A 72,089-nucleotide genomic window follows, 5' to 3' on the forward strand; every position below is an offset into this window, starting at 1 on the left:
AAGAGACAAAGGGATCAACATTTTATGGTCCTTTTTTTGAGATAGTTGATGTTATAAATAAGCAATTGATCCAGCAAGTAATAATTTCACACAAGAACATGGCATTTTATCAGGGCAAGGTAAAAAATCTAACATTATTGCCTGTGCTCTGTAATGATAAAAAATTTGGCATTTGTTGACAAAACTTTAAAACTTCCAATGTCTCCATTTATCCATTTAATACTGGAATGTATAATATCATTTATAAAAGTGCTCTTAAGGAAAAAGTGTCATCAAATTGCAGGTGTGTGTAATATATATATATATATATATATATATATATATATATATATATATATATATATATATATATATATATATATATATATAGTATAAATAGTATCAGTCTGCAAAATAACAAATTACAATACTTGGTCGATATTTGGTTTTAAACACTTTCCAAATCCACTGTAAATGTCAATGCATACAAAGGCACAAGATGACAGGACTGAGGTTCTGAAGCCGAAAGCATGATCTTCACTCCCTGAAAAAGACTCTGGATTTACCTTTATAACAGAAATCTGGAAAATTGGAAAAAAGAAATTAAATAATTAAAAAACAATGTATAAATGAAATGTAATTTATGTATGTATTTTATGCATTTGCCCTTTTAATTATATAAATCATGTATTTGTCCATCACATCTAGCAATATTTTTTTACATCAGACCTGTTTATCTACATAAAGTACACAGTAACGAGATGTTTGAGTGGATGAGTCTCTTTATTTATAAAAAGTGATGCAGATGTACCTTTTGATACAGTAGTACAGTAGTCCAATGACAGCGAAGACAGGAATGATTAAGTAAACCAGGTTCATATGATCTTGAGTAAAATAGATAGAGATTTATATTTCTTTTAAGTATGTCTGAAATATAAATATTCAGCTAAAAACTTTTCATTTCAGCAAATATCACATCTAAAGGTTTTGCACCCTGCACTACATTCCTTACATTCATTTTTCCCCTTATGTATGCCATGTCATCTTAGAATAAATACCTTGTAAAGTACTTACCTTTAACTGGATCTGCCACATCAGGAGCTGAGGTGCTGTTAAAAACTATGCACAAACAAAAGGACACATTCATTACCTATTCATTACTGCTTTATACATTTAAAACTTTTGTGGTAGTATATTGGGATCCTTTTTTCCCGCACTGCTGGGACATGTTTTCTCCTGAACGACACTAATTTCACACCGGACACTCAGGGTTTAGCGATTCATCGGTTTTACTGATTAATTGGCACAGACAGTTGATTGCTTGGACTATTTGTTTTGTAGGTAACTGTTTTTATTTATCGACCTCAACCTGACACCATTTAATTACAAAATGTTTTTTTTCTCCTGAATAACAAACATAATAATGATCTGATCTTGTTTTGTGAACAGAGGTGAAACCCAGACTGGAAGGAGGTACCTGTAAATGTGTACACCATCTGCAAAAGAAACAATGTATAGACATTAATTGGATTCTCTATCAAAACCGTACAAAAGAAAACAAAGAGTGAACATTTACTTTATTTACTTTTTGTATTCCTACCTCACTATTTCCATCACATCTTACATTGTAGCTAATCCCACTCTCACACCATTCACGTATCAAGTAGCGTTCCAGGCCCAACACGGTCCCATCCTGTAATGGACAAATATCCATAGTGGGAACAAAAAAAAAAAATAGATGACAGCTCATCTCACCAGTAAATTACAGTATCTGCAGACAGCTGGAGTGTAAAATAATATTCAAACATCTCACCATTGCTTTCCATCTTGAATCACAGTCATCCATCTGTGAGAAATTCAGCAATGGCATGGAGTAGTTGAATATGCCATACATGAAAAGTTCAACACATGCCCTACTGATATTCATCTCAAGATTCTGAAAAACAAAATCAGGACCCATCAAATAAAAATTGCCTACTTTGTTAAGATCGCTGACCTCAGTTTGTTTGAATGTGTTATGACCTGGTATACTTTAGTAACAGACTGCAATCAAATAAAGATAATGCTTGAAGCCAAAACCTTTACGTTTGAGTACATCAAATCGCTTACAAGTCAAGAGAATGACACTGATTATCTGCTTACAATATCACCTGTCAGAAGGTGGGATATACGTTACTGGCAGCAAGAGTACAGCCAGCTTTCGAGGATGATGTGCCCACAGCAGGGAAAATGGCTAAGACAAAAGATCTGACAAATGATGTCAAAATGACTGGATCAGAGTTTCTCCAAAACAGCACATCTTGTGGAATTAATGCCAGTATGCCTACGGAAAGTGTTCGGATGAAGGACAACCGGTGACAGACATGGTCAGCTAAGGCCCACCACACACACTCTGAAGAACAGAGGTTCAATGAAGTGTTTTCAATCAGGTATTGAAAACACCTGTGGATATCAGGGAGCAGCAATAAAGCCTAATAAGCACCAATTAGGCAGCTTTAAAATGACTGTGATACTCAGCTCCTTCTAGACATTTACTGGTGTGGTTACAAACATGGTGAGGTCAAGAGAATGGTCCAGGAAGACAAGAGAACAGGTGATTACTCTTCACAGGAAGGGCAATGGCTATAAGAAGATTGCAAAGATGTTAAACATACCAAGAGACACCATAGGAAGCATCATTCGCAAATTCAAGGCAAAGGGCACTGTTGAAACGCTACCTGGTCGTGGCAGAAAGAAGATGCTGACTTCGACTGCTGTGCGCTACCTGAAGCGTAGAGTGGAGAAAAGTCCCGTGTGACTGCTGAGGAACTGAGAAAAGATTTGTCAGATGTGGGTACTGAAGTTTCTGCTCAGACAATACGGCGCACCCTGCGTAATGAAGGCCTCCATGCCAGAACTCCCAGGCGCACCTTGCTGTCCCCAAAGAATAAGAAGAGTCGACTGCAGTATGCCAAAAGTCATGTGGACAAACCACAGAAGTTTTGGGATAGTGTTCTGTGGACTGATGAAACAAAATTAGAACTGTTTGGGCCCATGGATCAACGCTATGTTTGGAGGAGGAAGAACAAGGCCTATGAAGAAAAGAACACCTTGCCTACTGTGAAGCATGGCGGGGGGTCAATCATGCTTTGGGGCTGTTTTGCTTCTGCAGGTACTGGGAAGCTTCAGCGTGTGCAAGGTACCATGAATTCTCTTCAGTACCAGGAGATATTGGATGACAATGTGATGCAGTCCGTCACAAACCTGAGGCTTGGAAGGCGTTGGACCTTTCAACAGGACAATGATCCCAAGCATACCTCCAAGTCCACTAGAGCATGGTTGCAGATTAAAGGCTGGAACATTTTGAAGTGGCCATCGCAGTCACCAGACTTAAATCCGATTGAGAACCTCTGGTGGGACTTAAAGAAAGCAGTTGCAGTGCGCAAGCCTAAGAATGTGACTGAACTGGAGGCTTTTGCCCATGATGAATGGGCGAAGATACCCGTAGATCGCTGCAAGACACTTGTGTCAAGCTATGCTTCACGTTTAAAAGCTGTTATAACTGTAAAAGGATGTTGTACTAAGTACTAAGATTGAATGTCACTTGGGGGTTGAATAAAACTGATAATGATGTGAGCTCAGAAAAGACATTTGTGGTTATTTCATTATAAATGTTATGTTATATTTGTCTGACCTACACGTGCCTCTTTGATTTAATTGTAAGCAGGATGACTGAATGATCATAATCAATGTCAAACCTACCAAAACAATCAATTTCAGTGGGGGTTGAATAATTTTGAACACAACTGTAAATGATTGTCCCTGCACTCCCTCTGAACCCAGCCACGGTGGGAAAAACCTGAATGCTGGCTCTGATAGTCAGAAGTCAGAACACCGAGGAGTTTAATCCATAGAGGCAAAAATTCCAGAACATGCTAACCGACAGGTCTTTAGCAGATTAGCATTAAAAGATCTAACTTTGATAAAACTCTACCACCGACGGATTTCTATACTGTTGATATGTACAAATGTTATAACCTACTTCAAAATTTGTACCCGGATAACAATAATAACAACACCAGCAGGTCAGTGCTATCAGTGCTACAGGGAAGCTTCTGCATGTTGAAATCTGCATAAAGATTGTAAATGTAAACAGTACTGGAACAGAGATAATGTGAAATCACATTAGGATCCAGAGGTTTAAATATCCTACTTGTGTGCAGCTTTAATTACGAGTATTTTCATTGAATTTATGCGCTTAAACTTACCGTAAAACCCGGAAGCCATGTGGCTACTCGACTGTTCTTCTTCTTCTATTTTTGGCAAACTTTAAGGTGCTAAAAGGCGCCACCTATTGGATTGGAGTATAAAGCGCAACTTCTTTGGAAGCAAAGCAGATAAAAAAAAAAAAAAGGTTTCTTCTCCCCTTCCTTAATTCAATATATGAATAAACAAATATTTAATCCTATTCTTCAGTCTTGTAACATTTCAATATCTAAATAATTAATTATATTATTTATTCCTTCTAGTATCTCCGTAAGTGAATAGTTTGTAATGCCACATTATTTTAATGATTGAAATAGCTTGTGCTTTTCTGTATCAGTTGCTGTGAATTCTAATAATATATGGGATACTGTTAACACATTTCCTTTCCACCTCTACATTCCTTTGTATTGCATATAGATGTCTTCCTTTTGTTTCTGTGTCCCAAATGTTCTGCCATAACTTTTTCATCTCAGACCAAACCAGTCCTTTTTATTTCTGCCTTACTCAAACACACCCTGATGTTAATATCTGGTTCCTTTAGTGCCTCTTTTGCCAAATTATCCACCACCACATTCCCTGATATTCAGACATGTTCTGTTATCCATAATAAACTGACCCTGTTTGACGTAATAAGGAAGTGATTTTTTTTAAGTATCTGTAAAAAAAAACTTACAATTATTATTTTATGAACGTTTCACAAAATTGCGCGTTATTAATGTATAGACGGTGGGTTTGAATATAAGTGAAATATTTAGGGAGTACTTATACACACTGGTGACGAAAAGAAAGGATGCAAGTTAAAATCCCAGCACCAAAATTTTACACTTTTTTTTATAAACTTTGTTTATTATTATTGTGATTGTTGTTATTATTATTATTATTATTATTATTAATATTAATATAAAGTGAATTGTTGTTATAGTGAAATTTGGTTCATTATGCTTTTTTTTAAATAATAAAATTGTAATATGACTCACATGTCTACTAGTGTGAAAGCCTTACTGTTTGATATACAGCCTTAAACTTTGTTTTTCATGAATATAAAAGTGTTCTTTTCACCCGAGAGTGCGCAAAAGCTGAAATGTAAGACCCGCTGGAACATCATGTGTCACGAAATGTAAGACACGTCCCCTGGAACACCGACAAGAATAAGATTTGGGTTGCCAAATCCTCTGTATAATAATCGACTTTATTTATTTATATTTATATGTTTAAACCAATCATATCATAATGCTAATTATAGGGGATTAAGTAATTATTTCTTGTAATGTCGCTGAAATTATATCACAGAAGCACTGTTGTTTCTTTTTTTTTTTTTTTTTTTGCAATTACCAACGTTTACTAGAACCAGATCAGGAAGCGATGAGACCAGTATTCAGGCCGAAAGCCGTGTTTCAAAAGTGTCAGCAATATCACCAAAAAGACCATTTTCCCTCTAGAGATCTCCAGAAATAATGTGTTTTCTCAGATATTGTACACGAAACAGAGTCAAGCAGAAATGTTTCAACATAAAATAATGAAATACCTCGTAAACAGATTTTGATCCACGGCCCCCGCAGTTTGTTTTTTCTCTTCATTATTACATATAATACAGTTTTTTTCGACGGATCCATAATCCAATGTGTAACACACCGCCCTTTCACAATTTCCTGTAATTCTCTCATTTTCTCTGGACTGTAAAAGCGACCTGGAGACGTTAAAAAATACCACGTCGCGTCCTGCCCTTCTTCAAGCCGCAAGTATTAAAACAGCGCTGAACAGCGCCCCCTAGAGGTATTGCAATTTGATATGGATATTGTAATGATGCAAACGAATTCTTACCTCCATTACAGGACAATGTCTATATATCTATCTACATCTACACCTCTCTCTCTCTCTCTCTTTCTTTCTTAATAATAACTGCACAATGATAATGGAAACGTTAGAATCATATTTCGCCCTCAAATCTCAAATACATTTGGTGGAATGTAAAGCAAAAGAAAAGAAATAAAACAGAGCACAGTAGGTCTTATTCTATAGTACAGCTCATGTAACATATTTGACACTAATTTTACAGCTTGTTCTTATTTTATTTTATTCCATTTAGTTCAATAAGAAAACATTACAGAATAAATCACTTTGCAGATATAGGTATATTCAGCCTTAAGTTCATCCAATATTTATAATGTAAAAAAACTTTTAGTTTGCTTTGTTTTACCTTCGAAAAGTGCTCCAAAGTAAATCGATTAGATCAGCACGTGTTTTTTAATACTTTTAATACGTTTACTTCACCTATCAGGCGCAACGTTGCCAGTTGCCATGTCCTCTGAAATGACTCTTTTCTGTTTCTTTATCTTAGAACTCTCTCCTATTGGATAACAGTGAGTCAATCACAATAAAAATGTGTCCAATCTAAAAACTGGATTCAAGAACGTATTAAGACGTCAATCTCGATTGCGATTGGACATGAGTTTAACATACATGAATGATCTATTTATAAATCATTAACATCAATACTTGGAGTTCTTTAGGGTTGGATAAGCAATGTAGAATATGTACTTTTAATGATCTTAAAAACTTTTGAGCTTTTTTTTCCCACCCTTTTTTTGTGGGGGAGGGGTGGGTCTCCCTCTTTCATATATGCTGGTTTCTTTATCTATTTTATCTATTTTTTTTCTTTCTTTTCCTTTTTATAAAAAATTCTGAAATCTTTTCTTTCATCATTTTTGTAAATAATTGTAAATCTATTTTTTTATTCAAACCCTACAAAGAATTCATAATAATTTATTGATACATGTTGCAAAAAGAGATTCAGGAAGAAATCTTTCTTGAAAAAAAAAGGAGGTTTAAAGAAAAAAAAAGCTCATTGTGTTGTGTATAGAGTTCTGTGTTACATGCTGCATTTACTGCTAATTCTGTTATCAATTTGTTGACTGTTACGACGTTTTGTCGTTTTTATCCAAAATGAATTGTATTAAAGCATTTATGGGGGTTTAATAGATGTAAAGTTTGGGGAGAAAAAATGTGTTACAATAAGATTAAGAAAAATGATGTGGGAAAACTGACATTTGTGTGTTTTGAGTTTTTGTAAATGGCGATCTGGAGAACGTTTGCTGTGTGTATGTAGATACAGTGTACATTGATGTGTGTGTGTGTGTGTGTGTGTGTGTGTGTGTGTGTGTGTGTGTGTGTGTGTGTGTGGGTCTGTTCCTGATAATCTCCATATCTCATTTGTATAGATGTCATACATATATAAGCACACACTCATGCTTTTTTGGTTGCAGTTTTCCCTAATATCCTCACACACCTACACACACACACACACACACACACACACACACACACACACACACAAAAGAGTGAGAGAAAGATTTTTAGTTTTAAATCAGCTGTATTATAAGTGTAATATAAACTGTACCTGGTTCACTGACCCTTTCTTCTCTTGATATTTAACGCCACTTATTCGTATGTAAATTCAAATTACACTCAGATTTATTGAGTCCCTGTTCTGTACTTTTTTTTCCTGACTGAAGTAGATATCAACATTTAAAGCATTTTATTTTTTGTTGGTAGAATAAATAATCATACATGTAGCAGAAAATCCATATTTATCATCTGATATTTGAGTGCTGAGTGATTCATTTATATTTCAGATTCATTTCTTCTTTCTTGATATTTAACCTACATGGATTTACAAAAGGGGTTACACTCGTGTTATTGGAATAAAATCAAATTTGAGAATTGATTTGAACTTCATGCCCTGAAAATGTCATTCGTTAAAGATTTAGAGATGAAAATGTAACAGTCTCAGTCACTCACTTTATCTGGATTCTAGAATCTTTTACATCACAGCTCTAAAAAGAAAAATATCTACATTAATGTATAAATGTTTTTTTTTTCTCTATTTACTTTCTAACTTCTCCTTTTGCAGTGTTGATGTTGAGTTAAAGAGCTTTAACAGAACGGCTCAGAAAGTAGTTTAAGTTTCTTTAGCAGCAGCTGCACATCAAACACTTGTACAGAGGATCATTTACATCATTATTCTGATTATTTCAATATCAATTTTTTTTTATATAGTCATTTTTTCCTGTAAAGTTAAATTAAATATTGTTTTTCAATCAATAGATGAGATAATAGACGTGAAGATTGGCTCGGTGTCAGGACATTGTTTGGGATAATTGGGACAAATTGTAAAAAAAATCTCCAATGTGTATTTATTCCTGACTTAATTGTTAATTGATGGTCTAGTTTACTGTATACAAAGTGCAGCAAGTGTTTTAATATTTATGCAAAATTTTAAAAACCCTTTTAGTGTCTATGTAAAGCTCAGGAAATACTCTGAGTGACCATAGAATTAAACATGGTTTCATTACGAGAGAGAGAGAGAGAGAGAGAGAGAGAGAGAGAGAGAGAGAGAGAGAGAGAGAGAGAGAGAGAGAGAGACCGCATTCCCCTCTGGTTCTCCTGTACAGTCTGTTCTTTTGTATTTATCATAAAAAAAATAATTCTGTAAATAACACTCTTTTCTCCCCCTCTTTCTGTCCTTCTCAAATTCTGTATTTTGTTCTATATTAATAAAGTTTATTTATAAAGATTTATAAATAAAGTTCTCTCTTTTGTAAATTGTTCCTGTTAAATAAAAAGGTTTTAAAATACAAAATATGTAAAATGGATATTATAATGAAAAGAAATATTTCTTCCTTTCAGCCTTTTTTTTTCTCTCTGTGCTTCAAACTTTGTGTTATTCCTCTTTCTGTAAAGATTTCTATTTATCAAGATGCATATTATTATTATTATTATTATTATTATTATTGACATTAAATACGCTTGTCTACTTCATGCTCAGGTGTGCTGTTTGTCACTCCAATATTTATTGTATATTTAAACAAAAACCAAAGTGAAGCAGGATATCCTGATATACAGTAGTGTTACATATTTTTTTGCATGAAATAATTTAAAAATGTAAAGATTATTAAAGACTGACATGAATCTGTGTCACATCTCAGATCAGCTGCACGAGCTTCAGACTGGTGGACTGGAAAAAAAAGACAATGTCTGAACACTTTTACGGTAATATCCGCTGTAACAGCTCATTGCATACCAATAGTCAGTCCTAATCATGGTGTAACAGTAAGGGGAAGCAGAGGCAGAGGGTACACAAGTTCCTGTAGACAAGTTTTATAAAAGACCAAAAAAACCCACAAAGAAAGAACCCGGGAAACTGCGACCTCTACTGCCGAGAAAAAGAAATGTCCCGCGTTCACACAAAATTCACAATATGAAATTTAGTACACAAATGAAGCTTATTTTACACAAATAAAATTAGCTACTTATATCCGTGGATCTTTTGGAAAAATAGTAGTTGCTTATTTTATACTGTTGACGATGAATATTATATAAATTAATACATGTAACTTCTACATTGTGCAGTTTTGTTTGGGGGTTTTCGAGTAGTTACACACCCTGTCCAGCAGATGTCAGTATGTGGCGTTGATGCATTCATTTTCATAAGGCTTTCGTTTTGTTGTTGTTTTTTTAATCTTCTTCTTCTTCTTTCGGCTGCTCCCATTAGGGGTCGCCACAGCGGATCATCCGTCTCCATACCACCCTGTCCTCTACATCTGCCTCTTTTACACCAACTACCTGCATGTCTTCCCTCACCACATCCATGAACCTCCTTCTTGGCCTTCCTCTTTTCCTCCTACCTGGTGGCTCCATCCTCAGCATTCTTCTACCAATATAATTCATGTCCCTCCTCTGCACATGTCCAAACCATCTCAATCTCGCCTCCCTCACCTTGTCACCAAAACATCCTACATCGCTGTCCCTCTAATAAACTCATTTCTAATCTTATCCATCCTCGTCACTCCCAACGAAAACCTCAACATCTTCAGCTCTGCTACCTCCAGCTCCACCTCCTGTCTTTTACTCAATGCCACTGTCTCTAAACCATACAACATCGCAGGTCTCACCACAGTCCTATAAACTTTCCCTTTCATTTTTGCAGATACCCTACTATCACAAATCACTCCTGTCACTCTTCTCCACCCACTCCACCCTGCCTGCACTCTTTTCTTCACTTCTCTAACACACTCTCCATTACTTTGCACTGTTGACCCCAGGTACCTGAATTCCTCCACCTTCTGAAGCTCTTCTCCCTGCAACCGCACCACTCCACTGCCCTCCCTCTCATTCACACACATGTACTCTGTCTTACTCCTACTGAGTTTCATTCCCCTTCTCTCCAGCGCATATCTCCACCTCTCCAGGCTCTTCTCAACCTGCTCCCTACTCTCACAACAAATCACAATATCATCCGCAAACATCATAGTCCAGGGAGACTCCTGTCTGACCTCGTCCGTCAACCTGTCCATCACCACTGCAAACAGGAAAGGGCTCAGGGCCGATCCTTGATGCAGTCCAACCTTCACTCTAAACCAGTCTGTCGTACCTACTGCACACTTCACTGCCGTCACACTGTCCTCATACATGTCCTGCACCACCCTCACATACTTCTCTGACACACCTGACTTCCTCATACAATACCACAACTCCTCTCTTGGCACCCTGTCGTCGCCTTCTCTAAATCCACAAATACACAATGCAATTCCTTCTGTCCTTCTCTATACTTCTCCATCAACATTCTCAAAGCAAATAAGGCATCTGTGGTGCTCTTCCTCGGCATGAAACCATACTGTTGCTCACAGATGGTCACCTCTTCTCTCAGCCTGGCTTCCACTACTCTTTCCCATAACTTCATGGTGTGACTGATCAACTTAATACCCCTGTAGTTACTGCAGGTCTGCACATCTCCTTTATGCTTAAAGATCGGTACCAGCACACTCTTCTCCATTCCTCAGGCATCTTCTCACCTTCCAAAATCCTGTTAAACAATCTGGTCAAAACCCACTGCCATCTCTCCTAAACATCTCCACGCTTCTACCGGTATGTCATCTGGTCCAACCGACTTTCCACTCTTCATCCTCTTAATCGCTGCTCTCACTTCCTCCTTACTAATCCTATCTACATCCTGCTTCACCAACTCCACATCATCCAACCTTCTCTCTCTGATTTTCCTCATTCATCAGCTGCTCAAAATACTCCTCCACCTTCTCAACACACTCTCCTCACTAGTCAACACATTTCCTCTCCATCCTTTACTGCTCTAACTTGCAGTACATCCTTTCCAGCTCGGTCCCTCTGCCTGGCCAATCGGTACAAATCCTTTTCTCCTTCCTTAGTGTCCAACCTCTCATACAGCTCCTCATATGCCTTTTCCTTGGCTTTCGCCACATCCTCTTAACCTGCTGCCGCATCTCCTTGTACTCCTGCCTACTTTTCTCATCACTCTGTCTATCCCACTTCTGTTTTGCCAACCTCTTTCTCCTTATGCTCTCCTGCACTTCCTCATTCCACCACCACGTCTCCTTGTCTTCCTTTCTATTTCCAGATGTCACACCAAGTACTTTTCTAGCTGCCTCCTCATCACTCCTGCAGTAGTTGCCCAATCATCCAACACCTCCTTAACACCACTGAGCCTCTCTGACCTCTTCCCTGAACCTCACACTACACTCTTCCTCCTTCAGTTTCCACCATCTTATTCTTCTTTCAGTCCTCACTCTCCTCCTCTTCTTCGCCTCCAAAACCATCCTACAGACCACCATCCGATGCTGTCTAGCTACACTGTCCCCTGCCAACACCTTACAGTCGCCAATCTCCTTCAGGTTGCATCTCCTGCATAGCACATAGTCCACCTGTGTGCACCTTCCTCCACTCTTATCGTCACCCTATGATCCTCCTTCTTCTTAAAATAAGTGTTCACCACTGCCATTTCCATCCTTTTAGCAAAATCTACCACCATCTGCCCTTCCACATTCCTCTCCTTAAAACCATACCTACCCATCACCTCCTCATCACCTCTGTTCCTTCACCTACATGCCCATTAAAGTCTGCCCCAATCACCAACCGTTCTTTCCTAGGTACACCATCTACCACTTCATCTAATTCACTCCAGAATCTTTCCTTCTCCTCCATCTCACAGCCAACTTGTGGAGCATAGGCACTGATGACATTTATCATCATCCTTCAACTTCCACCTTCACGATCATCACCCTATCAGAAACTCTCTTCACCTCCACTACACTCTTACTGTACTCTTCCTTCAGAATCACCCCTACACCATTTCTCTTCCATCCACACCATGATAAAACAGTTTAAATCCACCTCCAATGTTCCTGGCCTTACTCCTTTCCACTTGGTCTCCTGAACACACAGCAATTTTAAAAGGCTTTCGTTTTGTTTTGTTTTTCATAAAGTGCTTTATTTATTTATTTATTTATTCATTCATTCATTCATCCCGTTAAATATTACACAAACAATTAATGGCCCCTAAAACAATTGCAGTCATTGTTAATTATTATTAGTACTTTAAATATATACCTTTTGCTGAATTAGAAAACCCAAATCTTTTTAGAGAAGTAAATATCACATGCTATTCCTGCATTTGATTTTTATCGTGGTGAGATTTTCTTCCTTCATGTCCACTGAATCTAAGCTGTTTTGCACTTTTTCCTTCTTCTTTTTTTCAAAACAATCTTTATTAAAATTATGGAGTGAAATAAACAGCAATGGTTGAAAAAATAAATATTTTATTTTATTTGTATTGCGCTTTTAACAATGAATATTGAAAAGCAGCTTTACACAGAACATGTGGTGATAATAAATTAGTATGTTCTTTATAAGTAAGTTTGTCCCTGATAAGTGAGCCGCTGGCGACTGTGGCGCAGGAAAAACTCACCGCAATGGCAAGAGGAAGGATGAACCCATCCTCATCTGGGTTGCACAAAATGTCCATTTGTTGCAGCTATACAATGTTGCGGGGTGCAGTGATTGTGATCAGAAGCAAACTTTCCCCTCTGGTTCTACTGTGTCTGTTCTTTTGTATTTTTCGTACAAATAATTTCCTGAATTATGAAGAAGAGTGAAATCAGGAAACTGTCCACAATCATCACCAGATCTCAAAGCGTTTGTCTTTTTGGAAATGTTCTTTATTAGTAATTCTGTTGTTGAAGAGTCTGAAGACACAAAATGAAATTGAAAATGTTAATATAAAGGTCAGACATCACATACATTAGTACATACACACCATTTCCATACACATCTGTAAATATAGTGTATGAAGTGTATGTATGAACAAACAACACACAAACACACACACAATCTTACCGAACTGTCTGTATGTTGCTGCTGGTGGAGACGATTGTGTAGATTCTTCCTGCTAAATTATCGTCTATATCATTGTGACTGAGGCTAAAGAACAGAACAAACATATATTAATACAATGAGCATAATACTGTACACACACACACACACACACACACACACACACACACACACACACACAGACAGACACACACACACACTGCAAACTCACTCCAGGACAGCTGTTTTATGCAGGTGTGGGAACAGCAGCTCCAGGCCATGCTCAGAGAGCTTACAGTGGCTGAGGTCCAGTTCTGAAAGACCTTCAGTAAATTCCAGAAACAATGCGAGTGATCTGTAGGTGTGGAGGTCCAGAGGGGTCTCACTGAGGTCCAGATCTCCATCCAGAGCCTGAGAGAGGGATCTAACATGCCTCACACACTCTGACTCATTTACCACACGAAGAAGAGCCAAGAACTGAAGCAACAAGGGTTTACTACAGCTGTGTTAAAACAAGAGAGAGAGAGAGAGAGAGAGAGAGAGAGAGAGAGAGAGAGAGTTAATACATTTAAAATATTACCACATGTAAGTAATTAATGATATGTAGTAACCTCACTGCAATAAAGTGAATAATTTTAGTCTAGTGACATTAAAAAATTAAAATTATACTTGACCTGGTTACAAATAAAAACTTAAAAAAATTAAATCATGAAAACTCATGTGTGTCTCACCGCAGTCTCACAGTATGTAAAACGGGGAAGAACAGGTCCAGTGCTGCATCTTCTATCTGACAGTCCTTCAGAATGAGCTCTGTAAGCTGGTGAGAATTCTGGATGGCTGTGCTGATATCTCTGCAGTCCTCAGTGCTCAGAGGCAGAACATTATCCTCTGTTTCTGTAGTCAGATCTAAACCAGTGCTATAAGAGAAGTCCAGTCTGTTCTTCAGAGCAGCAAAAACTGCTGTTGCTGCCCCCTTCTGGAGGTCAGATTTACTGCAGCAGTGGAGCATCTTCAGCAGCAGGACCCTGTCAACACTGACAACAAAGAAGTATTTTTACTGTTACAATGTTTGTTTCTTTTATTTATTAATGAGATTACAATCACTTATGTAGATCTTTTCCCTCGGTATTGCCCTTGTGAACACCTGAGTTACCTGAGCTGAGAAACTTTGTTGAACAGAGGAAGAATCTTCATCAGGTCCTCCTCCTGTATGGAGGTCCACAGCAGGTTCAGACAGACAGATGTAGAGTGTTGGAGAGTGAAGTGCAGGGCAGTAGAGTGGTAGGAGTCCAGCTCTGTATTGCTCAGGTTGATACAGCTGTGTGTTGAACTTAAAAGACCGGACACACAGTCAGCAGATCGAGTCTCATAGATCTCTCTGATGACTGACAGCAAAACCAAGGGGTTCAATCTGTGGAGGTGCAAAAAAAAACATCCATCCATACATTTACCTTTAAACACTGATATGATTAAATTTTTTTATTATTCTTTATATCAGCCAAGGGCTATGAATGATTCATATATGCAAAAAGAAAAAAGAAATTTATATGTATGAGTGTGTTTATTTGATTTGTTTCACAGTGAAGATTTGTTTATTATATAATGCACATACAGAAGTTAATAACGTAAATTAATATTGTAAGAATTACAGACTGCCTCAACCCAGATTCCACCCTACACTATATCAAAATAAGCTCATCCGCAAAACGGCTTACATTTCACAAAAGTAGTTATGTAGAATTTCAGTTGTATCAAAACTAATCATAGTCTTGATTGAATCTGTCTGGGAGACAGCAAGCCTTCAAGGACCATTTCTAACCAAAAGGTATCTGAGACCATGATTATCATTCACACAATACCCCTTCCTGACCTACTGCGGGGCCGGCACCAGCAAAGGTGCGAATACCAGTGATTACCACCTGCTGACCTCCGCCCGAGAAGGGTCTTCCCAGCCTTTTGTTTCCTCACGCATGTCCTATATCTAATTTACATTTAAAGGATAACTCCGGTCTATACTTCAAAGGGAAGAACAATATAAAATATCTGGGCAGAGTTTGCTCTGGGTTCTTTCTGACTCCGATGAACCCAAAGTGCTTCGTGTATTTTGTCACTGCTACGCTGTTATAAACTTCTTTATTACGATCTTCGTTGTCCTCTTCATTTTTTCTTACAATATCATAATTGCCATATGTGTGATGTGCATGCCAGCTGCACTGTTAAGGATGTCCTCGTTACCGTGTTTATGTAAACATGTGCGTTTGTTTTTGTCCCGTGTCCTTTGTATGTGCGATTATGTTTCCATTTATGTTTTGTCACCTTTTAAACTGAACTTCAGACAGTAGAGGAAGAATCTGTCTGACGTGATTATATGCGATTTGGCTCTTTCTGATGTTCACGTTAATGCGGCAAACTCGCTGCTGGAGGAAATGGATGAGCTTTTCCCAACTGAGAGAACAGGAAGTCAGGTCTCCTCCCGTTTTCTCCAGAAAAAAGCGGGTCAGTTCTCCATCCCTCACCTCACACAGCAGATCAGTAAACTGCTGGAGAGTCTCTTTTGATAACCTGCACACATACACATGATGTTTATAACTGAAAACTTTAAATCTAATATAAAATTTTATATGATAATGTAAATTGTAAACTGACCTGATTTGTAAATGCCCAGGATGACACATGAGACTGATGAGAGAATGAGCATCTATTCTACACTTACTGAGGTTCACACAGTGAACAGTCCATATGTTCAGAAGGGAACACAAACTGCTCAGATATGTGATCGTTTTATTTAGTGTTATGCTGTTTAGGTCCATGCAGAGCTCATCAATGACCACTGAGACACCTGATCTCACTGCTCGAAATGCTTGGACCATCCTCTGTACCACACGTCCACTCAGGCTGCCAAACATTCACACAAACATATTTATTAAAGGGAAATTCATGGTCCAGCTTAATGAAGACCTGCTTAATAAAGTTATACAGAATGATATGAAAAGTATGAAACTGATTATTGAACATACCAGAGTTTCTGAAGGTGTGTTCTGAGTCTGAAGAGACACCTGAGTCCTCGTTGAGAGATGCCCCGGGGTGTCAGAGTGAGTTTGAGATTAGAATCTGAGACTTTCAGCACTTTTCTCACAGCTCTGCACTCACGAGTGCTTAAAACCCAATCTATAATGAAGATGGAGTCCGTGGCAGCAAAGAAAGCCTTCACCAACTCTGTATCTTCTGCATTCTCAACAACGGCTTTACTTAAACATGCAGTTAAATTTTCACCGCATCTAAAATAGACAGATTTCATGTTAAAAAAGAAGAAAAGGACAAATTGTGAAGCTATGATTTGTTGAATAACATTACTTAATAATTAAATATAAATACTATAATGTTTTTGTATCATTTGATTAACTGCATCTCTCTCAAGATCCACAGCTTGATTTTGTCACATTTCAGATCAGAATTATGAATAAATACAGAAAATTATAAAGGGTTCACTATCATTTAAGCAGCACTTCATTTATTAGACACAAAATCCTGACTTTCAGTGGCATGTTGTGTAAAAACAACTGTACATAATGTATATATAAGAAGACATGAAAGATTTTGTTTCTTAAGTAAAATAACCATTTAAAATTCCATACATAATGAGGTAACATAACTGACATAAATGACATTATATTAATATTTGTACATGGGACAATCAGACCTGAACTGTGAGAGTCTTGTTAGACCAGGGATTAAGATCCATTAAGTAAAATGCTAATATTCATTTGCTGAAAGATTTAGCTGTTTAATTAAAAGGACAAAGATTAGCCTAAAAAACAGAATATTAAATGTAAACTCTTAATGTTTATTAAGACCAAACCATTTTAAATTTCACATTTTATAAATATAATTATATTAATTACACTGTATGTGTCAGGGATCCACCTGCCACGCCCCCTTTGGTGGCTCTCTATGCCTCCACTCTCCATAGAGCTCCAGGTTTAACGAGGCACACCTGGAGCTCATCATCACTCATGCCTCCACTCTCTCTGAAGCCCCAGGTTTAATCACGCTCACCTGGGGTTCATCATCACTCCACCCTGCTTCTATATAAGCTCCTCATTCACCCCCAAACAGCGTTCGTTATTGTTTATGTTGGACTTCCCATACCGCATGTGTTTATGGCTTCATGTAGGACTCTTTATGTTCCGTTTCGTCCGGACTCCCGATATCCTGCACCGGCTACGCGCTTCCTTTCAGCGCATCTCGGATCATCTACGCTTCTCCCCAATCACAACTCGGACTCTCTCTACCCAAAGACTGCCGTGTGTGAGTGTGTGTGTGTGCGCGTGTGCGTGTGTGCTTGTGTGTATCTCTCTCCGTCATTTGCTGTATTAAACCCGAGCGAACCGTACTTCGGCTTCCGCCTCCGTTTCATTCGCACCCTGACAGTATGACTACAATAAAGAGATGCTCCAAATTAGAACCATTTAAAATTCCAGTAAAAACTGATTAGAAAAATATAAACACATTATTCCTCTCAGCTTTCATTAATAATAAGGCACTTGGGGCAAATTTTTGTTTTCTGCTTATATATTGTATTATATATTGAGTATAAATCAAGAAACAGTAATAAAAAAGGGATGAGGGTTAAAATGAGAAGATTCAATAGTCAACAGTATTGAAAACACACCTGAGCTGTGAGATGTAGGGCAGACACTGAAGGAAACTCCTCACTTCACTCTCGTTATTTGTGCAGTCTCTCAGCACCACTGGTTTCTTCTGTGTTTGGAGTTTCAGCACTTCTAGGAGGAGGGAGACTTTTCTCTTTGAGAGATTTATGGACCAGACATCAGGAACTGACTGATAAACTGGTAGCAATGCTGGAAGAACCCTGCTGCCTGTTTTACTCTCATACTGCTTCACATGGGAGTACAGATCCAGCAGGAAATCACTCTGTTCTTCTTGGAATCCATGAGACTCTCCATCAAAAGGGAATGTGTTGTAGCTGCACACTGATGCCAGAAGCTCAGTGAAATTCTCTCCTTTATCTGATTGACAGTCGACAGCTGCGATGCTCAGATTCAGCAAAAAACAGATGGATGCAGAGTCTGAATAAAACCTAAATATAAAAAATATTACATTTATTAGCAAGAATATGAGAGAAATAAAACATTCAGACACTGAAAATGTGCACGGATCAATTAAGTTAATAAAGACACACTGAGGGTCGTCACATCGACTCAATTTACTAATGCACATGCCACAAAATAGCAATAATTTCACTTTCAATGCATATAGATAATTTTTTCTGTTTTACTCTCATTAGTCATCATAGTCACTACTGTTGTGCGACGGATATGGAGGCGGAAGCCGGAATAGAAGCACGCGTGTTTATTTAACAAAAAGGCAGAGCCAACACAAAATACCCGCATAGATCAGGATAATCCGGCAAACGGCAGTCTAGTAATAATGTCCACGGTGCGTTATGGAGCAAGCGCGGTGCGGAGGTAGCGACGAAGAAGCGTCGGAAGTCCGAGGTGCGCTGGGGAAGGTAAACGCAGCTGTGGAGTGAGCGAGGAGTCCGGGAGGAGAAAGTATGTAGCGGGAGCAGCATACATACAAACACATACCACCATGAACCTACAATAACGGACCGGGAGTGTGGGTGAATGTGGGGTTTTTATAGGAGCTGGGGAGAAGTGAGTGAAACAAGTCACAGGTGTTCCCCATGAAGCCCGATTGCGAGCAGTTCCGTGCGGGCGGGGCACGCACAGGAGAAGGAGCGAGGTGCTTTGGGGAAACCCGAAGTTTGACAGCTGCTGAAGGGGGCGTGGCAGGGGAATTCCTGACAACTACTTTCTAATTGTAATGGTAATGGTTAGTTCTCCCAATGCTGACCAGTCAAAACACACACACACACACACACACACACACACACACACACACAAATCAGACAACACTGTACTGAATAGAAATTAAAAAATCAGTAAACGAGGTAACTGATGAAATTATGTTGATATTTAGACGATATCAGTTCTGGACTGTTAGTGTCCAGATATTTTAGATCAAGGTTAAAGATCCATTGGATAAAATACTAATATTCATTTGCCAGTCAAATAAGAGTGTCTTTAGCATACAGTAGTTTTGTATTAGACACTGTTGATTTGGCAAAAGTAAATGTAGACTATAGAGTTAAACTTTAGTTTGCATTAATTTAATACTTCTTAAAAACAAAATAATTGAATAATGGCTAAACTAATTACACATGCAAACTGATTTTATAAAAATCCTCAAAAAATCCATTAAATTAGCAGCAGGTGTACTTTCACTGCTACGTTTCCATCAGTTGAGTTCACAGCTAATAACTCTAACCACAGGTGAGACTTCACCTTAATCTACATAATGAGGTAACAAATAACTGATGACATTATTTTGATATTTGTACATGGGACAATCAGACCTGAACTGTGAGAGTCTTGTTAGACCAGGGTTTAAGATCCATATGGTAAAATGCTAATATTCATTTGCTAAAAGATTTTGCTGCTCAATTAAAAGGACTAAGATTAGCATAAAAAAAACTGAGAATTTTAAATGTAAACTCTTCAAATTTCTAATTAGATCATACCATTTTACATTTTATACTTTTTAATTATAATTATATTAATTACACTGTTATGACTACAATAAGGAGATGCTCCAAATAAGAAACATTTAAAATTCTATTAAAAACTCATTAGAAAAAAATAGACACATTATTCCTCTCAGCTTTCATAAAAAATAAGGACCCTTTGGGCAAATTTTTTGTTTTCTGCTTATTAATATGTTAAGTATAAATCAAGAAATGTTAATAAACAATAAATGAGGGTTAAAATGAGAAGATTCAATATTCAACAGTATTGAAAACACACCTGAGCTGTGAGATGTAGGGCAGACACTGAAGGAAACTCCTCACTTTACTCTCTTCATCTGTACAGTCTCTCAGCTCCACTGGTTTCTTCTGTGTTTGGAGTTTCAGCACTTCTAGGAGGAGGGAGATGTTTCTCTTTGAGAGATTTATGGACCAGACATCAGGAACTGACTGATAAACTGGTGGTAATGCTGGAAGAACCCTGCTGCCTGTTTCACTCTCATACTGCTTCACATGGGAGTACAGATCCAGCAGGAAATCACTCTGTTCTTCTTGGAATCCATGAGACTCTCCATCAAAAGGGAATGTGTTGTAGCTGCACACTGATGCCAGAAGCTCAGTGAAATTCTCTCCTTTATCTGATTGACAGTCGACAGCTGCGATGCTCAGATTCAGCAAAAACCGGATGGATGCAGAGTCTGAATTCAACCTAAATATAAAAAATATTACATTTATTAGCAAGAATATGAGAGAAATAAAATATTCAGACACTGAAAATGTGCACGGATCAATTAAGTTAATAAAGACACACTGAGGGTCGTCACATCGACTCAATTGACTAATGCACATGCCAAAAATAGCAATAATTTCACTTTCAATGCATTTAGACTTTTTATTTCTGTTTTACTCTCATTAGTCATCATAGTCACTACCTTCTAATTGTAATGGTAAAAACATTGTTAGTTCTCCCAATGCTGACAAGTCAACACACACACACACACACACACACACACACACACACACACACACACACACACACACACACACAAACACAACACAACACAAATCAGACAACACTGTACTGACTAGAAATTTAAGTCACAGCTGTATATTTGTACATGGGACAATCAGACCTGGACTGTGAAAGACTTGTTAGACCAGGGTTTAAGATTGTCAGAGATCCACCTGCTACACCCCCTCAGAGTCTCTCACGCTGCCCCTCACTGATCTAATCGGCAGCACCTGTTCGTCATTACCGCTCCCCTTTAAAAGGTCCCAGTTCCACCTCACTTGCTGTCGGACCTACTTGATAGTTACAGTGATCTACCTGGTTCCTGACCACCAGCGTTCCCCGCTGGTTCCTGCTCTGCGATCCGATCTTAAGGATTATCCCTACGTTGCGGATCATACCCGTTTAACGGATTATCCCTGCTTTACGGATTATCCCCGCATTACGGATTATACCCGCATTACTGCTCGTTAATCTCTCAGTTTCGTGTTTGTTTTGTATCTAAATAAAGATGATGATTGAGTTTCTCCTGCATGCTATGCGTGATCACGGCCCTGACGAGGATCCATTGGGTAAAATGCTTATATTCATTTGCTGAAAGATTTTGCTGCTTAATTAAAAGGACTACGATTAGCCTAAAAAACAGAATTCTAAATGTAAATTCTTTAAATTTCTAATTAGATCATACCATTTTACATTTTATACTTTTTAATTATAATTATATTAATTACACTGTATGACTACAATAAGAGATGCTCCAAATTAGAACCATTTAAAATTCCAGTAAAAACTCATTAGAAAAATACAGACACATTATTCCTCTCAGCTTTCAATAATAAGGTACTTGGGGCACATTTTTGTTTTCTGCTTATTAATATATTAAGTATAAATCAAGAAACATTAATAAACAAGGGATGAGGGTTAAAATGAGAAGATTCAATTTTCAACAGTATTCAAAACACACCTGAGCTGTGAGATGTAGGGCAGACACTGAAGGAAACTCCTCACTTCACTCTCTTCATCTGTACAGTCTCTCAGCTCTACTGGTTTCTTCTGTGTTTGGAGTTTCAGCACTTCTAGGAGGAGGGAGATGTTTATCTCTGAAAGATCTATGGACCAGACATCAGGACCTGACTGATAAACTGGTAGTAATGCTGGAAGAAAACTGCTGCCTGTTTTACTCTCATACTGCTTCACATGGGAGTACAGATCCAGCAGGAAATCACTCCGTCTTTCTTGGAATCCATGAGACTCTGCATCAAAAGGGAATGTGTTGTAGCTGCACACTGATGCCAGAAGCTCAGTGAAATTCTCTCCTTTATCTGATTGACAGTCGACAGCTGCGATGCTCAGATTCAGCAAAAACTGGATGGAGTCTGAATTAAACCTAAATATAAAAGAATATTACATTTATTAGAGGATATGAGAGAAATAAAACATTCAGACACAGAAAATGTGCACGGATCAATTCATTTAATAAAGACACACTGTCAGGGATCCACCTGCCACGCCCCCTTTGGTGGCTCTCTATGCCTCCGCTCTCCCTAGAGCTCCAGGTTTAACCACGCACACCTGGGGCTCATCATCAATCATGCCTCCACTCTCTCTGGAGCTCCAGGCTTAATCACGCTCACCTGGGGATCATCATTACTCCACCCCGCTCCTACATAAACCCCTCATTCACACTCACTCCCCGTTCATTATTGTATGTGTTGGACTTTACATGCGGTCTATGTTTTCGTGTTTCGGTGTTCACACAGGACACTATTCCGTTCCATTCGGACTCCACAATCCCGTCCCGGCTGCGCTTCTCCTCCCCGCGCATCTCGGGTCAGCTACGCTTCTCCCAAAGCGCACCTCCGACTCTCTCAACCGAAGGACTGCCGTGTGGGTATGTGTATGTGGTCGTGTGTATCACTCTCCCACACACTTTTACTTTCAGTCATTAAAACCCGAGCGAGCTGTACTCCGGCTTCCACCTTCTGTTTCGTTTGCACCCTGACACACACTGAGGGTCGTCACATCGACCCAATTTACTAGTGCACATGCCACAAAATAGCAATAATTTCACTTTCAATACATTTAGATTTTTTTTTTCTATTTTACTCTCATTAGTCATCATAGTCACTACCTTCTAATTGTAATGGTAAAAACATTGTTAATTCTCCCAATGCTGACCAGTCAACACACACACACACACACACACACACACACACACACACACACACACACACACACAACACAAATCAGACAACACTGAAATGACTAGAAATTAAAAAGTCACAGCTGAAATTTTAGCTTGTGTTTTTATTTTTCTTGACTCCTGATGTCAAAAATGATGATCTATATAATGCAGTAATTTGTGTAACTGATAAAATTATCTAGAAATTTAGACCTGGGAAAATCAGACCTGGATTGTTAGTTTCTATATAAATCAAGGTTTAAGATCTACTATATAAAACTTTCTTTCGGCTTCTACTATATAAAAACCTATAATTCATTTGCTAGCTTAGTCAAAAGAAATTGTCTTTAGCATACATTAGTAGAGTTGAACTATAGTTCGCATTTGCTTTTATAATACTTAAAAATATTATACTTGAAATTAAAATGCCCAAAAAGGTATTTAACTTGGCTACATTAGCCAGCTAATAACCAGTATTTTGCCACCAACTTTTTATGTTGAGTAGTTAGCCAGATAACAATGACAGTTCAGATCAGATAAAGGGGTTGAATCTCAGGTTTTGAGGAACTGTTGCCTGTCTGTCTTTCTTCCAGCGTGGAAACAGTAAGATTTGTGACACATACGTTCTAAATTTTCTAGATTAATAACAGTCAATAAAATTTTTTACTAAACTGTTCTTAAATAACCAAACACCACATTTTAGAATCTCTACCTGATTTAAAAATTATTACCTGAATTCTGAGATTTTCAGAATTATTTAAATAAAACTTTCAGACACTGAAACTGTGAAAGGATCAATTAAGTTAATAAATACACGGTGAGAGTCGTCACCTCGACCCATTTTACTAGTGCACATGCAACAAAATATCACATTTTACGTTTAGTGCATTTAAAATGTGTATGAGTAATAAATAACCTACAGTTTTAGTCTCATTAGACGTCATAGTCACAACATTCTCACTGTAACAGTAAACTCCACAATTGTTAGTTCTCCCCCTGCTGTCCAGTGAGTGGTGCAGTAACATCAGATCAAATTTCACACACAGACAACACAAATCACACAACACTTTCATTTCCACTCAATACAGTCACAGCTGATATTTTAGCTCGAGTTTATATTTTTCTTGATTCCTGATCTACAGGAAAATGATCTACATAATGCAGTAAATGGGGTAACTGATGAAATTATGTTGATATTTAGACGATATCAGTTCTGGACTGTTAGTGTCCAGATATTTTAGATCAAGGTTAAAGATCCATTGGATAAAATACTAATATTCATTTGCCAGTCAAATAAGAGTGTCTTTAGCATACAGTAGTTTTGTATTAGACACTGTTGATTTGGCAAAAGTAAATGTAGACTATAGAGTTAAACTTTAGGTTGCATTTGCTTTAATAATTCTTAAAAACAAAATAATTGAATAATGGCTAAATAAATTACACATGCAAACTGATTTTATAAAAATCCTTAAAAAATCTATTAAATTAGCAGCAGGTGTACTTTCACTGCTACATGTTTCCATCAGTTGAGTTCACAGCTAATAACTCTAACCACAGGTGAGACTTCACCTTAATCTACATAATGAGGTAACAAATAACTGATGACATTATTTTGATATTTGTACATGGGACAATCAGACCTGAACTGTGAGAGTCTTGTTAGACCAGGGTTTAAGATCCATATGGTAAAATGCTAATAATAAAAAACAGAGAATTTTAAATGTAAACTCTTCAAATTTCTAATTAGATCATACCATTTTACATTTTATACTTTTTAATTATAATTATATTAATTACACTGTTATGACTACAATAAGGAAATGCTCCAAATTAGAAACATTTAAAATTCTATTAAAAACTCATTAGAAAAATATAGACACATTATTCCTCTTAGTTTTCATTAATAATAAGGTACTTGGGGCAAATTTTTGTTTTCTGCTTATTAATATGTTGAATATAAATCAAGAAATGTTAATAAACAAGGGATGAGGGTTAAAAATGAGAAGATTCAATATTCAACAGTATTCAAAACACACCTGAGCTGTGAGATGTAGGGCAGACACTGAAGGAAACTCCTCACTTCACTCTCTTCATCTGTGCAGTTTCTCAGCACCACTGGTTTCTTCTGTGTTTGGAGCTTCAGCACTTCTAGGAGGAGGGAGATGTTTATCTCTGAGAGATTTATGGACCAGACATCAGGAACTGACTGATAAACTGGTAGTAATGCTGGAAGAACCCTCCTGCCTGTTTTACTCTCATACTGCTTCACATGGGAGTACAGATCCAGCAGGAAATCAATCTGTCTTTCTTGGAATCCATGAGACTCTACACCAAAAGGGAATGTGTTGTAGCTGCACACTGATGCCAGAAGCTCAGTGAAATTCTCTCCTTTATCTGATTGACAGTTGACAGCTGCGATGCTCAGATTCAGCAAAAAACGGATGGATGCAGAGTGTGAATAAAACCTAAATATAAAAGAATATTACATTTATTAGAGAATATGAGAGAAATAAAACATTCAGACACTGAAAATGTGCACGGATCAATTAAGTTAATAAAGACACACTGAGGGTCGTCACATCGACTCAATTTACTAGTGCACATGCCACAAAATATCAATAATTTCACTTTCAATGCATTTAGACTTTTTTCTGGAACTGCAGATTCACCACAGAACAGAAAAAACATTGGAGGCAAAAATGAAAGTAAAGAACGCTCTGCTTGGGGAACTGCTGTCTGCATCCGCCTGTGCTTATAAGAGAATGGAGTTGGCTGCTGCAGCACTCCTCCTTGGCCTGGTCCCAAATCTTACTGGTTCCGCGCTGAAGAAATACATACAGACAGACAGTCTGTATGTATGTATTTCTTCCAGCGCGGAACCAGTAAGATTTGTTACATTGGTGCCGAAACCCCGTGCTGGAAGAGAGGTATGATGCCAGGGAGACTTCATCACGGAGGGAGTGGGACCAAGCCAAGGAGGAGTGCTGCAGCAGCCAACTCCATCCTGTTATAAGCACAGGCGGATGCAGAGAGAAAGACGTGCCAGTCCGCGAGTGTACTCAAGCAAACACCAAGAGGAAGCCGTGCCTGTCTGCGAGAAAAGGAAAGCGCCAAGGTGGAAATGAAAGCAAATAAAGAACGCTCTGCTTGGGGGAACTGTTGCCTGTCTGTCTTTCTTCCAGTGCGGTAACAGTTAGATTTGTGACAAATACGTTCTAAATTTTCTAGATAAATAAAAGTCAATAAAATGTTTTACTAAACTGTTCTTAAATAACCAAACACCACATTTTAGAATCTCTACCTGATTCAAAAATTATTACCTGAATTCTGAGATTTTCTGAATTATTGAAATAAAACTTTCCGACACTGAAACTGTGAAAGGATCAATTAAGTTAATAAATACACAATGAGGGGCGTCACCTCGACCCATTTTACTAGTGCACATGCTGCAAAATATCACATTTCACTTTCAATGCATTTAAAATTTGTAAGAGTAATAAATAACCTACTGTTTTAGTCTTATTAGACATCATAGTCACAACATTCTCACTGTAACAGTAAACTCCACAACTGTTAGTTCTCCCACTGCTGGCCAGTGAGTGATGCAGTAACATCAGATCATATTTCACACACAGACAACACAAATCACACAACACTTTCATTTCCACTCAATACAGTCACAGCTGATATTTTAGCTCGAGTTTATATTTTTCTTGATTCCTGATGTTGAAAATGATCTACATAATGCAGTAAATGGGGTAACTGATGAAATTATGTTGATATTTAAAAGATATCAGTTCTGGATTGTTAGTGTCCAGATATTTTAGATCAAGGGTAAAGATCCATTGGATAAAATACTAATATTCATTTGCCAGTCAAATGTAAGTGTCTTTAGCATAAAGTAGTTTTGTATTAGACACTGGTGATTTGGCAAAAGTAAATGTAGACTATAGAGTTAAACTTTAGGTTGCATTTGCTTTGATACTTCTTAAAAACAAAATACCTGAATAATGGCTAAACTAATTACACATGCAAACTGATCACAAACAATAGTTTTACATTTGCTGCATTTATAAAAAACCTCAAAAAATCCATTAAATTAGCAGCAGGTGTACTTTCACTGCTACATGTTTCCATCAGTTGAGTTCACAGCCAATAACTCTAACCACAGTTGAGACTTCACCTTAATCTACATAATGAGGTAACAAATAACTGATGACATTATTTTGATATTTGTACATGGGACAATCAGACCTGAACTGTGAGAGTCTTGTTAGACCAGGGTTTAAGATCCATATGGTAAAATGCTAATATTCATTTTCTAAAAGATTTTGCTGCTCAATTAAAAGGACTAAGATTAGCATGAAAAAAACTGAGAATTTTAAATGTAAACTATTAAAATTTCTAATTAGATCATACCATTTTACATTTTATACTTTTTAATTATAATTATATTAATTACACTTATGACTACAATAAGGAGATGCTCCAAATGAGAAACATTTAAAATTCTATTAAAAACTCATTAGAAAAATATAGACACATTATTCCTCTCAGCTTTCATAAAAAATAAGGTGCTTGGGGCAAATTTTAATTTTCTGCTTATTAATATATTAAGTATAAATCAAGAAATGTTAATAAACAAGGGATGAGGGTTAAAATAAGAAGATTCAATAGTCAACAGTATTGAAAACACACCTGAGCTGTGAGATGTAGGGGAGACACTGAAGGAAACTCCTCACTTCACTCTCTTCATCTGTACAGTCTCTCAGCTCCACTGGTTTCTTCTGTGTTTGGAGTTTCAGCACTTCTAGGAGGAGGGAGACTTTTCTCTTTGAGAGATTTATGGACCAGACATCAGGACCTGACTGATAAACTGGTGGTAATGCTGGAAGAACACTGCTGCCTGTTTCACTCTCATACTGCTTCACATGGGAGTACAGATCCAGCAGGAAATCAATCTGTCTTTCTTGGAATCCATGAGACTCTGCATCAAAAGGGAATGTGTTGTAGCTGCACACTGATGCCAGAAGCTCAGTGAAATTCTCTCCTTTATCTGATTGACAGTCGACAGCTGCGATGCTCAGATTCAGCAAAAACCGGATGTATGCAGAGTCTGAATAAAACCTAAATCTAAAAAAATATTACTTTTATTAGCAAGAATATGAGAGAAATAAAACATTCAGACACTGAAAATGTGCACGGATTAATTAAGTTAATAAAGACACACTGAGGGTCGTCACATCGACTCAATTTACTAGTGCACATGCCAAAAATAGCAATAATTTCACTTTCAATGCATTTAGACTTTTTTTCTGTTTTACAGAAAAAATCTGATGGCACATGTTTAGGAGGAGCAACAGCACTTTATAAAACTAATTTATTAGTTTAACAGATTCATTTACATTTCTAGTGTTTTGTAGATTATTTGTTTTTTCTTAGAGAATAATTACCTGGGCATATTAAATGTCCTCTTTCTTTAATTATAATCCATACTTTATACATTGTTTAGACTAATAAAAGAGTCTATAACATTATTTACTAAACTCTATTTTTAATTGCCACACTGGACATTTCAGAATCTCTACCTGATTCAAAAATTATTACCTGAATTCTGAGATTTTCAGAAAAGGATTTTGTCTACAAAACACGGACATTGTGAAATTACACATACAAATTAAATCGACTCATTACCTGAGCTCTGAGATGTAGGGCAGACACTGAAGAAAACTCCTCACTTCACTCTCTTCATCTGTACAGTCTCTCAGCTCCACTGGTTTCTTCTGTGTTTGGAGTTTCAGCACTTCTAGGAGGAGACTTTTCTCTCTGAGAGATTTATGGACCAGACATCAGGACCTGACTGATAAACTGGTAGTAATGCTGGAAGAACACTGCTGCCTGTTTCACTCTCATACTGCTTCACATGGGAGTACAGATCCAGCAGGAAATCAATCTGTCTTTCTTGGAATCCATGAGACTCTGCATCAAAGGGAATGTGTTGTAGCTGCACACTGATGCCAGAAGCTCAGTGAAATTCTCTCCTTTATCTGATTGACAGTCGACAGCTGCGATGCTCAGATTCAGCAAAACCGGATGTATGCAGAGTCTGAATAAAACCTAAATCTAAAAAAATATTACATTTATTAGCAAGAATTTGAGAGAAATAAAACAGACACTGAAAATGTGCACGGATTAATTAAGTTAATAAAGACACACTGAGGGTCGTCACATCGACTCAATTTACTAGTGCACATGCCAAAATAGCAATAATTTCACTTTCAATGCATTTAGACTTTTTCTGTTTTACAGAAAAATCTGATAACACATGTTTAGGAGGAGCAACAGCACTTTATAAAACTAATTTATCAGTTTAACAGATTAATTTACATTTCTAGTGTGTTGTAGGTTATTTGTTTCACTTTGAGAATTATTAACTGGGCATATTTAATGTCCTCTTTCTTTAATCATAATCCATACTTTCTCAATATTTTAGACTAATAAAAGAGTCTATAACATTATTAACTAAACTCTATTTTTAAATTGCCACACGGACATTTCAGAATCTCTACCTGATTCACAAAAAGAAACATTACCCGAGTTCTGAGATTTTCAGAAAAGGATTTTGTCTACAAAAACACGGACATTGTGAAATTACACATACAAATTAAATCGACTCATTACCTGAGCTCTGAGATGTAGGGCAGACACTGAAGAAAACTCCTCACTTCACTCTCTTCATCTGTACAGTCTCTCAGCTCCACTGGTTTCTTCTGTGTTTGGAGTTTCAGCACTTCTAGGAATACTGAAACTTTTCTCTTTGACAGATTTATGGACCAGACATCAGGAACTGACTGATAAACAGGTAGTAATGCTGGAAGAACACTGCTGCCTGTTTTACTCTCATACTGCTTCACATGGGAGTACAGATCCAGCAAGAAATCACTCTGTTCTTTATAATAATCATTTATTTCCATTTCATCTTCTTCAAATAATGTCATTACTTTCTCCACTGTCTGCTGGGTGTTTTGTTGTTGGTGTAAAGCTGCTTGCAGATACAAGTCCATTTTAAATTTGCTTAATCTCTTTTTTCGACCTTTCTCTTCATATATAGACTCAAACCTGGAGAAAAGCAAATACAAATGATTACAGTACACAGTAAACCCAACATACACAACTAAACCTACACACACACACATAGAATACCAAACATCCTCAGATTCAGATCTTTGTCTGACAGGAATGGAAATAAACAGATTATTAAATACTGAAACCAGTTAATCTGTTATCAACATCCATCCCATGCTTAATGTCACAGAGTCACATTTCACTCCTTCTGATTTCTGCTGTGAACATTAACTGAAGCTATTGATCTGTATCTGTGTGATTTTACAGTGTGCTGCTGCCACATGATTGAATGATTGGATAATTTCATTGTGCAAGTGCTTCTAGTTAAATGGTATAAATTAGAATATTCACACTGTGCTGCATATACACAACAATACACAAGACTGGTCATATGATCATGTTCTTTACAATGTACACTGTATACCAACACTTGAGGTATAATCAGATTTATGTACATTAACTAGGATTCAAATTTGTATTCGACAGAACAAGTTAATAATGAATAGAAAAAGTCAGTGTTTGAACTGATTCACATTTCATCACTGACAACACAAAGTTCAGAACAGTGATTTTATCATTTGTGGTGCACAAGGAACTAAAACTTGTCTGAAGAATAATATAAAACTTACTGATTAAACCTGAGCTGTGAGATGTAGGGTAGACACTGAAGAAAACTCCTCACTTCACTCTCTTCATCTGTACAGTCTCTCAGCTCCACTGGTTTCTTCTGTGTTTGGAGTTTCAGCACTTCTAGGAATACAGAGACTTTTCTCTCTGAGAGATTTATGGACCAGACTGAAACTGACTGATAAACTGGTAGTAATGCTGGAAGAACACTGCTGCCTGTTTCACTCTCATACTGCTTCACATGGGAGAACAGATCCAGCAGGAAATCACTCTGTTCTTTATAATAATAATCTTTATAATCATCATTTATTTCTATTCCATCTTCTTCAAATAATGTCATTACTTTCTCCACTGTCTGCTGAGTGTTTTGTATTTGGTGTAAAGCTGCTTGCAGACACAAGTCCATTTTAAATTTTCTTAATCTCTTTTCTTGTCCTTCCTTTCCATGTTTAGACTCAAACCTGGAGAAAAGCAAATACAAATTATTAAAGTACACAGTAAACCCAACATACACAACTAAACCTACACACATAAAATACCAAACAACCTCAGATTCAGATCTTTGTCTGACAGGAATGGAAATAAACAGATTATTAAATACTGAAACCAGTTAATCTGTTATCAACATCCATCCCATTCTTAATGTCACAGTCACATTTCTCTCCTTCTGATTTCTGCTGTGAACATTAACTGAAGCTATTGATCTGTATCTGTGTGATTTTACAGTGTGCTGCTGTTACATGATTGAATGATGGGATAATTTTATAACTAAGCAGGTGTGCAGGTGCTGCTAGTAAAGTGGATGGTGAGTATAATGTGAGAATATTCACACTGTGCTGCATAAACACAACTAGACACACATGACTGGTCATATAATCATGTTCTTTACAACGTACACTGTATACCAACACTTGAGGAATAATCAGATTCATGTACATTAATTAGGATTAAAATTTGGATTAGAAGAAATAAGTTAATAAATACAAATAATAAATTAGACCTGATTTATGGAGAATTAGTGTTTGGAGGTCTATTTCTAATTCAGATGATGCCTGAGGCTCTGCTACAGAACTCAATACAGTATGTTTCAGTCGATCATTTCTGACGTCAGACACGTTATTTATTTAATCCAACATATTGTTATGTAAATTATATGTATAATATTAAACCTTTGTCCATAGCCATTTTAATCCGTTTAGAGAAACAGAAATGCATTTTCTTGCATTGTATATTATTCAGAAATATTTTATTTTTAAATTTTGTTAAAAATATTCTGAGAATCATTTTGTGAACTCAGTTTTGTGAATTTAATCGAATCATGACTGGAGATTATCGTTACACAACCTTTTACTAACAGTGAATGAAAGTGTGTATTTGCATGTTTGTTTTTGGCAACTTTACAAACTAAAGCAATGTACACTGTATATCAACACTTCAGGAATGATCAGATTCATGTAGACAAATTGGGATTAAAATTTGGATTAGAAGAAACAAGTTAATGAATACAAATAATAAATTAGAACTGATTCATGGAGAATTAGTGTTTGGAGGTCTATTTCTAATTCAGATGATGACTGAGGCTCTGCTACAGAACTCAAAACAGTATGTTTCAGTCGATCATTTCTGACGTCAGACACGTTATTTATTTAATCCAACATATTGTTATGTATATTATATGTATAATATTAAACCTTTGTCCATAGCTATTTTTAATCAGTTTAGAGAAACAGAAATGCATTTTTTGCATTGTATATTATTCAGAAATATTTTCTTTTTAAATTTTGTTAAAAATATTCTGAGAATCATTTTGTGAACTCAGTCTTGTGAATTTAATCGAATCATGACTGGAGATTATCGTTACACAACCTTTTACTAACAGTGAATGAAAGTGTGTATTTGCATGTTTGTTTTTTGGCAACTTTACAAACTAAAGCAATGTACACTGTATATCAACACTTCAGGAATGATCAGATTCATGTAGATAAATTGAGATTACAATTTGTATTCGACAGAACAAGTTAATAATGAAAAGAAAAAAGTTAGCATTGGGTAAAATGCTAATATTTATTTGCTAGCAACCTCAGATTTAAGTGCAATCAGCATGGAGTAATTTTGTGTTTAGGAAATTGTTGTTCTAAAGTAAATATAAATATTTAACCAGAGTTAATATTTATACAACTTTATTAATTCTTGCAAAAAAATCAACAATATAAAATTTTCAGAAGCAAACTGATCAAAAACAAATTTTTGGTATTCATTAAATTGGCAGCATATTAAAATTTGTATTCGACAGATTTCCAAAAAAGGATTTTGTCTACAAAAACACGGACATTGTGAAATTACACATACAAACTGAATAGACTCATTACCTGAGCTCTGAGATGTAGCGCAGACACTGAAGAAAACTCTTCACTTCACTCTCTTCACATGTACAGTCTCTCAGCTCCACTGGTTTCTTCTGTGTTTGGAGTTTCAGCACTTCTTCGAGTACGGAAACTTTTCTCTCTGAGAGATTTATGGACCAGACATCAGGAACTGACTGATAAACTGGTAGTAATGCTGGAAGAACACTGCTGCCTGTTTTACTCTCATACTGCTTCACATGGGAGTACAGATCCAGCAGGAAATCACTCTGTTCTATATAATAATCACCATATTCACAATCTTTTACTATTCCATCTTCTTCAAATAATGTCATTACTTTCTTCACTGTCTGCTGGTTTTTTTGTGTTTGGTGTAAAGCTGCTTGCAGACACAAGTCCATTTTAAATTTTCTTAATCTCTTTTCTTGCTCTGCCTTTCCATGTTTAGACTCAAACCTGGAGAAAAGCAAATACAAATTATTACAGTACACAGCAAACTCAACATACACAACTAAACCTACACACATTAAATACCAAACAACCTCAGATTCAGATATTTATCTAAGAGGAATGGAAATAAACAGATTATTAAATATTGAAACCAGTTCATCTGTTATCAACATCCATCCCATGTTTAATGTACATTAACTAGGATTTAAATTTGGATTAGAAGAAACAAGTAAATGAATACAAATAATAAATTAGAACTGATTCATGGAGAATTAGTGTTTGGAGGTCTATTTCTAATTCAGATGATGCCTGAGGCTCTGCTACAGAACTCAATACAGTATGTTTCAGTCGATCATTTCTGACGTCAGACACGTTATTTATTTAATCCAACATATTGTTATGTAAATTATATGTATAATATTAAACCTCTGTCCATAGCCATTTTTAATCTATTTAGAGAAACATGAATGCATTTTTTTTTTTGCATTGTATATTATTCAGAAATATTTTATTTTTAAATTTTGTTAAAAATATTCTGAGAATCATTTTGTGAACTCAGTTTTGTGAATTTAATCGAATCATGACTGGAGATTATCGTTACACAACTTTTTACTAACAGTGAATGAAAGTGTGTATTTGCATGTTTGTTTTTTGGAAACTTCACAAACTAAAGCAATGTACACTGTATATCAACACTTCAGGAATGATCAGATTCATGTAGACAAATTGGGATTAAAATTTGTAATCGACAGAACAAGTTAATAATAAATAGAAAAAAGTCAGTGTTTGAACTGATTCACATTTCATCACTGACAACACAAAGTTCAGAACAGTGATTTTATCATTTGTGGTGCACAAGGAACTAAAACTTGTCTAAAGAATAATATAAAAACTTACTGATTAAACCTGAGCTGTGAGATGTAGGGCAGACACTGAAGAAAATTCCTCACTTCACTCTCTTCACCTGTACAGTCTGTTAGCTCCACTTCTTTCTTCTGTTTTTGGAATTGCAGCACTTCTTGTAAGAGGGACACTTTTCTCTCTGACAGATTTATGATCCAGAATGAAACTGACTGATAAACTGGTAGTAATGCTGGAAGAACACTGCTGCCTGTTTCACTCTCATACTGCTTCACATGGGAGTACAGATCCAGCAGGAAATCACTCTGTTCTTTATAATAATATCTTGTTACTTTCTGCACTGTCTCCCAGATGTTTTGTGGTTGGTGTAAAGCTGCTTGCAGACACAAGTCCAGTGTAAATTTTCTAAATCTCTTGTTTCGTTCCTCTGTTTCATGTTTAGACTCAAACCTGGATAAAAGTAAAATATATTATTACAGTACACAGAAAACCTACAAATAAAACACCACTTACACACACAAATGCTTTGAAAACTTGTTTTTGTCTGACAGCTGTAGAGATCAACAGTTTATGAAATAATGAAACAGCTCATCTGATACCAACATCCACAACACAGTTAATATCAGAGATCACATTTTCTACGTTCTGATCATTTATATGAACAGTAACAAGTCTTAAGTTCCATGAGGTAAAATGCTAATATTCATTTGCTAGCAATCTCAGATGGAATTGTATTCAGAACAGAGTAGTTTTGTGTGAATGTGCTGCCCTTTTAAGTCCAGGTTTTATTTGTTCTTCTTTTGCTATTTTTGTTTTTGTATTTTAGTAAATTAGTTTCTTTGATCAGAAATAAAATAAAATGTTGGATTTTCAATAAGCAGATCCTAAACCAGTCTACATACACTAACTTTAACTGTAGCTTCAATAATGAAATGCAGGACAAATTATGATGAACAGAATAAGTAGCTTCACCTGGCATTGAGTTAAAGACAGGAGCTGAAGGTAGCAGAGCTGAAGATGTTGAGATTTTTATTTGTAGTGAAACAAGAAACAAGTTAATGAATACAAATTATAAATTAGACCTGATTCATGGAGAATTAGTGTTTGGAGCTCTTTTTCCAATTCAGATGATGCCTGAGGCTCTGCTACAGAACTCAATACGGTATGTTTCAGTCGATCATTTCCGACATCAGACACTTTATTTATTCAATCTAACATATTGTTATGTATATTATATGTATAATATTAAACCTCTGTCCATAGCCATTTTTAATCTATTTAGAGAAACATGAATGCATTTTTTTTTTTGCATTGTATATTATTCAGAAATATTTTATTTTTAAATTTTGTTAAAAATATTCTGAGAATCATTTTGTGAACTCAGTTTTGTGAATTTAATCGAATCATGACTGGAGATTATCGTTACACAACTTTTACTAACAGTGAATGAAAGTGTGTATTTGCATGTTTGTTTTTTAGCAACTTCACAAACTAAAGCAATGTACACTGTATATCAACACTTCAGGAATGATCAGATTCATGTAGACAAATTGGGATTAAAATTTGTATTCGACAGAACAAGTTAATAATAAATAGAAAAAAGTCAGTGTTTGAACTGATTCACATTTCATCACTGACAACACAAAGTTCAGAACAGTGATTTTATCATTTGTGGTGCACAAGGAACTAAAACTTGTCTGAAGAATAATATAAAAACTTACTGTTTAAACCTGAGCTGTGAGATGTAGGGCAGACACTGAAGAAAACTCCTCACTTCACTCTCTTCACCTGTACAGTCTCTCAGCTCCACTTCTTTCTTCTGTGTTTGGAGTTTTAACACTTCTAGGAGGAGGGAAACTTTTCTCTCTGAGAGATTTATGAACCAGTATGAAACTGACTGATAAACTGGTAGTAATGCTGGAAGAACACTGCTGCCTGTTTTACTCTCATACTGCTTCACATGGAAGAACAGATCCAGCAGCAAATCACTCTCTTTTTCATCATCATATGCTATCACTTTCTGCACTATCTCCCAGATGTTTTGTGGTTGGTGTAAAGCTGCTTGCAGACACAAGTCCAGTGTAAATTTTCTCAGTCTCTTGTTTTGTTCCTCTGTTCCATGTTTAGACTCAAACCTGGATAAAAGTAAAATATATTATTACAGTACACAGCAAATCTACAAATAAAACACCACTTACACACACAGATGTATTATATACTTGTTTTTGGCTGACAGCTGTAGAGATCAGCAGTTTGTGAAATAATAAAAAAGCCCATCTGATACCAACATCCACAACAAAGTTAATATCAGAGATCACATTTTCTCCATTCTGTTGATTTATATGAACAGTAACAAGTCTTAAGTTCCATCAGGTAAAATGCTAATATTCCTTTGCTAGCAACCTCAGATGGAAGTGTATTCAGAATAGAGTAGTTTTGTGTTAACGTGCTGCCCTTTTAAGTCCAAGTTGTATTTTTGCTTCTTTTGCTATTTTTATTTGTGTATGTAGTGAATTGCTGTGAATTATTTTCTCCGAGACTTTAATTTTGAAATTAAATGTTATTATGGAGGAAACTCGCATGTTCTATTACTTATAGAAACTAGTGATGGGAAGATCTGATCATTTTAATGATTCGGTTTTTTAAATCTCGTTCATCAAAATTAACGAATGTTTTTTTGTCATTTATTTTATTTAGTTCCTTTGATCAGAAATAAAATAACATTTAACATTTTTAATAAGCAGATTCTCCAACATGTCTACATACACCAACTCTGATAAAAGTTCAAATAATGTAAATATGACAATACAGCTAAGCAAATTATGATGAACATAATGAGGAGCTTCACCCCTCATATCTTCTGATCCGTTTATTAGTTATTTTGTCACATGACTCCCATAATTATTGTAACAATAATGTCAAGATTTGGAACAAAAAAATTGCATTGCATTGTGTAGCATCTATGGAAGTCACATGATAAATGAATGAAAGACTCAAACAAGAGGACTCATGAGACGAATTACTCACTTCTGTTTCCTGTGTAATGCACTACAGAGAGTATATAGAGGTCACATGATAAAATAACTAATCAGACTAGAAGAGTCATGAGGTGAACTATTCTGTTTCCTGTACATTACCTATGGAGATTTTGTGATGCTTTGCTCATGTGCATCCAGTAGAAAATGAATAAATCACTCTTTGGTGTGTCTCAAAGAACGAGTAGTGAACAATAAACAAATGGTTCATGAAAGACCCATCACTAGTTAAAACGTGAGAGAAGAAAAATAACGTGCACAGCACAGCTCATGCATGTGATCTTCTAACAGTCTAGCCTTTGGAAAACATTTGACACTAAGCAACTTTAAAAATCTTAAGCAAATTTAATGGATGGTTTGATGTAAGATGAACAGACATGTTTGTTATATTTACTCAAGTAGTTCAACACAGCCAAAAATTTCACTGTGGATATAATGCATGACATTCTAGAAGGAGTTATAAGAAAAACTGGACCAATTCTGCACATGGTGTATGTGCTGTGAAGCTAAACACAAATTCTTTAAAGCACAATTAAAAACTTTCAAAAACATCACCAAAACACTAGTAGTCAAAAAGCACCAATTTTGTATTGCCATATACTGCGAGTCTTTTAGCCAGTGCAGATTGTCTTTTGGCCCAGGAAAGATGGTAGAAATACTGACACTTATTAATCAGTTGCACACCAAAAGGGTTTTTTAAGAATTTTACTCTTGAGTGAAATAATTTTATGTATTTAAAACATAAATAAACTATTAGTGAAACATTACTAATAGGATTTATTTGAGAGTTAAATATTCACTATTAAAAATTTAAATATTCTCTACATTTGTGAAATATTAACACAAATATTTAATTGAGTAAGAATTTTTTTACTAATAAAATGGAAATAAACAATTCATTTGTGAAATATTAACACAAATTGGACTTAATTGAGAGATAACTCCTATCCAGTGAAAGCTACAAAAATCTATTCTGCTTAATGACAGGACTGTTGTGAAGCTGTTTGTAGTGCATAGAATATATAATAATAATAATTCGTTACATTTATATAGCGCTTTTCTGCAGCACTCAAAGCGCTTTACATATGAAAGGGGGGATTCTCCTCAACCACCACCAATGTGCAGCATCCACCTGGATGATGCGACGGCAGCCATATTGCGCCAGAACGCCCACCACACACCAGCATATTAGTGGAGAGGAGGTAGAGTGATATAGCCAATTAATATGAGGGGATGATTAGTAGGCCAGCGGGCAAGTTTTGGCCAGTATGCCGGGGCACACCCCTACTCGTTTTCGAAAGACATCCTGGGATTTTTTAATGACCACAGAGAGTCAGGACCTCGGTTTAACGTCTCATCCGAAGGACGGTGCTTTTTGACAGTATAGTGTCCCCGTCACTATACTGGGGTGTTAGGACCCACACAGACCACAGGGTGAGCACCCCCTGCTGGTCTCACTAACACCTCTACCAGCAGCAACCTGGTTTTTCCCAGGTGGTCTCCCATCCAAGTACTGGCCAGGCTCAACCCTGCTTAGCTTCAGTGGGCAAGCTGTCTTGGGCTACAGGGTGATATGGCTGCTGGGCTATCTTAGGGACAATTTATTTATTAAACCTCTCCAGGTTTGGAACAATTTTCATTATTAGAAATGCCTGAAACAGGATTTTTACATACTGTCCAGACCACCACCTTTAAACTAAATCACCTGCCTTTAATTTAAAACAAATATTAGGGATTGAAAATACATGTGCAACCTGGAGCAAAGAATAATAAAGAGGAAGATGATGAGTATTTGGGGATAAAGTCACACAGAGAGTTAAGAGGTGATTCTCACTCAGCCAATAATATAATTTTCAATAACACAATTTTCTCACAAAAGTAAGTACACCCCTCACATTTCAGCATCCATTTTAGTATAATCTTTTCAAGACAGTACTATAGAAATTAAACTTGGATATACTTTAGAGTAAACGATGTTCAGCTTGTATAGCAGTATAGATTTACTCATGGCAAAGAACTCTAAGGATTTGAGAATTAGAATTGTTGCTCTCCACAAAGAAGGTCCCAGCAACAACCTGTGCAGTTCTGGTGAATTCCATGACCAGGTGTATAAAGGCAGTGCTGGATAACAATGGTGCTCACACAAAATATTCACACTTTGGACACAGTTTCATGCGACATGTTTACTTAGGGTGTACTCAATTTTGTTGCCAGTTATTTGGACAATAATTGCTGTGTATATATAAATGTTTCATTTTTTATCATATTATATATCATATTTTTTATCAACTATTGAGAACATATAATAAAATTGTTGCTGAAATTTAAGGGGTGTACTCACTTTTGTGAGATACTGTATGTAACTGAATAAACCAAACAACCAGAGACAGATTCCTCAGACCCATATAAATGATAAATATAAAGCCTTTTTCTTTAGAACTTTGCTTGGACAACACATACTGTAGGAAGAGTTTCCTGTTCTTCAGTGCATTCAGTTTAAACATTTTTAATAATAAACAGTAGCACATACCCCTACCATTAAGTACCAGAAGAAATAAAATCTTAAGTTTCAGTTCATAGTTCTGTATATTCATTTACACAATGTCATTAAAATTTTTACTTTATAGCTGTAGTGAAGAATGTAGTAAAGCATATATGAAAACTTTAAACCTGAGCTGTGAGATGTAGGGCAGACACCAAAGGAAACTCCACACTTCACTCTCATCTTCTGTGCAGTCTCTCAGCTCCACTGGTTTCATCTGTGTTTGGAGTTTCAGCACTTCCCAGAGGTGAGAGACTTTTCTCTCTGAGAGATTTATGGACCAGACATCAGGAACTGACTGATAAACTGGCAGCAATGCTGGAAGAACACTGCTGCCTGTTTTACTCTCATACTGCTTCACATGGGAGTACAGATCCAGCAGGAAATCACTCTGTTCTTCTTTATTTGGCATAATTCTCTGCACTGTGACCTGGATGTTTTGTGGTTGTTGTAGAGCTGCTTGTAAACACAAATCCAGTTGAAATATTCTGCATCTCTTTTTATGTTCTTTAATTCCATGTACAGGGTTGAAGCTGAAGAAGTGTGAGAGACTCACATTAATAAATTGCACAACACAGCAGACAACTAATAAAAACTTTGCAAGACCGCCAACATTAAACTCAAGTACTTTCCTGTATTCCAGAAAAAAACATGAGAAAATGCATAAGCTGTAAATGGAAACTTTTTGCTGTCAACTACAATATAATTAGAATAATGTGTTTACTGTCAATAAGAAAAGAAAGACTAATATGATGAGTAAATACTGAAATAAAATTTAATATTAGGGCAGTAAAATGTTTGTGCAAATTATGAGGATTTTATCAAGTAAATCTTGCATTTTGTTTTCAGTGTAGGGAAGAAATTGAGACATTATACGGGCCTAACAATGGGTTGTTCTTCTTACAATGAATAAACACTTTTGTTATGACATTTATTAATTTTAATAAAAATGTATTATTTTTAGTCATATATTTATTGAGAGAAATTATCCAATATTATATAACTGTGAGAGGCAGAAGTATGGATTAGCAGTTAAATTAAAAGTCAAACTAGACTCGATCTATTTTTTAAGGTATGATAATCAAGTGTCAGTAAGTGCCCTGTTTCACTCAACAAACAGGGATCTATCAAAGGCTGATCTTCACAGCATGTTTTTGGAAGTGCGTAATGGCATGAACAAAGTAAAGACCTCTAAGATCCTCAAAAATATTTTTTTTAAAAAGAGTTGTTACTCATCAGGCTTGAAAGGGTTACAGATCCATCTTTAAAGTCTCCACAAATCCAGTCAGGCAGATTGTGTAAAAATGAAAATTGCCCTCCCCAGGAGAGGACCACCCATTAAATCACTCAAAAAAAACAATATGCATAATAGTCTGCAAGGTCACAAAGAAACCAAGAGTAAATCTTAAACAAATAAAGTGTTCTGTTATTTTGGCTAATTTTAATGTTCAGGAGTGCACAATCAAAAAACACTGAAATGCTTTCAAATGCCTTGGTGTGCATAGCAGAGTTGCAAAGTGAAAGCCTCTACTCAAAAAGAACAATGTTTAAAATTTCTCCAAGCCATTACACAGGACTGATAAACAGTTACCAAAAATTGTTTACTTGCGATTATTACTGCACAAGAGATAAACAGAAAAGGTTCACACACTACTGCCATTCACAGAAATGTAATATTGGATGATTTTACTCAATAAATAAATGACCAAGTATAATATTTTTGTCCCATTTGTTAGACTGGGTTCACTTTGTCTACCTTTAGGACATGTCAAATCTGCTGGGTTTGGGTCAGACATATAGCAAATTCTAAATGGTTTACAAGCTTCCAAACATCACTGAAACACAGTAAATATATTATTGACTCACTGGAGAGCGCTGATGTGTGGTAGCCAGGAGAACACTTTGTAAACAAGATCTGTGAGCTGTCGTGGGTCTTGGTCAAAGTGTAAATGTAGATTTCTTTTCTCTGAATTTTGGGTTATAATTTTTCCAACTTGCTCAAGGACATCTGTAGGGCTGCTCATTAGTATGTGAATCTCATTTCCACATAACTGAAAGAGATGTATAAGATAAACCATCTTCTCATACTTTAAGGCCATTGTCCAAACCTGACATAGTGTCGTTGAAAAATCCCTGTAGAAAAAAAAAAAAAAAAAAAGGACATTAATGTAATGTATATTTGTAAATACTGTATATATACACATGCATTATACACACAAACACATACATACAGTATATATATATATATATATATATATATATATATATATATATATATATATATATATATATATATATATACAGTGGCGATCAAAATTTATAATTTTGTATAATTTACAATTTATAAACAATTCTGAAATAATGTCATCTTCACTGCTCAACAGTTGAGGGAGTTTTTGTCCTGTCTATACCATGCTACCAGAACACCTTTTCCACAAAATAACTAAGGCATTTACAAAAAAAAAAACATCATTTTCCAGAAAACACACTGATCAAAATTAGAGAACACTTTCAGATACCTCCCAGTTATTGGTGTTAATCTGGTACCTGGTGCTAATTTAACCCCAATTTAACTGGCAGCCTAACTTCCAGTTTCACTGACTCTGCAAGATGGTGGGCCGTTCTTAAGTGACTGAAAGCCTCCAGCAGCAGGTTGTCCAGATGAAGGCCAAAGGGATGACTCTATCAGCCATAACAAGACAAGTTGGTCGTTTCAAATCTGTGATTTCAAGAATATTGAATCTTTACAACATCACAAACTCATTCAAGTCTGCCAACAAGGCTGGTCGTCCACGAAAGACAAATTCAAGAGAGGACAGGATACTGCGGAGGATCTCAATGGACAATCGTTTCCACACTGCAGCTGGAATTGTTCACCAGTTCAGCGCTGAACAGGGTAAGGATCTGTCTCGTCATACAGTGTCTCGACGTTTAAGAGCATTTGGACTGAAAGCCACTCTGCAGTGACCAAACATCTCATTAGCAAAAAGAATCAAAAGGCTAGACTAAGCATGTTATGTGGACAGAGGAGAACTGGTCCAAAGTTCACTTTAGTGATGAAAGCAAGTTTAATTTATCTGGGTCCGATGGGAAACATTATGTTCGGCGACAAACTGGAGAAAGACTAAACCCAAAGTGTGTAAAGAAGTCAGTGAAAAGTGAAGTAGGAAGTGTCATGGTTTGGGGCATGTTTTCTGCAGCAGGAGTTGGGCCTCTTATACAGCTACATGGCAGAGTGAATGCAAATGTTTATAAGAACCTTCTTCAACAACATATGGTTTCTTTCCTGCGTTCATCACCCAATCAGCCCGCAGCGTTCATGCAGGACAACGCTCCATGTCACACAGCAAAACTGGAAACATTGAAATAATGACATGGCCTGCCCAGAGTCCTGATCTCAACCCAATAGAGAACCTCTGAAAAATCCTTGGCGACAAAGAAACCCACTACAGTCACCAAACTGTGGAGGAGACCTGAAGAAGAGTGGACCAAAATCACACCAGAGCAGTGTGAGAGACCAGTGCTGTCCTGTGGCTGCAGATGTGCTGAAGTCATTCAGAGCAGAGGCCTGTACACTTCCTACTAATTACTGACTGTTGTAACCTTCAGAAAATTATGTTGTAATTTTTTTCCATGCTACAGTCATTGTTGTTCTCTAATTTTGATCAGTGTGTTTTCTGCAAAATAATGTTTTTTTTTTGTAAATGCCTTAGTTATTTTGTGGAAAAGGTGTTCTGGTAGCATGGTATAGACAGAACAGGACAGAAACTCCTTCAACTGTTGAGCAGTGAAGATGACATTATTTCAGAATTGTTCAATTGTTTATACATTGTTCTCTAATTTTCTAATATATATATATATATATATATATATATATATATATATATACACAGTACAGACCAAAAGTTTGGACACACCTTCTCATTCAAAGAGAGTTTTCTTTATTTTCATGACTATGAAAATTGTTGAGTCACACTGAAGGCATCAAGGGCTATTTGACCAAGAAGGAGAGTGATGGGTGCTCGCCAGATGACCTGGCCTCCACAGTCACGGACCTGAACCCAATCGAGATGGTTTAGGGGTGAGCTGGACCGCAGAGTGAAGGCAAAAGGGCCAACAAGTATGACATTTTTCAGATGTTTCACACTTTTTTGTTATGTATATAATTCCATATATAATTCCACATGTGTTAATTCATAGTTTTGATGCCTTCAGTGTGAATCTACAATTTTCATAGTCATGAAAATAAAGAAAACTCTTTGAATGAGAAGGTGTGTCCAAACTTTTGTTCTGTACTGTATATACCAGTTTTAAAAATTATAAACTCTTCCATTAGCACCTAAATCCTTCAAACTGGCAGTCATCAACCCCCTAATTAAGAAACATGGCCTTGACCCATGTCAGTTGTCCAACTACAGGCCAATATCAAATCTTCCCTTCATATTAAAAATTTTAGAAAAGGTTGTAGCACAGCAGTCATGCTCAGTTATGACCAGGGCTTAAACCATGTGACGTTTATTGAGGATTTGGGAAGGAAATAGAGAAGGGAGAAGCATGGGGAAAAGTATAATAGAAATTAACAACCGAAGCAAAATTAAAAAAAACAAGGCAAAGTAACAACCCAAAAGACAAAAAGGAAAAGAAAAGAAAGGGAAAGCAAGGGGAAATATACAAAAAAGCTGAGCGAGTTTGACAAAAACCTAACCAAACAAAAGAACAAAGGAAGTTCAACCGTTTAAATAGTCCATGAGGCGGGAAATAAAAGGAGGTGCATACTGACATCTAGCGGTAGCACAGGGAAAAACCTTGACACAACCAGATGTTATGGCTCATGCGTATCCCGGTACGTGTCTTCCCACCGGCACTCTCTCAACGGCTGCGCTTTTCTTCCCAAAGCGCACCGCGCCCCTACTAACACTACGAACACTAGCACTAACTAACAGCAGAGATTCACCAGTATACAATACAACACCTGTAGCAGCTGTAAGACTTGATTTTTCCGCCACTTCCGCGAGTTCTTCTGCGGCTGCACCGAGACAACCGACGTTATATGGCAAATTTTTCCCCCCTTGTGCTCGAGATATTAGAGTTCGGTGACATAACCGATAAAAAATGCTTAGAAAAGCGAGAATTTGGCGGTTCCACTTCAAAAACGTCGACTTAATAGGGTTGTCGAGGTAACCGAGGTCGAGATAAGTGGATTCCACTGTATATATATATATATATATATATATATATATATATATATATATATATATATATATATATAGGTAAATACGAGGAAATTAGCAAAGAAGGCTGTGAAAAAAAAAGTCTTTTTTGTTTGCCATATTACTGAGATGATTTCTGTAGTGATAAAACCCTTAAAATTATATGATTTAAATATACATACCTTAGATATTGTGAATATTTGAGAATTGTCTTCAGCCCAGACAGGGACACTGCACTTTTCTCCAAATTAAGATGAACCTGTTTGCTCCTGGAGTTGCTGATTACATAGGACACTGTACAGCATGTGTAAGGGTCAAGATGTTCCTCAGTAAAATCAAGACAATAGTCTATTTTCTCCAGAAAGGAGCAGCAGAATTCAGGTGACTGAAATTCATACAGACACTGGCAAATAAAGGCAATGTCATGGTCATCTGGCTGATCACAGAAGAAAGTGTTTAAGACCTTCTCAAAGAAAGCATTGGTATTTTCCTTGACTTTGTTCAATGAAAAGAGACCCTCCAGATGGGGAATGCTTTTCCATGAATCCACGATTCCACGATTTCCATGTAGTCCACACAGAAAAGGAATTACATATTTCATGTGCTGAGTTTCTTCATTCTGACACAGCTGAAGTACCTCGTCAATTATTTCTGTTTTTTCTAGAAGCCACAGAGCAGAAAAAATTCCTGCATTGTGTTGTGAGGAAATGCACAAAAGTGCCTATCAAATGCTGGGGACACATCTGAAGCAGTCTTCAAGAAGGTATGAGCAATGTCATTTTCTTCATAATCAAACTCCAGGTTAAAAGTTTTTAATTTGGTAGCATTGAAAGCACTCTCAGCTAGAGATAAAACCATATCCCTGTAGTTTTATTGTATCCACCTAATCCCTGCAATTTCTTTAGACTATAATTAAAAATCCACATGTACATCTCATTAGCAGTGCATGGTGTCTGTGTTTCTTTAGAAGTGTTGTTTAAAGTGCAGGCTGCCACCATAAATGCATACATAGGAATATGGCAGAGACTGAAAAGTGCAGGATTGTTTATCACACTGTCTACTAAGTCTGGATCATCAGTCATTTTGTTAAAAAAATCATAAATTGACTCTTCACTGAAACCTTGAACGTAGATTGTGCATGTTGGCCAGTCAGAGAATTCATTTTCTACATCAGACCTGCATGTTGCCACAATCTTTGCTTCAGGCAGAAGTTCATTTTCCATGATCTTCAGGAAAACTGTGTTGTTCAGAAAATCTCCATTGATTCCATCAAAAACAATGGTGACCCTTTCAGAATATTCTTGAAGATATTGCATAATTTCTTCAGCATTTTTTTTCATCTGTGGGTTTGACCTGAAAAATGTGCTTAGCAGAAGTTCTTCTAAGGTAACTGCAGCTGAGGTGTTTGACAGTGTGTTTTCATCAAAGTAAAACATGAAGTCAAGGGTTCTGTCGTTTCTCTCTGCCCAATGATGCAACATTTGTTTAACAACTGTTGTCTTCCCAATTCCAGGTTTTCCTACTATTAGGATATTTTTCTCCCTGCTATTAAGCAAATCTTCAGAGGATTTCCCCTGTGTGTCCCTTGGTATGTAGGCCTTCATCTTTTTTGAACGAGTCTTTTTAGATTTCTTGCTCTTAATTTTGAATTTGTTATATGGTGTATTCTTTTCTGTGTTTGTATCCAACACTAAAGGAATAAAGGTGACATTTTCTTGTATGTTTTCTCCATACAACTGCAGGTTTTGCTTCCAGTGTTCAGCAAGAATATGACTTGAATTTTCTTCATAAAATGTTGCAGCTGATGACATGAGATAGGTCCTAAAATAACCACATGTAAAGTGAAAACATTATTGGTTAGATTAATAAATATTAAGTTAATAACCATTAAATTAAATAACCATTTCTATGTCTGGAATGAATTTCAGTGTAACACAGATAATCTGCTTATTACAGCAGCAAGCATTAGTGTCCTGTGTCTCCAATGTTTGAATCATAATGATTTCTAAGAATAGGTAAGAGTACCTCTGCTTAACTTATTTAGTAAGTTCTCAATATTTTCAGATGACAAATATGTCTATGTGATTTGTTTTTTTATAAAAAACAAAGTGTACAATCTAACCTTTAGAGTGCCTGTCAAATGTTTGGAAACACCTAGCCTTCTATGTTTTTTAAAAGGCATGCTCATTAGGTAATGTAACATTATGCAGATTTACTTGAACCAAACAAATATACAAAAGGTACAAATGTTAAGGAAGAACTGTTTGCTCTCGATTTATAGCTTACAAAACTGGGATAAATGCTTCTGGTGTGCATGTTAAAAAGACATTGAAAGGGGAAATTTAACTGACTATCAAATAAGGGCAAGTTTAGTTTGAACCTGTCACCTGTGGTTAAGACATTGGACTTCTGATCGAAAGGTTGTGAGTTTAAATCCCATCATTGTAAGTGCAAATGTAAATGTAATGGCAGTCTAACTGCATAATAGTGTACTCGTGTGCAGGAATTACACCCGGAAACTAAAATGCTCATTTTGCTACTCATGTCATTCTAAATTGCTCCCAAAGTGGCAAAGACCCTTTTAGGTTATTCTCCTAAAACTGGCTTGCTGGTTGCTGGCTTGCAAATAAAGCTTTCTGATGTGTTTTTACCTCTACCTAGACACATACATTTCATAGAACACCCTATTGTGACTTTAGGTGTGGTGTTGCACAGCCACCTATTCTGGCTACAAAAAAAGATGGTTTGGGCTTAAATAAGGGCTATGCTTGACATGAAGGAAACCCACATCCCACAGCCCAAATTTGGTAAGATGGTAGCAATTGCAGCCTGCCTGAGACCCAAGACCAAAACATTAGTGAGAAGGTTTCTGGGGCAGGCTGGCTATTGTCGAATGTTTGTGCCTAATTTACAGACAGATGCATTGGACAGAGGGCTGGGGGCCGTGTTGTCCCAGATGGTGGAGCGGGAGGAATGCAACATGCTCTACATCACCCACAAGTTCTCAATGGGGAAGAAATTATACAATATATTATATAAATCATTAATAAAGACACTAAAAAGTGAAATTTAACTGAGTGTGGCAAATAGAATCAAGTTCAGTTCAAACCCATTGCCCACCTTCTATTCTGCCTCCCTGAGCCAAAAGTCTCCAGAAAAGGAATGTGTATGTGTTTGAAGAAAAATGAAAGTCTAGGAAATTCCAAACTTTTGACAGGTACTATAAGTGTAAACACATTCAACATTACTATCCTGAACGCATAACAAAAATGAATGCCAAGCATCTTTGAAACACAATTTCAACTAAATAATCACCTTGTAAAAAAGCAAACACAATATGGAAAATCAAAAACTGTGCCAACATAAATGAACTCATCCTACTTCTGATACATTCATTTTTAATCCATAATAAATACAATAGTTTTGTAAATAGTTAATAGTATGCTTATATTAAACATGCTTACCTTGATTATTATCTTCAGCCTCATCTCTAAAAGAAAACATGCAGATCCATGTATGTAAATCTGGAGCCTGACTAGATAAATTTGGAATTGGCAGAACAGATTTCCTCTCATGGTCCAGTATTCTGAGAAACTGATAGCAGGCCTCCTCACCCTTGTTTAAGACAAAGTCCAGTATCTTCCTGGTTTTGTTGAAACTTGTTGTTTCTGTCTCAATTTGATTAATTTCATTGTCACTGAAAATTTTCCGTTGCTGAAGTTTTTCAAAAATAAGAGGTAGGTTTTTTAGTTGTCCAACCAGGTTTTCAACAGCATCTTTGAGATATTGTTTTGCAGACTGATTTGAAGAAGCCATATAGATAAGGTCAGTTCTTCAGCTTCATAAGCTTACTGAGATATCATCTGAAAAATATAATAGTACATTTAAATAATTAATAATAAATAATAAATGTAAAACATTTTAAAATATAAAAAAGCCACAGAAAAAAGCCTTTTAGAATGGCAGGTTACTGTGATATAAAATATATATATATATATATATATATATATATATATATATATATATATATATATATATATATTAAACAGGATAAAAGATGCCACCCTGAATTTAAAATTACAACATATAAAAATGAAGGAAAAAGCTGTTACTATACATCGCTTGGTTTGTTCTGGTATATTATACAGCTGAAATGTAGATCAATACACATTTTGCCTATAATATTGACTGCTTGAATGTCATGTGATATTGATCATCATTTCTTACAGAAAAGTACCACATTCATAATCTAATATTAAGCAATTTTCATCAGGTTTAAGGATTCGATAAATTTTTCTATTAATACAAACATATATGTTGGAATTTGTAGTGCTGACTTTCTCTTTATTTTACCTGTTATAAAAAATACAACTTACGATTATTTTATCTTAATTTTAATTCATCTAATCACAAATTCAAAATAATCAAACTAGTGTGAAACTACTGATTAATTCTCGTATTAGAAAGTATGTAAAAATATGCTTAGGTTTAAATTTTCCAAGCATAAGACATTATTTATACAATAAGACAAAGAGCACGTGCGGTGCTTTCACTTTCTCAAAACCGAAAGTAAACCAAAAGTAACACTTACCAGTGTCCCTGCTCACAGCGAGGAAAAGTTATTTACACTTAAACATTACTTTAAAACTTACCGAAAATATGTAACTTCATTGGTTTCAGGCAGACGTCTCTGATAAGCGGAAATAACCCTGGTAGGAGGGTTTGCTGAATGTTACAACAAATCAGGAGCTTCCGTAAACAAGGCCTGGCCCTGTGTACGGGTTTCTGAACGTCGATCAGTTAAAGTTGTCTACAAATAATCAACGATCTGTATTTCCTCGCCGCCAACTGTGAAGTTCAAGTGGGGCTAATCTTTATCTTCATCGTCCTCACCATCGTCATCTTCTTTTTTTTCTTCTTCTTCTGCTGCTTCCTCTTCTGCCGCCGCCTCCTGTGGTTCTTCTTCTTTTAGCTTTACAGTGGTGCATTACTGCCACAACATGGCTGGAACTGGGTATCTTACATAGAGTACAGTATTTATTTGATTTGGCCCAGTAATGGACGAAGTATACAAACCATATACATATGACTTTTCCTGCTATATGAGGGTCTTTTTCAAACTGTTACCACACATTTATACCACACCACACCGCACAAGGTCACTTTAAGGACAATCACATCAACCACCTTAAATGTTTACTGTTTTACTGTTTACTGTCTTAAGCATACCTTGTATATACACTTTTTCTCATATATATATATATATATATATATATATATATATATATATATATATATATATATATATATATTTTATAGTTTATACTGTTTATTTATCTGCCTTCTTTTTCTTGGTTTATTTTTCTCCCCATCCTATTTCCTCATGCCAAACCATTGTAAAAAGCATTTCGTACTCTGTATGTATGTAAATGTGACAAATAAAATTTGATTTGATTTGATTTGAAATTTGGAGGCACTCAATTATACAGGACATCTTTAGATACGCTATAATAAAATTTTAGTCACTTGAACTTGAATCCCAAACCTGTTCCAGCATGGTGATGCCCATGTGCACAAATTGAGCTCCTTGAAGATCTGGTTTATATGCTTTACAAGATCTTGAGTGGTCTGCTATAAAGATCTGATCTCATCCCTACTGAACACCTTTGGGATGAATGTGAATGCTGACTGCACCCCAGGTCTCCTCACCTTCATCAGTACCTGCCTTTCTTAATAGCCTTGTGGCTGATGAACACAAATATACATAATCATACTCCAAAGATCTAGTGGAATATAGTGTAGTTGAGTAAAAATAGAGATACAGTGGGTAAAATATTACTCCAGTAATATTGAAAGTGCACCCTTTAAATTTTCACTTTTCTAAATTTTTCACAATTTTCACTTGACTAAAAGTATAAGAGTATTTAAGTTAAAAACTATGATTTATTACAGCTATAATGTTCCTCTTATGATTTTTGTCACAAGACTCTTTGCCTAATCAACTCAGTTTATGTAAAAAAAAGACTCTAATGTGACTGATCTATTAATAGAATGATATTAATGAGTCAAACACTGATTTATATCTATTACAATTATCCTGAACCCAAAACCTTCTTTTTGACTACAGTACTTCAAAATAATCATAAAATATAAAAAAAGATTTATAAGTAATACATTTTTCATGGATTCTGTGATGATTGTATTAATGTATTATGATGTTTACTTAATGTTAATTTAATTCTTAAATTAATTTTATAATTTCATATTTATTTGTTTTATTTAATTTAATACCTTGTGACAAGACAACTAAGTATAAACCATTTTACTGATGTTAAAATTGATGTGATGTTGCATTTTCAAAGTAGGGAACAGACAACACAAAAAGACCTTGGCCCAAGATACTGGTTCAGTTGATGTTCCATGTTCTAACAAGTTCAAGATCATGTCCATGTTCATCCTTTACACAAAGACAAACTCAAATAAAACGGAACATGTTTGTTTATTTTCTGTTTCTTTTTTATTCATAATTGTAGCATTAGACTCTGAATCGGAAGGTCATAGGTTCACATCCCAGCATCACCAAGCTGCCACTGCTGGGCCCTTGAGCAAGGCCCTTAATCCTCAACTGCTCAGTTGTAAGACGCTCTGGATAAGGGCGTATATGTATACAAAAAGTGACCTTTTTAATTTTTATTAAAAAGTTATTTCAAATGATAATAAATACGTAATGTTTTCGGCTCTGAGTTACACAACTTCGCCAGTAGGTGGCGGTATTAGATTTAATATAACTAAATCTTGTGGTCAATTCTCTCTTGTTCACTGTTGTGTGCTGTTGACAAATTGAGTTGCCATCTATTACAATTCTTAACATATATTAAAAGTTGGGGGTGTGTGTTCAACAACAATGATTATGGCTTTAGAATGCAGCATGTTGTTTTAAATGTCCATGATGGAAGAAATTAAGACCATGATAGACCTCTTAGAATCTTAGAATTTTCAAAAAGCAGGCAATAATGCAGCTCAGGATGCTCACATTCTGTAGACTGTTGTGAGGATGTGTGGTGGGAACTGTGCCTTCTTCAGCTTTCACAAAATGTAGAGATGCTGCTGGGCTTTCTTCCTTTGTTCTGTGGAACTGGTGTTAAGGGACTGTTGAGGTTTTCCACCGGGTAAACAAAATGACTTGGTGTTCTACATGATCTCCATGTAGAAGCCATTGATGTTCAGTGGGGAGTGGTCAATATGTGTCCTCTTGAAGTCAACAACTATCTCTTTGTTTTATCCACATTCAAAAACTGATTGTAGGCTTTGCACTATTCTATTAACCTCTGTTCTTCATCTCTCTATGCTGAATTGTCTTGTGCATTGCTACACACTCTGAACAGCAGGGAACCAAATATTGATCCCTGGGGGGCCCCAGTGCTCAACGATGTGGTGTTGGAGGTGCTGTTCACGATCCGGACTGCCTGAGTTATCTGTGACAAAAATTACAGGATCCAGTGACAGAGGGAAGTGTTTAGGCTCCACACATCTTCCTGATCACATGCTGAGCAATAATGTTGTTTATTGCTGAGCTAAAATATATGAACAGCATCTGTACATATGTGTCTTCATTTTCCTGATGAATGAGGGCTAGGGGGAGTGTGGTGATTGCATCGTTGTCTGTGGAGCGGTTAGCGTGACATGCAAACTCTGGGCATGCAGGCAGCAAGGTCTTGATGAGTCTCTTGAAGCACTTCATGATGATAGGAGTAAGTAAGTGCACACAATGTCATACAGAACACAGACTGACTGTTTTATTAGAGGTAAGCATTTTGTAACTTGGTGTCTGTTATGCAAGGTATATTTGATGATGGGCCACTGAATTATATTTATATATATATATATATATATATATATATATATATATATATATATATATATATATATTTATATATATTATTTACATTTCGTTCATTTTTGTTAGTTTATAGCTCTGTGTTCCTTTTAGTAATTTATGTTGTTTGACATAACATCTTGGTCCTGGGGAAACATTTCATTTCAATGATTACTGCACTGTATATGGTTAGAATGACAATAAATGACGACTTGATTTCTCAGTCCCTACTATATTTGTGTAAGTGTTCGCAGAGGTCTTATGATACGAAAATCATACCATTTTGTTTATATTGGAGTGCTCAATGTCTGATTTCACATCGAACTACCAGTTTTCTCTCAATACGTTAATATACAGCCTATTATTATAATGTGAAAAGAAAGATGCTTTTTAAATTCCACTTTTTCTGAGCGACACAGAAGCATAATGGAAGCAGAGATGTAAAATAACAAATGGGATAATCTGTGATGGTATATTTTGTTCTAATTCTGTAAATTAAATTTAGTTTTTTAATGCATTGATGTTGGCTATACATACAGCACTCTCGCACAGGTAATTTAGCAGATTTAATATGATTTGCCAACAAGTGAAATGCAAATTCTGTCTAAAGTGTTAATAGTTTGTTATATATTTGTAATATCCTATGTATCCTTTATACAGTGTTTTGAAATTTTTACTTCTCTGTATGCAGACTGAAACCAGGATGAACACAGACATGGTTTTCTGGTAGATCCAAGATGTTGCTGATTGGTGCAAAGTTTCCAGGAGAAATTAAAGACATAAAAGGCATATCATTGTTAAGTCTGTAATCAGGAGACACCTTTAAAAATCTAAATGTTGAAATTAACCTCAAAATGCAAACAACTTTTACCACTCAAAACAGAAAGGCTAGATTAATGGAAATAGTCGCATAAGGAGAATGAAACGAAAGGTCTCATGCTCCAAATTATGCCACATCATCTATCAAACACTGAGGAGGTGTTATGTAATGGCCATATAGGGCATATAATGGAATTTCACATTTGCACATTCAGTAAAATGTCAGTCAAGTTCATTTTTAACTCAAAATTGTAATCTCTTTAAGAGATTAAAACACTGAGGTTATGAATAACTTATGAGTAGCTTTGGAAGTATATGCAAATTAAATTGACAATTAATAAGCAATTATGATCTTTAATCATTTTAATCTTCTGACTTATTTAGTTGAAGGTAAAGAGCAGAAGCATCAGACTTGAAGTCATATTGTTGAAGTTTGTTTATAAACAATATATATATCACTACAGTGGAACCCGGTTATCTCGCCCTCGGTTACCTCGACAACCCTATTAAGTCGACATTTTTGAAGTGGAACCGCCAAATTCTCGCTTTTTCTTAGCATTTTTTATCGGTTATGTCGACTTTTTTATGTCGTGGAACCCTAATATCTCGAGCACAAGGGGGGAAAAATTAGAAATGTTAACGTCAGTTATGTCGATCGGCACTGTGCAGCCGCAGAAGAACTCGCGGAAGTGGCGGAAACATCAAACCTTACAGATACTACAGGTGTTGTATTGTATACTGGTGAATCTCTGCTGTTAGTAAGTGCACATATGCATTTTTTTGTTAAATGTTATGCGATGAACGGGAGCGCGGCGCTCCCGGCTTCAACTCTTTATCGAGCGCGCGCGTCGCTTCTTACCGAGAGAGCCGTGCTCCTTACCGAGCGCGCGGGCGAGCAGGGTAAGGAGCACGGCTCTCGGTAAGGAGTTGAAGCCGAGCTTCAGAGAAAGCGGCCGAAAGCACCTGCCACGCCCCCTTCGGCCGTTCACGTTTGAGACTTTTCTGTCCCTCGTTTTTGGTTTCGGGTTCGGTTTTGGATCTTCCGGGTTTTTCCGGCTTCGCGCCGTGCCGGTCGCGGTATTTTGAATTTCCTATTTTTCCATTCACAAACTCTCTCTCTCTCTCTCTCTCTCTCTCCCCTCGGCATCGCGGACGTAAGTTTTTTCGGACACTTTGCTTTGTGTGTTTGTGCGGATTACTTCAGCCTGATGGTCATAAGTTTTCAAAAACTTAGTTATTGTTTTTGTTTTCTTTTTTTTCCACATGTGGACTAAATGTGTTTTTTTGAGTGATCTGTGTGTTTATAATGTTGGAGAATATAATAAAGGATTGTATGGAGAATGGACGGTGGTTTGTATTGTATACTGGTGAATCTCTGCTGTTAGTAGGTGCACTTATGCCTTTTGTTGTTAACAAACGTATGTACATTTTTATAGCATGCCTTCATCAAAACAAATCGCGGCAATGCTGTTGTGTAAAAAAACCCTCCAAAAACACGTGCATGCACATTCTCATTTATTAACGCACATCATGTACATAAAGAAATTTCAAGCACGTTAATATACTGCCGCCATTTTGATTTTTGTTTATCTCGATCATCGGTTACCTCGATGCTTTTTGGCGACCCACTAGGACATCGACATAACCGGGTTCCACTGTATTTACAATCTTTTTCTTCTTTCGTCTTCTCCCATTAGGGGGCGCCACAGCGGATCATCCTTCTCTATACCCTCCTATCCTCTACATCTGCCTCTTTCAAATAAACTACCTGCATGTCTTCCCTCACCACATCCATAAACTTCGTCCTTGGCCTTCCTCTTTTTCTCCTTCCTAGTGGCTCCATCTTAAGCATTCTTCTACTGATATACCCCATGTCCCTCCTCTACACATGTCCAAACCATATATAGCACTATTTACAATCGATTTTGTCAAAACAGCTTTGCAGAACATAAGAATTATAGAATAATAAGATTCTCAATTTTCAATTATGTGTGTGTTTGCAGTCTATACTAAACATAAAAACAATGATAAGTGAGAGTGCTGCTGTTTAAGTGGTCAATACTAATGAGAGAAATTATAGCGTGCACTTTAAATGATTTAGTGACAAAAACACACACGTAATTACTATAGACTGTAGAATCCAAAATAAAAGTGAGTAAATAATATGCAGTATGTAGTACTAGTACATAATGTAGTACATAATGCATGGGATTTCTAAAAATTGCATTTCCACATTCAGTCCCAATTTGCTCGTATAATTCCCTCCACTCTTCTGCGAAGATGTTCCACTAGATTTTGTTGTGTGCTTATGGATATTTGTGTTCATCAGCAATGGTATTATGAAAGGCAGGTACTGATGTAGGTGAGGAGGTCTGTGGTGCAGTCAGCATTCCAATTCATCCCAAAGGTGTTCAGTAGGGATGAGATCAGAGCTTTATATCAGGCCACTCAAGATCTTCCTGTCTAAAGCATGTAAAAGACCTTCAAGGAGTTTACTTTGTGCACAGGGGTATTGCCATGCTGGAACAGATTTGGGTTTCCAAGTTCAAGTGAATGCAAAATTATATGATAGACATTTAAAGACGTCCTGTACAATTGAATCCTTTTAGCGTTGTGGTAACAGTTTGGAAATGACATTCAGCACATCCATAAGCCCCCTTCTTGACCTTCCTCTTTTATTCGTTCCATCCTCAGCATTCTTCTACTGATATAGTGACTGATTAATTAATGTATATATGTAAAAATATATTGACAATTAACCTCTGATTAGTCTCTATATTATTAAAGTATGTGCTTTGCTGAGGAGCAGGTCATGTGACTCTCAACGAGATGATCCTACTTCAGTATCTTCAGTTTACAGTGAGGATTCTCCTGTAGAGCAGAAAGACACTTCACTCCTGAGTCTCCAAGTTTATTCTGAGACATATTCAGGTCTCTCAGGTGTGAGGGGTTTGATCTCAGCACTGAAGTAAGAACAGCACAGCCATCATCTGATACACCACACTTACACAGCCTGCAGAGACACAATGACACACTCTTAAACAGTACACAGAGACAAGTACAACGTTCATTATATAGGCAAAATATTGTGGACACCTGACCATTAGATTTGTATGTAATTTTTGGGGACAACTAACATTCATCCTTTTTTTTATTTTAAATCAGTGGCTAGCTACATTATCTGCACAGTTTTTGAGTTAAACCTAAATCAGATTTATATGTACTTCTGTCTCCCTCTCAACATCAGGTATACAAACAGATCCGAGCTGCCACTCTCAGACCCATGAGCAAGGCCCTTAATTCATTTTTTGCTAGTCCACATATAATTGCTGTATTGCAAAACACCCAATCAGCTTTCTGTTATTGGCACAAATCTCTCTCGGATTGCAACTCAGACATAAAAATTTATTTTATTTTTCAGCTATGGGGAAGTGCAAGTTTAGCGATACTTGGCTTGGGGGGTTGATGTAGGGCTTGGTTAAGGCCAGTTGCTAAGAACATGTTTGTGTGTTTTTAATGTTGTGATAGAAGTCTTTAATTTAAACCATAATGGTCTTAAAAATGTTGGGGTTAATGAAAGGTAGGTGAGATGGCCATTTAGCTGGACTCCAAGTGAGCACTTTTCAGCAATGGGACTTAGCCAGAGAAAATGTCCTCTGTAAGCTGAGCCACCAACTAGACTGTCTAGAAACTATTAAAATTTCTTCACCACTAAAACCTGTAATTTTACCAAGTGCTTAGGAGGGGTCTGTTACAAACCTAATTGTAGTGAAAAGATGATGAACCTAAAACATCTGCTTCAGTCTCACTATTAGAAAATGTGTCTTGCTGAGGACCAGGTCATGTGACTCAGAGAAAGGATCTTACCACAGTCTCTCCAGTTTACAGTGAGGATTCTTCAGTATGGCAGAAAGATACTTCACTCCTGAGTCTCCCAATTTATTCCCAGACAGATTCAGGTCTCTCAGATGTGAGGGGTTTGATCTCAGAGCTGAAGTCAGAACAACACAGCCTTCATCTGAGACACCACAACTATGCAACCTAAAGAGACACAACACCACACTCTTTAATAACACAGACACTTAAATAATATACATTTTATGGACAAAATGTTATGGACACAAGACCATAACATCTGTATGCGGTTTTAGGGGACAATTAACATTTATTTATTCTTTTTTTTAATCAGTGGCTGGTTACATATTCTGCTCAAAGCTTGTAAGTTAGAAGTCAGATTTATATGCAATTCTGTCCTCCTCTCAACATAAAGTATGCTATTGGGACAACTTGTCTGTTCCCTGACCTTTAAACGTTTCATTTGACAGCAAATACAGCTGTAACTGCTATAATAAGACTAAAATAAACAAATATAGAAATTAATAAAAACTTTTTGTAAATTTAAATGTTACTTCTGGTTAATGGACATTGGCTGCAATGGACATTTTGCAAGACTCCAAGTGAGTACATGTTTTAGCAATGGGACTCAATCAGTCAGAGAAAATATCTCCTGTAGACTGATCCACCAACTAGAGATTCTAGAACCAATTAAATCATTTACATCACAAAAAACTGTCACTTTACCAACTGCTTAGGAGGGGTCTGTTACAAATCATCAGAATGCAGTGAAAAAAAAACATTCTTCCTACTACAGGACATTCATGATAAACCTAAAACCTCTGCTTTAGTCTTACTATTACAATAGTTATATTAATATATACTATTAGACAATGTGTTTTACAGAGGACCAGGTCATATGACTCTCTGAGAGGTGATCTTACTTCAGAATCTCTAGTTTACAGTGAGGATTCTCCAGTACGGCAGAAAGACACTTCACTCCAGAATCTCCAAGTTTATTCTGAGACAGATCCAGTTCTCTCAGGTGTGAGGGGTTTGATCTCAGAGCTGATGTCAAAACAGCACACCCTTCTTCTGAGAATCCACAATTACTCAACCTGCAGAGACACAATGACAATCTTTAAGATCATATTTTCATCTTTTTAAAAGATTATATTTACAATTAATGTACTGTTTCAAACTTTCTCATTAATTAAAATTCACACATTACAACAGCAGCAAAATTTGAATGAGCCAAAAAGCTTCAAAATATAAGTAAAAAACATCATAAATAATAAAAATATACAAATTCAGTAAAAAAATATATATTACAATTTGAATGTATAAGCATAAGTAAATAGACTTCTTAATGAAGAACCTAATTAAGTTCTATTAATAGATTTGTATGTGTGTTTTATATTATACTATTCCTATTACTATTGTTTTAGACTGATTGAACTCGTGAACCATGGCCTAGTGAAGCAGGATCAGGATCTATGTAGTCATAAACTTTAAAGTATGTTTGTTAGTTATCTAAATAAGTGCATATGCCAAATGCTGTAAATGTAAATACAAGTATAAACATTAAATTAAAAAAAAAAATTTAACGTTGCAGCAGTAACTACAGATATACAGCAAAGGAGGTAGGAAGTGCACATTGTTATACATTAACAATATACAAGAGCAATTATACAAGAGGTGCAGTAAACCAAATAAAACATGAAGGAGCTGATGGTTCTTAAAAAAGGTGTTCAGCTTAAATCTTTATTAGTGAAATGGTTGTGAAGTTAAAGGTACCCTGGGAGATTTCTACATGAGGGTTAGCCTCACCCACTCCACTAATGGTAATGTATCCTCTGATGTGGTAAAACAAATAAAGACAATTGTGCAAGAGAAAAAACATATTGTAGCTGCATTAAAATCTAATAAAAAATAATAATTAGCTACAAAATTATTTGTTCACACATTTGTTTGCCAAACATCAGCGTTCATTACATCCACAGTGAGAATTTAAAAATATAGCATTAACTAGGTGGCAAAGCTGATAGATTCATACTTAATTTTTTTTTCCACAATTTAAAAAGTCCTGATCCTACAAGCTCACATCTGTATATGATGTCATAAAACAGACTAATATTACCATGTGTACAATTTCTTACACTATTACAATCCCACAACAATTGTGTAAACACTATGTAAAATCTAAGTAAAAACAGAACACAATGCTCTGAAATCTCATACACCCATATTTTATTCACAATACAACATAGAAAACATATCAAATATATTTAAACAGAGGGAAATGTACAACTATAAGGAAAACAATAAGGTAATTGTGAATTTAATGGCTGCAACATGTCTCAAAAATTCTTCTTTTACAAATAGTCCATATACCTCTGGAAACACTCCGGACAGTAGTTAGAGGAACATTGTCCTATTTATCTCTTAGTTAAAATTCTACATGTGCAAATGTTTTGGGTCTTTTTTGTCATATTTTTCATTTTATGGTGGTCCAAATGTTTTGAATTGGTGAAAGGTCTGGACTGCAGGCATGCCAGCTCAGCACCTAGACTCTTCTACAATGATACAATTCTGTTGTAATAGATGCAGTATTTGGTTTATGTGGTCATGTTATTGACCTGCTGCCAAATAACCTAATTAGTTCTAGTACTAATTATCTAGTTCTAGTAATTAGTTCTTTTTTTTTTTTTACACACACACTTACATTTTAATACTTTTGTTGCCTTCATTCCAATTTCCTTAAAGGTATTCCAGCCATGAAATCCAAAATGGCCCTATATTATCCTTAAAATTTTATATTTCATGTTTTTTCTGTTTTATTAAAAAATTATATTTAGGTTTATAAAATTTGAAATGTAAGATTTCTATGAACAAATAGCCTCAGATTCAGTCTTGCTGGGGAGAAGTTAATTTAAACTTGAATATCTTACCACAGTCTCTCCAGTTTACAATGAGGTATACCAGAGAGAAACTTTACTCCTGAGTCACCAAGTTTATTCTCAGACAGATTTAGGTCTCTTAGGTGTGAGGGGTTTGATCTCAGAGCTGAACTCAGAGCAACACAGCCTTTATCTGAGACACCGCAACCATATAAACTGCAGAGACACAAAGACACACTCTTTAATAACACAGAGAGATATAAATACAAATACACTGACATATCCACTGATATACACTTTATGGACAACATTTTGTGGACACATGAACATACGATTTGAATGTGTTTTTGGGGACAATAAAAACATTTTTTTAAGTGACTGGTTACATATTCTGCACAAAGTTTTTCATAAGTAAGATTTATATGTAATTCGGTCCTCCTCTCAACATAAGGTGCAAAAGTGTGCTATTGGGACAACTTGTCAGTTTCCTGACATTTAAACGATTAATTTAGCTGTAAATGCAACTATAACTGCTATAATAAGATTAAAATAAAATAAAAAATAAAAGAGAATAATAGAACTGTGAATTGAACTGTTAATTGTGGTTAATAACAAGTGGCTGAGATGGACTACTAGAAAACATGTCTTACTGAGGACCAGGTCTTGTAATTTAAAAAGAGGAACCTACCACAATCTCTCCAGTTTACAGTGAGGATTCTCCAGTATTGCAGAGAGATACTTCACTCCTAAGTCTCCTACTTTATTAAAGGACAGATCCAAATCTCTCAGGTGTGAGGGGTTTGATCTCAGAGCTGAGGTCAGAGCAGCAAAGCCTTCTTCTGAGAAACCACAATTATTCAGCCTGCAAAAACACAATATGGCACTCTTAAAACAACTAATTTTCATCTTGAACAGTATAATTAACAATGATTAGTTTCTCTGAATTGTGTGTGGTTTTAAACTATCAGCAGATAAAGCTGAAAAAGAACAGGCCTGATTTAAAACAAAGTATAAAAGAGAATGAATGAATAAAGGAGACAATAATGAAGAAGGAAGGAATGTAATATATATGTAATTTAATTAGATTAATTAATTGCATAACGTATCCTGAAGGAATAAGGACTTCGTATTGCCTAATTGCTCATTTACTTTTCTACATTAAATATTGTTTTGCAAATGACATTTGCTGTGATAATTTGCATTATGAACTATGAATGTGTTATTGTAACTTTCAAAGAGATGATCCTACCTCAGTGTCTCCAGTTTACAGTGAGGATTCCCCAATACTTCAGAAAGACAGTTTGTTAGTTTACTCCCAGACAGGTCCAGTTCTCTTAGATTGGATGAGTTGCAACTGAGCACAGAGGCCAAAGCTTTGCAGCTTTTCTCTTCAAGTGTTACATGCTGAATACTACAGAAAATAAAATAACACAATAAATACACTAGTGCAAAATATTTCATGTTGAAAACCTTCTCTGCACCTGTTAATTTTATTAAATGCTAAAAACAAAACCGGCATTTATGAATTTTTCATGTAACCCAAATACTGCCTCAAGATTAGCCCAGTAAGCTTTTTCTTATCCAAGAATTCCTGAAGCAATTAATAAATACATTGTATAAATATGATCAAAAATGAGTACATTGTCCAGTCCTGGAAGCATTTCATTTATATAAACACATTATATAAATGAAATGCTTCCAGGACTGGATAAATGTACTGTAATATACTGTACTATTAAATATAATAGTGAAATGTAAAAAATATCTTCACTCATTATAGCTTATTTTTATTTCATATGATGCAAACCGGTACATTAAGCCAGCATGTTTACATTGAATCCTTCTTGTTTTTTTTTTCCTTATGTAAACAAATGTTCAAATTTTGTAGCACAGTCATATTCACATTTACTTACATTGCTTTTCTGGATGCTGCAATCACAGGTATCACCTTTACAAGGACCAAATTTCTTATTGTCTCTTCACTGGTATATTTTCTCAGGTCAAATTCCTCCAGCTCATGTTCGGATGTCAGTAAGACAAACACCAGAGCAGACCACTGTGAAGAGGAGAGTTTCCTTTGTTTTCCAGATTTCAGGTACTGTTGGATTTCCTCCACTAGAGAATTGTCACCCAGTTCATTCAGACAGTGGAACAGATTGATGGTTCTCTCTGCATGATGATCCTCACTGATCTTCTCCTTGATGTACTGAACTGTTTCCTCCCTGCTCAGAGGGCTACTTCCTGTGTGTTTTATTAAAGAATGTAAGAGATTCTGATTGGTCTCCAATGAGAGTCCCAGAAGAAACCGAAGGAAAAGATCCAGATGTCCAGTCTCGCTGTTTAAAGCCTGATTAACAGCACTCTTGTGAACATCTAAGATTGTATTGTCATTCATCATATAATCAGGGATCTGCATTTTAGTGAAATTTAAAAATTTGCAAAAACCTCTGATTTCGAGGACCAGTTCTCTACAAGAACATTTCTCTTTTCCTTCATGAAGGTCAGGTGCACATACAGAGCTGCAAGATGTTCCTGAATGCTCAGATGAACAAAGCAGTACACTGTACTCTGGTGAAGCCCAAACTCCTCTCTGAAGATCTGCGTACACACACCTGAGTACACTGCTGCTTCTGTCACATCAATGCCACTCTCTCAGATCTTCCTCATAGAAGATCAGGTTTCCTTTCATCAGCTGCTGAAAAGCCAGTCGTCCCAGTTTGAGAATCATTTCTTCATCACTCTCCTGCATCTTTAAGTACTTTTCTCTTATGATGTTTGTCTGAATGATGAGGAAGTGTGTGTACATCTGAGTCAGAGTTTTGGGAATCTCTCCACTTTCTGATTCACCCAACATTCTCTCTAGAACAGAAGCTGAGATCCAGCAGAACACTGGGATGTGGCACATGATGTAGAGGCTTCTTAATGACTTCAGGTGTGTGATGATGTTACTGGCCAGGTTCTGATCACTGATTCTCTTCCTGAAATACTCCTCCTTCTGTGGGTCACTGAATCCTCGTACCTCCGTGACTCGATGGACACACTGTGAGGGGATCTGATCAGCTGCTGCTGGACGGGAGGTGATCCAGATGAGAGCAGAGGGAAGCAGATTTCCTATAATTAAGTTTATTAGCAGCACATGAACTGATGCAGATTCAGTTACATCACACACTGTCTCTGTGTTCTGGAAATCCAGAGGAAAACGATACTCGTCCAATCCATCAAAAATAAACAGAGCCTTTTCCATTCTGGACTTTTCTATTTCTTTTGTTTCTGAGGAAAAGACATGAAGAAGCTTTACCAGGCTCAGTTTTTGGTCCTTCATCAAATTCAGCTCTCTGAAAGAAAGTGGAAATATGAAGGGGATGTCCTGGTTTGCTTCTCCTTCAGTCCAGTCCAGGATGAACTTCTGAACAGAGATAGTTTTTCCGATACCAGCAACTCCCTTCGTCAGTACAGTTCTGATGGGTTTGTCTTCTTCAGGAAAGGACTTAAAGATGTCATTGCATTTGATTGGTGGTTCCTCTAATGTTTTCCTCTTGGATGCTGCTTCGATCAGTCTCACCTCATGTTCTTTATTTATGTCTCCACTGTCTCCTTCTGTGATGTAGAGCTCTGTGTAGATCTCATTCAGGAGCATTCGATTGTCCTGGTTTACTATCACGCCATTTATACACTGAAACTTTTTCTTCAGATTAAATTTATACCTTTTCTGGAATTCATCTACAACAGCAGATTCTGGGTTGCATCTGTGACAGGGTGAAGTAGAAAGACATATTGAGACATTAAGTTTTATTACCTAATACATTAAAATAATTCAATAATTTTAGTGCATTAACCTTTGAACAACTCAATGCTAAATACACAGTTCCTATAATGAACAACAAGGAACATTGTGGAGCTGGATGGAGGAAACATCTTCCACTGTTTTTACTGTTTTAGCCTGCCAGAAAGCTTCACAGGTATCGAATTTCTTAACTTTATCAGGAATTATGCTACATGTAGTTAGGCAAACAGTCCATTATTATTATTGGTAATTACTGGTAACGACTAAAGTACTGGCTCTATTCTGTAATAACAGTTAAGTAAATAAATACCTTTTTGGGTAATTTTGACCTGAATGAATAATTACTAAAACAACTATAAGTACTTTTGGATATTACCTGTGCACAGATAAGCAATCTCCATTTCCAAAGTTCCAAGAAGGATCCATAGACATGTCACTCTTCATGGAGACACAGCTGGGTTCTGGCGAGTCTGATCTCTTTATCTTTAATTTACTGTAAGACATTATAAATGGTTCTTTAGTTATTTATTTACATCTTAAGCAGTTTTTGTGATTTACATATTCATTTATTGAAGACTTTTTGTTTAATGTTCTTTTTTCACATATACTGGCTGCATATTCCAGGTACAAACAGTGCATGGAAAAAAGTTTACAGCATGGTAGGAAGTTTTGAGAAATTCCCACACAACTCTTCATAAAGACAACCAAGGATCAGTGATCTACCTGCCTGGATTTCAATACACATTAACAACATTTTTTTTTACATTGTAAAGATTCAGAAAGTCATTTTGACCTGAAGAAATAATTACTAAAACAACTATATATGACTATAATTACTAAAACTATAAGTACTTTTGGATATTACCTGTGCACAGATAAGAAATCTCCATTTCCAAAGTTCCAAGGAGGATCTATAGACATGTCACTTTTCATTGACACACAGCTGGGTTCTGACGAGTCTGATCTCTTTCTCTTAAATTTACTGTAAAACATTATAAATGGTTCTTTAGTGATTTATTTGCATCTTAAACAGTTTTTGTGATTTACATATTTATTTATTTATTGAAGACTTTTTTAAATGTTCTGTTTCTACATATACTGGCTGCATATTCCAGGAACAAACAAAAAGGTTTACAGCATGGTAAGTATTTTAGAGAAATTCCCATAGACACACAACTCTTCATAAAGACACCCAAGGATCAGTGATCTACCTGCCTGGATTTTAATACACATTAACACAATTTTTTACATTGTACAGATTCAGAAAGTCGTTTTGACCTGAATAAATAATTACTAAAACAACTACATATGACTATATTTACTAAAACTATAAGTACTTCGGGATGTTACCTGTGCACAGATAAGGAATCTCCATTTCTAAAGTTCCAAGGAGGATCCAAAGACATGTCACTCTTCATGGAGACACAGTCTGAGTGCCTTCTCTGGAGTTCACTATACAACATTATAAACAGTGCTTTAGTGATTTATGCTCTACATATTTCAGGTAATTATAATAGGAAAGTTGGTATTTTACCCCTTCTTTGAGGACAGGGTTACATTAACTGTGGTCAAAACAGGCCTGTGCATTTTTATGATTACAGCTGAGTCAATGATCTCTGGGATGAGTTATATTCCTAGGAAACATAGAAACAAACATGTTGTAAAACCTAAAAAAATTAATTCACAACCTTTGTATAGATACAAATCTTGCTCTTTTGTTAATACAAATTCATACTCTTACATTATTTAGTAATGATGCAATATATTTAGACTAACGACGTTCTAATCATTAATTGATTCATTTTCAGTAAATGCTTAATCAAAATCAGGATCATGGGGATCCAGGACACGATGAAAGCATACAGAAGGACATTAGAAGAAATACTTAACTATAAATGTTTTTCTGTTCTTTTTCATTTAGTTGCAGAAGCAACATATTTTTTATTGTCAAAAAATGTAAACATTGTTAACAAAAATGTCAATTAAAATGAAAAGTAGAGAATATAAATGAATTAGCCCAATGTGGAAGAAGTAAGGAGCAGCTTCATGTCTCTCATTAAAGGTCTCTGATATTACAAGCATGTGGCTGTATTGCTTGAATATCTGTATTAGGAGTTAAACTTTGTTGGGATTGTTTCTATTGTTACATTGTAATATTTGTAAGTTTCACTAAACTAGACAATTTTGAGAGTAAAACTGCATTTGTTAAAGCAGATTAGAGCACCACTTTCAGGAACGATGAAAAAAAACCCTGAGAGCACATGGTTTAAAATCACCTCATGATCAATTCCTACACTTTTCCACCACAATAGAAACCATTTTAAAATGTCAAAGTTTCGCTTTAAAATAATTCTGCCATTTAACATTTCAGATTCACATAAAGAATAAAACATGAAAAAATAACTATACAGCACACATCTGATTTAATAAATAAATAAATAAATAAATGAATAAATGAATAAATAAATAAATAAATAAATAAATAAATAAATAAAGACTTCTCTCCTTTCCACTTCCTTATAGTCACTTTTTTTTATTGCTACATTTTTACTTCAATAAATTGTAGACATTCAGTTGAAAAGAAATCACCACTTACCCAAGTCCTTGTTTATGTTCATCTCAATTATCGCCCTTAAAATTCCTCCTTCCTGCTGTTCCTCAAGATGAGTCTGATCCTGAGAACAAATACTTTCACTTTCGTTTTTTCAGAAATGTGTGTGTATATATATATATATAATATATAGACTCTTTTATATAAGCCTAAGCTTAAGTTTAACTGTGGATTTAAGTTTACCGACAGAAACACATTTAATTGATCCTTTGTTTATTTACTGATAAGAAAATTTCATTCCGGTTACATAATTACAACTTGACATAAACACGTTAAAACGGAAGGTACGGCAGTGGTGTTGGTCTACAAAACGTACTCAGTTTTATTTGCTTTATATAAACACAATATATTTTATATCACCCACTTCTATCGTCTAAACATAATACAATTAAATAACACTTACCAAAACCGTGAAGTCCCGAATAAAATTGCTCGCGCAACCGCCCTTCTTTTCCGCATTCGCAGTTATTGTTGAGGAAGAGCGCGCATGCGCATGCGCACTGAAGGAAAAATCAACTGACGTTGGTCCCCGCATAACCTATTGCTGCTTACACTCTTCAGTGCGCATGCGTATAATATATTGACCCATCTTCTTTTATATCCCTCAGCAAATGTGCAGAAAAATAATTTAAGTAATCAAATTATAACAAATTCCAATTACAACTTTAAAAATAATATTTCTCATATTCTCCTTCTCTTCTTATTATTGTTACTATTATTATTATTATTACTCTTAATTATTATTATTATTATTATTATTATTATTATTATTATTATTATTATTATAAGTTGTAGTAGTAGTGGTAGTTTTGTTTAAGAGCTTTATCTAAGATATGAAGCAAAAATAAAAACAATAACAAATAGAAAAAATATATATTTTGTATAATCCATAATAAATAATGTATATTTTTGTATCTAGCAAATAAACATATTGATAAAAAATAGAGTAATCTATTTCATTTCTAGAGTGAAGGATAATTTCTGTTACATTAATGCTGTCTGGAGCTTTGGAGAGTTGCATCTGGGCAGGATATTTACCAAGGTTTGGTTATGCAGTATAACTAAAACTGTATTTTATATCTTGTGTTATTTCAAACGCTGCTTAAATCCACGAAATATTTAAAATAAAGAAGTAAGACATGTTTAGAAGGAAAATTCAGATGTCCTTGATCTTTACTTACGGAGTCTGCCCAATTAGTTAAGGAAATTTACAAAAAGAACTGAGGAGACAAACAAGAGGATGACAGGTTATTAAATCTGAATAATCAGCAAGAAAAAAATAGCAAAGCACTTAAAAAATAAATATATCATTATCATTATATATTCAGCTTAGAGATCTTATAGATGTGGCCATCAAGTTCCTGAGCTTCGCCTTCATTCTTTGATGTCAGAGCAACATCATTCAGACAGTCCACTTTTTTTTAACCAGCATTGATTGTACTGTCAAAATAAAAAAGGTGATTTAAAGGTAGAATATAAAGATTGCAGTGTGCAGGTCTTTGCTTCTCTCCCTGAAATTAAGACTGCTTTACTCAGGCCAAAATGAGAAGAGCCAAAAGTACTGAACCCGATTAGGAAGCTCCTAACGAGACAGACTCGACACTCCACCATTGCAAAACCATTGCATTACTTTTGCCAATATATTAAAATAACACCTAATGACACAGCAGTGTTTTAACGCGTAGAATTCCAAAAGTATTTACTTTGTTACTATGCTTAGATGGGTTTTACAAATTTATAGTTTCTTGCCAATTTATATTTTGACTCTGAGATATTTGGGTTTGTGGGACTCTTGAAAATCCGAATGTAAATAACTCATCAACCATCTACGCATAATCGATCAGTGGCTTCATCCAACATTCAAAAACAGTAAGAGAGTAAAAGAAAATGGAAGTAGACACATATGCCTTATTTTTATAGTGTTTTGCTGTGCACACAGTCATTGCAGAACAGCCATTTTCTTCCAAACAAAAGACAGACAATGAAATTCCTATTCACTAGATGTTAGATTGAAAATATATTGTGCACTTTAGGCATTTGATCATATTTTGAATTGTAAGATTACACTACACCTTGGATGAGTGAATGATTGGAAAATTTGTAAATAAACAATAATAAATAAAATACATAATTTTATGATACAATAGAAAAGCAGTTTTCTCTTTTTTTTACTTTTAAAATTAAATTAAAGACTTAGAAATTTGATTTACTTTTTAAAGGGCGACTCAACAGCGAATTAAAAAATCAATTAACACAGACTGCTCTCAGCACTAGACTCTTGGTAAGGTCTTGGTTGGTAAAACAACAGTATGTTAAAATATATTTTTGGAATATTTCTGATAGGGGAATAAAGACATGACGTGGTGTGCAATGAACGGCAAGATATATATTGTGTTTAATCTTCATTTATGATTTTATCTATTAAAAATAAAGTTCCTACACTCAAAGTAACCACAAACAAACCATCAGGTCATTAATGCAAGTAAATTAAAACAACATCAACTCTATTTTTGTAACTTGATGTGTTTGATGTTATTGATTTAAAATTGATATTTCAACAAATTTGACATTTTAAACTAGAAGTATTTCATTACTATTTTTTGGGTGCCACAAAAATGGCAGAAAAATACCATACGCATGCACGTTCAGATAATAATTAATATGGGTTGGTATGACAATAATATTGTTAAATATATATTTGGAATATTTTTATTAGGGTAGTGGTTCTGAAAGTGTGGAATTCGGCCCTCTAGTGGGGAATAAAGACATGACAGGTGGAGCGCAATAAACGGCAGGATTTATATATGTGCGGCCCTCTAGTGGGGAATAAAGACATGACAGGTGGAGCGCAATGAACGGCAGGATTTATATATGTGCGGCCCTCTAGTGGGGAATAAAGACATGACAGGTGGAGCGCAATGAACGATAGGATTTATATATGTGCGGCCCTCTAGTGGGGAATAAAGACATGACAGGTGGAGCGCAATGAACGGCAGGATTTATATATGTGCGGCCCTCTAGTGGGGAATAAAGACATGACAGGTGGAGCGCAATGAACGGCAGGATTTATATATGTGCGGCCCTCTAGTGGGGAATAAAGACATGACAGGTGGAGCGCAATGAACGACAGGATTTATATATGTGCGGCCCTCTAGTGAGTTATTATTATATATTCAGATAATAATTGATCATTAATTAATATTTAAATTAATTATTAATAATAATTAATAATTAATTAAATACTTAATAATTTATATAGGTTGTTATGACAATAATATTGTTAAATATACTTGGAATATTTTTATTAGGGCAGTGGTTCTCAAAGTGTGGAATTCGGCCCTCTAGTGGGGAATAAAGACATGACAGCTGGAGCGCAATGAACGGCAGGATTTATATATATGCGGCCTCTATTGAGTTATTATTATATATTCAGATAATAATTCATTATACATTTTTATTTTTAATTAATCGTTAATAATTATTAACGATTAATTAAATAATTAATCATTAATATGGGTTGGTATGACAATAATATTGTTAAATATATATTTGGAATAGTTCTGTTAGGGCAGTGGTTCTCAAAGTGTGAAATGCGGCCCTCTAGTGGAATAAAAAGACATGACATGCGTGGCGCAATAAACGGGAGGATTTATATAAATATTTTGTGTGCATTATTTTTCAATTATGACTTTATCTATTAAAAAATAAACTTATAAAACTCAAAGCAACCACAAAAAAATAGGTTACATTAATGCAAGTAAATTAAAACAACACCTAACACAACTACACTTTCAATGCTTTTTGCTAACAGAAATAAAGGTTCTGCTGGGAGTGGTAGAGAAGTATTCCTTATATCTGCTCATTCATTCTTTATCTTTTGGGAATCAACATTTACTATATCTAGCATTGTATGATTATATAAACTTGGATGGGGGTCAATAAACTCTCTGCAATAACATTCTACTTGGGAATATACCATCTTTTCAAGTTTGTATGAAATGCAAAAGACGGGTGATGTGAACCCTCACCCAACATGGGATATAATTTTCTGTGACTACATATATTCAAATTTCATATATCGTTGTTTTTAAGTGGGAATTCTCCACAAATCCTGTTTTCTACAGTTCTAATAAAACCAGATGAAATGACAGATGAAAAGGCTATGCAAGAAGTTGCATTCGGTTCTTAAATTTAGACACAAGATTTTACAGAACACTATGAGTGCATGCTGGAACAGCACTGGAGCATCATTATAAATTCAGCATAATTTTCACACAGTCTCTCCTTGACTGACTTCACTCACTGGCCGGAGTTATATATTTACATGACAAGTGTATGTATTACATTACTGTTATACATATTATTCAATTTATTTAGTAATTTAATTACATATATAATAAAAATGTATCTCAATTTGCCATAATAGAGAATCACTGGTAGTCCCCTTGGCCTGTCTGGAGTTTGTTGTGTAACTATTAATTGTTTATTTTAATTTAGGTTAAATAAATTACTTTTGATTGTTTCTTTCTCCTCATTCAAGTAAAACCATTTAAACACAAAAATATAAATCTCCAGTATTTTCACTATTTTAAAAAACTCCAAATTAAATGCATAGAGAATATCTGAAATCTACATATAGATTTTTTTTTTAGATGAATAAATATTTCACTTTTACCAATTTCTCATGCTTTTTATTCCCTCGGTGTAATACCAATCAGCCACGACATTAAAACCACCGTCTAATATCGTGAAATCCCTTTAAACATTGTGCCACGAAAACAAATCTGACCAAGAAACAAGAAAGTCCTGGACTCCACAAGACCTCCAAAGGTGTGCTGTGTTACAGA

General features: G+C 35.8%; 2 protein-coding genes across 6 annotated transcripts; both read right to left on the bottom strand.

The window, feature by feature from the left end:
- Positions 1 to 12,712: 12,712 nt before the first annotated feature.
- LOC124381928 lies at positions 12,713 to 50,387 on the bottom strand. 5 transcript variants are annotated; one of them, XM_046843883.1, is made up of 21 exons: positions 50,071 to 50,386; positions 48,883 to 49,281; positions 45,601 to 47,239; positions 42,075 to 42,341; positions 40,337 to 40,741; positions 36,670 to 36,766; positions 34,668 to 34,984; positions 33,327 to 33,776; positions 29,887 to 30,324; positions 29,295 to 29,328; positions 21,988 to 22,388; positions 20,295 to 20,723; positions 18,077 to 18,505; positions 16,422 to 16,682; positions 16,051 to 16,299; positions 15,721 to 15,966; positions 14,558 to 14,815; positions 14,136 to 14,438; positions 13,637 to 13,906; positions 13,429 to 13,512; positions 12,715 to 13,277 (listed from the first exon to the last, which is right to left on the bottom strand). In XM_046843883.1, the coding sequence occupies exons 3-21, from the start codon at positions 46,017 to 46,019 to the stop codon at positions 13,211 to 13,213; spliced, it is 5,424 nt and encodes a 1,807-aa protein (XP_046699839.1). In that variant the 5' UTR covers positions 46,020 to 47,239; positions 48,883 to 49,281; positions 50,071 to 50,386; the 3' UTR covers positions 12,715 to 13,210. The 5 variants fall into 5 exon arrangements, with proteins under 5 accessions (XP_046699843.1, XP_046699840.1, XP_046699839.1 ...); XM_046843882.1 differs by having other exon boundaries at positions 34,668 to 35,081; positions 36,353 to 36,766; XM_046843886.1 differs by having other exon boundaries at positions 12,716 to 13,277; positions 33,327 to 33,504; positions 34,852 to 35,081; positions 36,353 to 36,766.
- A 5,692-nt stretch (positions 50,388 to 56,079) lies between these two features.
- On the bottom strand, positions 56,080 to 67,746 carry LOC124381771 (NACHT, LRR and PYD domains-containing protein 12-like). The gene is given in 15 exon segments (XM_046843634.1): positions 56,080 to 57,126; positions 57,981 to 58,154; positions 58,892 to 59,065; positions 60,899 to 61,063; positions 61,536 to 61,709; positions 62,097 to 62,258; positions 62,761 to 63,257; positions 63,293 to 63,497; positions 63,499 to 64,593; positions 65,008 to 65,124; positions 65,497 to 65,613; positions 65,982 to 66,083; positions 66,166 to 66,265; positions 67,228 to 67,306; positions 67,646 to 67,746. Coding segments are annotated over 13 exon segments (3,213 nt in total). The 5' UTR covers positions 66,219 to 66,265; positions 67,228 to 67,306; positions 67,646 to 67,746; the 3' UTR covers positions 56,080 to 56,948.
- Between the last annotated feature and the right edge of the window lie 4,343 nt (positions 67,747 to 72,089).

This window comes from Silurus meridionalis, chromosome 29 (assembly GCF_014805685.1).
Source record: "Silurus meridionalis isolate SWU-2019-XX chromosome 29, ASM1480568v1, whole genome shotgun sequence".
Classification (NCBI taxonomy): Eukaryota; Metazoa; Chordata; class Actinopteri; order Siluriformes; family Siluridae; genus Silurus; species Silurus meridionalis.

What these genes read in the sequence shown, in the direction of transcription:
- LOC124381928 (XM_046843882.1), bottom strand. Translation starts at nt 46,019, where the DNA reads ATGAAATATGTAATTCCTTTTCTGTGTGGACTACATGGAAATCGTGGA. An exon ending in AACAAAGTTTCTCAGCTCAG is followed by an intron (nt 14,439 to 14,557) that starts GTAACTCAGGTG and finishes CTTTGTTGTCAG; the next exon opens with TGTTGACAGGGTCCTGCTGC. An exon ending in TTACATACTGTGAGACTGCG is followed by an intron (nt 13,907 to 14,135) that starts GTGAGACACACA and finishes GTTTTAACACAG; the next exon opens with CTGTAGTAAACCCTTGTTGC.